Source organism: Xenopus tropicalis, chromosome 3 (genome assembly GCF_000004195.4).
Source record: "Xenopus tropicalis strain Nigerian chromosome 3, UCB_Xtro_10.0, whole genome shotgun sequence".
Taxonomy (NCBI): domain Eukaryota; kingdom Metazoa; phylum Chordata; class Amphibia; order Anura; family Pipidae; genus Xenopus; species Xenopus tropicalis.
This window is the reverse complement of record NC_030679.2, coordinates 81,724,682-81,790,147: the sequence shown is the minus strand read 5'-3', so window position 1 is coordinate 81,790,147 and position 65,466 is coordinate 81,724,682. Positions and strand designations below refer to the sequence as shown.

Sequence of the window (65,466 nt, the reverse complement as noted above, 5' to 3'; positions counted from 1 at the left end):
GAGCTGGGGAGCCTGCGGCCCTCCGTACCCTGCACTGTAGGACAGGAACCAATCAGCAGCTAGGCTGACCTGATAGGGAACTGAAGCCTGTCTGTGCTTGTGTGACTGCAGGGCTGTGATTGGCTCTCCCCCTCCTACTGTGCTTCTGGCAGGGACCATTAAGACACACCCACTCTTCATTTCAAACTTGGACAGAGAAGTGATAGGATCTATGGGGAGCTCCAATAAAGGGGCCATTTTTACAGATAGGATTCATTTTTAGCACAAAGTGAAACCAGCACCGTATATTATTCATAATTGCCTACAAAATTAGGGTTTTTCCCATTTATCCAATATGTCTCCTTTAAATATCTACATTTAGCATCTTTAATATGTCTATCATTTACATAATGTTGTACCCCCCCCCTTACTTACTCTCCTCTCTAGTGCCCAGAATGCACTTCTTGGCCGGTGACCTACACACAGAATAACAGTGCACATATAGTTGCTTAGCAGAGACTGTTCAGCTGTAGCTATATAGAGCATGGTGTATATACATGATTAATTGCAGGGCTAACCTGCCCAAGTTACATTATAAAACAAGCATCTCTAATTTAAACTTCTGCTCTCTAGCAATTATACATGTTTATGTCAAGAAGAATTATAGAAGAATTGTTTCTGTATGTTTGTGCAGGTCATATTACAAGCAAACATACCACATCATCGGACAGATCTACTGATACCTCTGTGTTCAGAATCCCACCTTTGCCTTTCACACATTTATAGCCCCCACTCCCCCTAACACACAGGACCACACAAAATGTAGACATTCAAGCTGCCAGGACCACTACAATGACAGGGCCGTCTACAGCTGTGCCAGGTGTACCCACTTGATGGCTGGCCTGCAATTTGCCTATTCAAATTACATTTAGTTTATGGACTCGTGTATGGGGCCCTCAGATGGCACTACCCAACCAATGTCTGGCAGGTTTAAAAATCCCCTTGGGATGAGGAGCGCGTCGGCTTGTTGATTCTGTACTCGTCCCAACAGCTGGTATCCCAGCAATGTGATCTGATTGCTTAAAAGCCGAACAATTGGATCAGTCTGATGCTGCCCACCTTAAGGTGTGCATATTAAGGAAAAAATTCATTATTTTAGTGACCTTATCAAACAAGCGGATCTTCCAGTATATGGCCACCTTTAGTAAAAGTTGATCTAGGGTCTAAATGAAAATGCAGACTCACTGTTAGCTAACGGCACACAGCGTATTAGCCCCCCACTTGCAATAGTTTTGAATCCTGGAACTTCTTTATTGTAATACTAGAGATTTCTTTTACTCCTCTACACTTCCGCATGTTTAAAAATACATAACCTGCATCGCTAACATTTTCTAACTTTTTTACAGATAATCGCTCTTCTTTTTCTCAAAGTGTAAAGCTGACCATACACGTGGCGATCTGACGATGTTCCGATGGTCGCACGAAACATCATCAGATCCGCCACACACCATTCAGGGCTGAATCGGCAGGTAAGGAGGTAGAAACAATAGGATTTCTACCTCCTTCTGCCGATTCAGCGCTGAAGGGAGATTTTGGTCAGGCGCCTTCTATGGCGCCCGATCAAAATTTTCAAACTGGTCCGATCGGCGAGTCGGCCGATATCAGCAGCTTCCTGCGATATCGGTCAACTCGCCGACATACCATACACGCACTGAATATCGTACGAAACGAGGTTTCGTACAATATTATTGGTGCTTGTATGGCCACCTTAACTTGTACTTGATCCTAACTAAGATATAATAAATCCTTATTGGAGGCAAAACAATCTCAATGTTTGCAGACAGTTTGAGTGCACCACCCACATATGCAGCGATTTGCAGTTCAACACGAGTGGTGTGCCGGGTTGTTAAATTAGTAATATACAAACAAAATCAAAAGAAATGCCATGCTGGCACCTCCCCACTTAATGATTACCAAATACTTATTGAGAAAGCAGAATTTGATACTATAAAATGTAACTTAATAGTCTATATTAAAAATAGCTATTTAGTCCAATAGACCAGACACCAAACAGAAATCCCATAAGGTTGAAAACCCTGCTTCGCAACATTAATAATTTGTGGACCTATTATTGCAGAATCTTAGATGAGCAACTGATCTAATCTAGGGCAACAGGGAATCAGGTGGGCTCAGCCTCACCTCTATCCCTGCATCATTAAGGAAAAGTAAATCAGGACAGTAAAACACTATTCTCCCCTGGTGTCATTCTAGCTCTCAAGTGTATTGCGACCTCTGTATTATGCAGTTGCTCACACCTCAGTCACATGTGCTAGCACTAAATACTATTCGATCACTACTCGGGCAGTCGCATAAAGTTAAAAGAAAAGTACCCCCCTCAGAGGGAAACCTAAGATTCTGCAATAATAGGTCCACAGATTAGGGATTTTGTTTAGTGTCTGGTTTGTTGGACTGAATAGCTATTTTTAATGTTGACTATTTAAACTTGCATTTTATAGTATCAAATTCTGCTTTCTCAATAAGTATTTGGTAATCACTAAGTGGGGAGGAGCTAGTATGGGGTTAACTTGATTTTGTTTGTATATTACAGTCCCAATATCTAAATTATTTTTTAGTGTATTTAAGATATGGAGATCCAAATTACAGGAAGACCCCTTATCCAGAAAATCCCAGGTCCCAAGCATTCTGGATAACAGGTCTCATACATTTTATATATGTAAATGTGTATATATATTAAATGTGTGTATATAATATATATATATATATATATATATATATATATATATTAAACAACATATACGCACACAAAATTCCACTAGGGGTAGCTGTAACATTATGTCTTATAAAGTAACTGCAGTATAACTTATAGCACTTTTCTTGGCAGGCTAGTGGAGCAGCATTCTAGTGGTAGGCAGCTTAATCCCTTAAAATGATAAAACTTAAAAACCAAAGGTGTGTGCTCAAAGTGAAATCACACCCTGTTATAGAATGCCCTGTAAGGTGTTTCCTTTATTTCATTTTTGTTCATTTGCTCTGTCAGAATGCTTTTGTAGAGAGGAACATACCTCTGTTGTAAATAATGTCACTGGGAGTGGTAAAAAGGGAGCTGCTTGACACATCACACAGCAAACTGCAAGAGCACCTCAAGATTAATTCATTAATTAATTCTTCAAAACAAATAATCTAATCTAATCTAGGTCTGTAGGAAGCAACCATACATGAGATGTCTTATTTGTTTCTTACACATTCCTTATAGTACCCAGTAGACATAAATGAGTAATTTAAAGAGATCATTTTACTGTACGGAGAGGCATTGAGTTTAAATGCTGCCTACCCATTTTCCCTTTCTGGTGTGGCAGGGAAGAGTTGTACAAGCACTATTTTGGCACTCTTAAATAGAGTAATACAGTTTGAGAGTGGTGCGTAAAGCAGCTCCAGCTTGCTGCTCCCAGCAATATTATTCACAGCAGAATTATGTCTTTGCTGACAGATATGATGTTTTAACTGCCTATGATGTACAGTGAAGAAACCAAAATCCAAGCAATGAGAAAAATTTCCTCGCTGGGCTTTCTTTGACAGGCTTATCTCACTTTGGGCCACAACACCGTTTTTACGTTTCATGTTTGCTTCCCATCACCTAAATACTGCTCCACTTCACCCAAAAATATATATGAGCCCTTGTAATGGATAGAGGAAGGGGTAGGAGGAGGCTGAACTGTAACTCTCAAATACACAGTGCATGAAAAGTGAAGGGCATCAATGCTATCCACTGTCTACACCTCATTCCAAGTGTCCATTTTTTCCAACCTAGCTAATGGTTTCATCTGTCATTTCGGGTCCTTCATACCGATTCGGCAGCTTATCTGCACGCGCATGGGCATGCCCAACAGACCTACCAGACCGCTTTCTGGCCTAAAATTGGTCTGATCTCGAACAGTCGGTTTGATTTTGCCATCGGATTGGGGGCCATGTTGGCTCGTTAATATTGTCCTCTGTCCAAAAACTCCCCATTTTAATAAGATAAGGGCCAAACGATCAAATTAGCCCAATATCGCCCACCTTAGGGAACACATTCCTTCTCCAGGACAAAGTTACCAGTACTTTCTGAGCTAGTATGGAAATTAAATTCTTGGTGGGTTTGCCACCTGGGCAGTATTTTACTGGCTTGTAAAAATTATTTTTGATGCCAATGTTATGAAAAGGGAATTAGCATAAAAATATAAGAAGGCTGGTATTTTTTCCAGAAAAGTTGGCAACCCTACCCCTTGGGTCTGGGTCTTCTATATAAAGTATGTAAAGGTTGCATGATTTCTGTTATTGTTACCTAATTGCATAGATATAAATTACAGACTGCATCTAAAGTGATCTGGGTGCATCTTGGCTCTGCCTACCCCACCCTGGCTGCCTGTTATGGTCATGGTTTTATGCCTTTTTTTAGGTGTAAGTTATAATTGGGTGCAAATAACTGACAGCAGGTGAAGGATCTATTAATGTGGGTGACCAGGTAAGGGTGGAAATTTCAGGATGAATACCTCAAAAAGTTTGCTTTGTTTTCATGATTTAAGAAAAACCACAGTGGAAAAGATGGGATTTATTAAAAGAGAAGGCATTTTGACATTTTATTGCCAGTAGATTAGTCACAATAGTGCAAGCTAGAATGCTATATTTATAGTGCAGAATGCTTTACCATACCTGAGTAAACAGCCATAGAAGCTCCCTTTGTTTGTGCCATTTTAGCTGAATCTGACTTCAACCCCCTGCCTGCACACTGCTCCTGGAACAGCTCTAAACTCAGATTACACAGCAGAGAGGGAGGGGAACAAAGGAGCAAAATGACTAGACTTGTACCATGCCCTGAAGGATTTTTCTGAGAGCAGGAATTCTGACACAGAAGATCATGTATACAAAATAAAAGGAAAGAAATATGGTGTTTCTTTTCACTGAGCGCTCAGAGCAGTGGTAAGTAGTATAAGTGCTTATGGCTGTATTTGCATAGACCTTTCTGATAAAGCTTACTTAGGGGTTATATTTATCTTGCTGTGTAAAAAGTGGAGTCAAATATTACCGGTGAAGTTGCACATAGGAGCCAGTCAGATGCTTTGCTTTGGTTTTCTGTTGAAATCTAATTGCTGATTGGTTGCTCTGGGCAACATCACCGGTAATGCTTCACTCCATTTTTTTACACAGCCTGATCAATATACCCCTTAGTTTTTACCTTTCCTTCTCCTTTAGAAAAAAAAAGTGAAAATTCATGCTTTTTAACTTGGCAAGTAAAACCTGGCAAGTTTGTATAAAATATTCTCTAACAGCTTTATTGACTTATTTATTTTGCCAGTTTATTAAAACATTCAAGTTTTTCCAGCCTCATTGAAAATTAATGGAACAATTTTGTCTGCATTTCTTTTCCTGTGCTTCGACAAGTAAGTATAGTAAGCACTAAACTTCAACCTCACATTTAGTACAGGTATGGTATGTTATCCAGCATGCTCAGGACCTGGTGTTTTCCGGATAAGGGGTCTCAATTTGGATCTTCATACCTTATATCTACTAAAAATAATTTAAACATCAACTAAACCCTTTAGTACTGTTTGCAACCAATAAGGATTCATTATATCTTAGTTGCGATCAAGTATGAGGTACTGTATTTTAAATTATATGAATAAAATAGAGTCTATGGGAGATTGTAATTCAGAGCTCTCTGGATAATGGGTTTCCGGATAATGGATCCCACACCTGTAGATCTTTTACTGCTGCTCATTCTGCTCAGTGGTAATGACTCAACAAAACTGGCCTAATCACATTCCTTCTTTCACTGGGCACAGACCAAAACTACCAACATCTCCCACACATGCTTACCCGGATAATCTAACAGCCATTCTTGACTTATTCAGTTTCTATTCTCTTGATCTGTTTGCCCTAACTCAGGTATCCTCAACCTTTTTTTCCCTTGAGCCACATTTGAATATATAAAAAGGTCGGAGAGCAACACAAGCATGCAAAAAACTCCTGGGGTTGACAAATTTGGGCTGTGATTAGCTACTGGTAGGCCCAATGTGGACTGGCAGCCTACAGGAGGCTGTGTTTGGCAATACACATGGGGGTATATTAATCATGCTGTGTAAAAAGTGAAGCATTACCGGTGATGTTGCCCAGGGCAACCAATCAGCAATTAGATTTCAACAGTTAGAAAAACAAAGCAAAGCATCTGATTGGCTGCTATGAACTACATGTAATGTTTTACTCCACTTTTTACACAGCATGATAAATATACCCCATGGTTTGTATATGTAACAAAAACTTGCCTCCAAGTCAGAAATTCAAAAATGAGCACCTGCTTTGAGGCCACTGGGAGCAACATCTAAGGGGATGGTGAGCAACATGTTTCTCGCGGCCACTTGTTGGGGATCACTGCCCTAACTGAAAGATGACTCACAGCCACAGATACTTCATCATCTGTAGCACTCACATACTGTGGTCAGTCTTACTTGTAGACCTAGTGATAGGCGAGGAGGAGGAGGGGTGCTGATCTTACTATCCCCATACTGTATGTTTCAGGCCCTACCAGCTGCTTCCTTTACTAGCTCTTTGGTCCCATTTTCTCTCCATATAATCTATTGTCTAGTGTCGCTTTCTCTGACACTACCTTGATCTAGCCAATAAGGGAGTTACCTCCTGGCACTAAAAGGGATTGCACACGCACAGTAAATTCACAATAAAAATCACATCATTTATGACCAATAAGTCCTTGATTACAAGTGATCAATTAACCCAATTATGTCAGAAACTGGCATGTGGGATTGCTAGATAGTGACTCATAACAATTACTGTCAGACAACTCTAGGTTTCTGTCCAGTAATTACTATAATTCATAACTACAGTTCCCCCTCCCTTATTGGCTGGTTTAACAATACAGGCGGGTTCATGACTCAATTACTATAAGGCCCTTTTCTGTATCCTTATGAGGGTGTGCATCTCTTTGGCTTATTGAGTAAAAAAGGAGGGTGGCAGTCACCAGACTCCTTGGAGATATCAGTACCTCCCATTCTAGAACTTGAAAAAACAGAGCACAGAACATCTCTATTACCAAAGAATGTACCTGTACCTGTTTTAAGTTTAATTTGTTGTGAAAGTCACATTTAATTTACTTACACATGCTCTGTTTTATTATCTTGAATGACAGAATTTTTTTTTAACTCAATTTTGGAGTGCTCTATCTGTTACAGCAGAATCTTTTCAGGTGTTGGGTGATAAACAGTCTATAAGGTCCACTTACCCGAGGTATAAAAAATCCATTCTGAAAGTCCAAGTTACTGTAGCACAATAAACAGTAAGTGCATAAAGTGGTTTATTGGCTTAAAAGTAAACATCAAACTCCCCCCAACCAGTATAATACCTGTCAACTAAACACTGGTATACCTTAGAAACAGTAAGAAACATGACACCATCAATGTTAAGTTGTTTTTTATTTCTTTTATTTTAATGAAAACATGGCATGTTGTAACACAGTCATGTCATATATGTAAAACATTTTGTAATGCTCAATAAAAGAATTGTTAAAAAAAAGTAAACAGCAAATCGTGGCAACATTTTGGGCCACACTGGGCCCTTTATCAAGATTTTTTTTTTTTTTTTTTTAAATCATGTATCTCCAGCTTTAACTTTTCCAATCTTATGGTAAGTGCTAAGAGATTTAGTCAAGTTCAAGTTTGGTCTTTATTTTCTCAGTGTTCGCCTTCGACAATTGTGTCCTTGTTTGTTCAGTTACCAGGATCATTAGATCCAGGAATGCCTTATTTAAAGCTTCACACCATTTGTTGCAGAAATCATTATTATCTCTGCCATTCATTGGTATATTTGTAATAATAGAAAACAAGTGGCAAGCACCTATAATATGGTTTATAAAAACATTTAAAAAGTATTTTATTCAATAAAACACTGTTCTCCAGTGTAGTTTTATAGAAACATATCAGGCAAATAGCCTTTTCCCAGTGTGCAGGTAACAGTCTGTTCAAATAGATTACATAGCATGTGGGCATTAATTAGCATACTTATCAGTGTTCATCTTGAGTCCTGCTATTGTAGCCAATATGTGAGCCCTTTTCCACCACTGAGCACCAGAATTTTTGCAGTCTACCTGGTCTTTTTGGCTGAAGGAATTTCAGTTTTCTTTCATATCCTCAACAGTGAAGGAAGGTGGGTCAGCTTGTTCCTGCTCCCGTGTAGCAGCTGCCTATGTGTTTCAGGTCATGTGACCTCATCAGGGGATGCTGCTCTCTGAATTCCCCTTCCTTTTAAAGGCAAAAGGCACAAGTTAACTCCAATTACAATATCCACACAGCCAATATTCATTTGGACAAACAGATACATTATGTCAATTGTTACATTACCTTCCCTAACCCCTGTTTTATACCACCATTAGCACTGATTCTAAAATATATGGGTCTCCAATCTATCATTTAACCCATTAGGTATTTGTGTTTCCAAAAAGAAAATCCAATTGTTTTCCCTTCCATACAATGCTCTCATTCTATCACCTATATTATCACTCTCTGGGATTTGTTCAAGCACTTCTACCCTTAATGTGACTGAAATTCATATTGTGTACGATATTAAAGTGTATGGGAACTGTATATTTTCCATCCCATTTTTTAATGGCTCTAATGTGTTCCAGGAACCGTGTATCAAGTGTTCTGGTTGTTCTACAAATGTATCTCATCCCTGGACATCCACATTCTAATGTATAAATATTCTAATGAGCTCCCTAGGGATGGGCTCCTACTTGTAACAGAGCATGGGAATGTAGCTCACTATCTTTATTTTTGAAACTCTCTAGTTCGTTAAGGACGTCCTGTGATCTGTAAGGACCAAAGGTGTACTCTTAAACAAGATTTGGTTTGTGTATTAGTAAATGTTAAACTTTCAGCTGTTTGTAATATCCTTACCAATGACTCAGTCTGCTTATTGAGAGGAGCCTACTGTATTTTGCTATCTTGAAGGATAAGGAAAGGCTAATAAAGAGTTAATCTCAAGCTGCAGGCATACCTTCAATTGTCTCAATAGTGCCCTTGTCTCCCCATATTTCACCTGTTCAGATGATCAAAAGCCAAACAGGAAGAAAAAACGCTGAGCTGTGTAAAGAAAGTTCCCATAATGCCTCACTCCTGCACAGACACCCAGACCAAGTGAACATGCTCAGTTAGTTAGACTATGAGTCAGCTTCCTGCTGATTGGCTCTGATCCACATTCCTAAGGGGGGAGAAAAGGAGAGAGGAGACAGCAGAGAGCTGCGTGTCTCTGGCACATGAATTACAGAAACAAGAAATCTTTTCACAGAGAAGTCAGTGCAGCGTTTCTGTGAGTGCTTATAGCTGTATTTACAGACCTTTCTGATAAAGCTTACTTAGTTTTTATCTTTCTTTCTCGTTTAAATAAGTACATAAATAAAGCAATACAATATTTAATTCTCATTTAATAAACAACACAGATTTTATCACAATATTCAACTAGCAACAGTCAAGACAAAAAGTACAACACAACATAAACCACAAAAAGGCCTGCTGAAAAATTAAAAATAAACTATTAAAACAATACTTAAAATAATGGGTGGTTAACACCCAAATTAAGGGGAGCACTACACTACTACTACTAAAGGTGGAAAACCTTTCTGATTTACCAAAACAAAGTAACCTGAAAAAGTACAAGATATAAACCAACTCTCCTTCAAACTACAAAAATACTAGTGCACTCATTAATCATCTCCTGCCTAGACTCTTGCAACCCAAATGCTATGATATAGCATTTTGGGTTGCCAAATTAGCAGATCAGCAGGTGGGTGCAACTGTACTGTGCTTCACAGATAAGAAAAAAAAAAAAAGATAAATCAAATGTCATTATTTTTCTTTGTGTAGCAATGATACATTGGTCAGTGCTTTATAGAGATTGATTCACATCTCTTCCTGCTCCACTCTCCTCTGGAGTTTCCTTACAAGTCCCACATTAACACTGACAAACAATGGTCAGTTATATAAGGAACTAATGGTTTTTGGAACATTCCCACTCAGACATGGTAAGAACACACAAACACACACATGCACTCAAAAAGCAAAACTGCTTTAATGTTTGTTTTGTTTATAAACTGGGAACATATTGCGTGTAATTAATGGGGTTATGAACTTACATGAAATCCCTCAGTTAAGGCAGAGTAATATCTAAAAGACCATGGTCTATAGTGCAGCTTTGATTCAATCATCCACTGCCTGCCAAATGGACTAAATTATTGACATAGCTGACATTAACTGTACTACTGCAGTTCTTTGCTGTCGTTTCTAACTTGTAGTAGAAAAAAATACCGTAAAAACTTATTGCTTATGAGTTGCTATGAGACTGCACTGATTTTAGCAAGATTTTAGCACCTATGGTAGTAAATCAGCCAGCATGTACAGTATCTTAATCTTATCCCACAAATGCCACCTTTACACTTATTTTTAGTATTTATAGTGTTATAGAATGTCCTGTTCCTAGCAACTTTGCAATTGGTCTTCATAATTAATTTTTTATAGTTTTCAAACTTTGCCTTTCACTTTTTACAGTTTTGCAGCTTTCAAATGGGGGGGGGGGGGGGTGGTCGCTGACCCCTGAACCCTTGCAAATCCTAATTAGTATATGCTAATTAGGATTCAGTTCGGCTGAATCCCTTAACATGGATTTGGGGCTCGGCTGAACCTGAAAAACTGGGTTCGGTGCATCCCTATAATTTATCTTACTCTTTAGACCCTCTTCTATTCATATACCAGTTTTAACCCACTGCCTGGTTGCTAAGGTAAACAAGACCCTAGCAACCAGATAACTACTAAATTCCTAACTGGAGAGCTGCTAAACAAAAAGCTAAATAACTGAAAATACATGAAAAATGAAAACCAATTGCAAATTGCCTCAGAATATCAATGTCTATATTATATTATGGGAGAAGGAAAGTCATTTTGGCATTTTACTGCTACTGATTAGCCACCTAGAATGCTATATTTATTTTGCAGAAAGCTTTACCATACCTGAGTAAAGAGCCCTAGAAGCTCCCTCTGTTTGTTTAACATAGGAGCTGCCATTTTAGCTTGGTCTTCCGTAGATTCCTGCTGCAGCTCTAGAGACTGGTAGCATAGATCACACATTCTGATAGTGAATGCTTCTGAATTCTTATGGGAGGGGGGAGCAGGAGAAGGGAGAGAGCTGAGCAGACTCCAGCCCCTGGAATGAAGGATTTTTCTGAGAGAGGAAGTCTGATACCGAAGAACATGTTTACAATAAAGGAGACAAGAAATCCTGTGTTTCTTTTGATAGAGGACAGTGTTTGTGTGAGTGCTTATGGCTGTATTTACATAGACCTCTCAGATAAAGCTTACTTAGTTTTTACCTTTCCTTCTCCTTTTAAAGTTAATTTAAAGGTGAATAACCCCTTTAATGAGCAGACATTCAAAAATCTTATTGAATACATTCTGTGTTGTATAATCTGTGCTCTATCTATAATTTTGGGCAAAAGCAGAATTTAATCTGATATTACTTCTAGTACCAAAAGACTAATAAACCATGTAAAAATTTAACATTTACCATTGTATCTCTTCAAACTTGTTTTTTTACATAAAGGTTCAACCATAAGTCAGTACTTTATCAAGGATTGAAAGTGAGAGTCCACCATTTGATAAATAAGCTTCTACAAATCCCATAGGATTGATTAGAAAGTTGGTGATTTTTTTTTCTGTGGTGAGTTCCACTCTAAACATTTTGATAAATCTCCCCCTTTGTATTAACATAACAGCCTTGTTCAGCCTCACTTGATGCTAAAACTCTATTAAGCACATACCAGTTAATCTCCTTATTGAATATTAGCATTTATTCTCTTCATTATTCCTGCTTGGCAAGTTTTATTGTCATTTTGTAGATATGCTGAAAACCTTATAACAAATAATGCTGTTTTCTTTCTGCTCATTTTCAACTATAATTTGGCATAGTTAGTATAACAAAAAACTCTTTGATACTACAGAGGAGTAGTTTGGTTTAGCTGATGGTTCACTGCAGTAGGTCAGTGCAATTTATTAAGGATTACTGGGAAACATGCCTTCACAGGCATTATTCTTAGCATTAAATAATACAAGCCTAGGTGATGGAATGAGTTACCAGAACATGTTTTGCTGCAGTTACAGTTCTTTATGAAAGTCTTCCTGGTGTGATGTTGCCATAGAAGCAGAGCTTAACCTTTTAAGTGCAGATTATAAAGGCATCTAATTCAATTAAAATCAGCCTTCCATACCAGAACTTAATGCAGATTTGCTGGTACTGGATTTCAAAACTGTAAAAATGTCACCGACATTACAAGAATACCAATTTTGATGGCTCAGTTTATTTCATTTCCTGCCCACATCACATAAAATAAATATATGAGAAAAAGTACCTAAACATCAGAAACCTTGGACAAGCCATAAAATAAGGTATATGTGAGGAATAAATGAGTGCGCTCTTTTTCTGGTCTGTAGCCAGGCACTGTTACTGAATTGTGTATTATTTATTTTCATTCAAAAGTTTGTCTATAGAAAAATAATAATTGTGCAGAATTGCTCCTCCTTAAAAAACTGTTGGGTGTCTTCCAAGTAATGTGTCATAAGATCCACATTCCGAGTTCATGTATAGGTGAAGCACAGTGAAATTGAGGTATACATTAAAATAATGCAAGGCTTTCTATTGAGACTATAAACCATCAGTTGCTACAACACAGGAACAAAGACACAGCCCTCTGAGCTGTGAGGAGAAAAGCACTGGGAAACAGGATATACTGTATTTACTTACTTACTATAGATGTTTCTTGGGCAGGTATTTCTTGGATCACTCATTTAAACCTTTTGGAGAGGTAAGTAATGTCCTTTGGCCAGTTTAAACAGAAAAACACAAAACGTGTGCCTGCCTTTGCTGCAGATTTGTTTTGGTTGGAAAATTATTTAAAGTGCATGAAAAATATCTGTAAACCTTTAGCTGTGTTTATTTATGCAGAGAGCATTAACCAGAGTTTCAGTCTGGTATTAAAGAGGAGAATATATATATTTAATATATATATTAAAAACAAAAGGACTCCGTTTCAATACCATGCACAAAGTGCAACTAAAAAAAAAATTCAACACTAAGACGAGCAGGTCATTTTCCAAATACTGTATTGACTGCACTATCCTTAGGCCCGGTGGTTAGGAGAGGGCCCCAAAGCAGCCTGTGCCTCCTGCTGCACCCTACCTTATGCCTTTGAATGACATTCAAACCACCTGTCCTTTACTATTATAGTGGTGACTAATGCACAACATGCAAAACAATGGCCCTCATATCTCTATATGTATACAAAATATTGAAATGTGCAGACCCTGAACCATGCCACCAATATAACAGACAGAGAAGCATAATAAACATAAAGTGGAATATGCATACAGTTGTCCTGTAATATTATTATAAATGTATTCATTAATGACGTCGCTAGCTGAAGACATGCTACCTGGCGGCATGGTTCTGAATCCATGTTGAATACACATTATCATGACCCCTCAGACACAAAAGGATTTGTGATCATTGCTATCCTTCTTAACCATCCCATTGCATGGAACTAGCAAAAAAAATATTTTGATCATGTAGGTTACCCAGGCTCGCATACTATTACATTCAATAGCTATGTGAAAGCAGGGGTGTAACTTTTGTGGTTGTGGGTTCTGCCCCTTACTCCAAGAATTGAGTTAGGCCATTTCTTACTATTGAACCATTTGTTATGTACAAGTCTATTTTTTTTTTTTTTTTTTTTTTTTTTACATATCCCCTAAAATTTCATGCATTTACCCCAACAAAATGCAGTCTGTACTGGCCAGAGTGTGACCAGCTACGATTATTAGGGATGATCATACAAAAGCTCAGATAGTTTTTTTACAGGAGCAGGATTTCTGATACTCAGGTATTCAATCTGTTATCCAGAATGCTTGAGTCCTGGGTTTTTCCGGATAAGGGGTCTTTCCATAAATTGGATCTTCATACCTTGAGTCTACTAAAAAATAATTTAAACAGTAATAAAACCAATAGGATTGTTTTGGCTCCAATAGGGATTAATTATATCTTAGTTGGGATTTAGCTACTTTTCTAAATAATATATGTACTTAATATATCTTTAAACTTTGCCTGAGACATTCCTTTAAGGGCTCTGGCACACGGGGAGATTAGTCGCCCGCGGCAAAACTCCCTGTTTGCGGGCGACTAATCTCCCCGTGTGCCAGAGCCCTTAGTAGTACGTTCCTTTTAAGTACATTTATGTAGTCTCAGTGGATTCCTAAAGTAACCATTACCTTTTTTTATGGCTTTTTAGTTTCAGTGTTAGCTTATTATCTCATTTAGCCAGAAGTCACCTTAGTCCTAACATAGCAATAGATGAGACATGATTGCCACAAATCTTCCTTGTATTTTATTGTTTGTTTAAAAACCCAAAAGTAAAACAAAAAAACTGTAATTTAAAAAATATCTATGTATTTACAAATCAATAGAAAGCTTTATACACAAAATCAAAATATTTCCCTGTATATATGGAATGTCTAACCACATTAATAAAAACACTCTGAAAAGTAGTCATTGTTAATTGACACAGACAAATTATAGTCAATCATTTATGTTTACAGATTTATCCATTAATTAAGGTGTTTTCTTATTTCAATAATCAGTTCAGGTTTGTTTTGTAATACAGAACAATATAATATTTTGGTGGAGTGAAGTCTGCTCATATGACTTTATGGACAATGTGATTTGACTGCACAAAACAATGATTTTTTGATGTACCTAAATTGTAAAGGTATTGCAGACATCCAAGTATATGGGATATTATATGGATTAATATACACCTAATGGTTAAAGGAACACACAAAGTATGCATTTTTATTTAAACAGGCATACACAGTTATGTTCATATTTTGTGCTGGGACCTGCACCTATACCTTCTATTTCAGTTTTACATCAGGTATGCCAAACTACTTATTGTCCAGCTGTTAGAAAGCAGGATGCACGGCAGTTCTTTACTGTCTAAGGACTGGGTAGTATAGTTTCGAACACCTAGGAAAACTGAACCTTCAATACCAGTATGAATAGTTATAGACTCTCAAATGCTCAAATGTACCTAAAATATGAAGTCTAATGTAAAATACACTTCCAGTTAAAAAATGACATGTATTGCAATATTAGGGCCCAGATTTACAATATTAGAAGGTTGGAACAAGGGTGTAAGAGTAGGGGAGTTTTAGAAGTATATGTATAAAATGAAAGCTTTAACTTTCACCCCTTAAGAAATACACTTCTAAAAATCCAATAGGAATTAATAGGTGAGCTTTTCTGTAGTGAGATCTAAGTTCACATAAATCTGCCCCTAAAAAATAAAGATGTTAAAATAAAGTAACAGTACCATTTTTTGTTCCTAATTGAAATGTTGAGTCTGACAGAAAAATCTCCAACACAGCAATGACAAAAAGGCAAATGATCTTGCAAAAAGCAAGATGTATAGGAACCCTATGCAATATGTCAAGTTTAATAAATGTTTGCCAGTTTTAAACTAGATCCACATGATCAAAACACAGTTCACTTTGTGTATGTAGTGAAATACACAATTCAGAAGCAGAACATTATTACACTGAAGGTACATTAACATTTGGAGTTACATCTTTTTTAACTTGTAATTAAAGGGAAAGAAAGCCTAAATCACTAGGGGCCAGTGCTCCTGTTAGGAGATGTGGGGGTGTATGCGAGCTAGTGATCCTTCTTGCTTCAGTCTTGCGCTGAAGAGTGAAAAGCTCAACTGCACGTGCGTTGGCCCTGGGATTCTGAAGAAAGAAGACAGGAGGAAGGGAAACACTTGATCGCATATACCCTGGGCCAGTGCAGTTTTCTCCTAACAGGGGCACCGGCCAGGGGTAAAAATCAGGTAAGCGATTACAGTGGGGGTGATTTAGCCTTTCCTTATCCATTAAGTCACTGGAAATAAACATATTACAATTATACCCAGACTCAATATCAATAAAAAGAATCTACTTTAAGAATTGAGCCTGCATTAAAGCATTGCCATCAACAGTAAAAACATAAGGCATTTAAGAATAACCTTAAATATTATGTAAACCTTAACTCAAAAGGAAAATATACACCCCTTAATGTACTCTTCATTGCTGGTATGACAGTACATTAATATGTCTTACTGATGTTAGCAAAGTTCTAACAAAACTCTTTTGTCCCCCCCAGCCATACCCTGGTGCTCCAAAAACCTCAACCTTTGGCTGTAAGCTCTTCCCCTTTTTATGTCTGTAAATCAGGAATATCTAACTTAAATAAAGATGGTTATTGGTTCTGTTTATTATATATTACACAGCTAAAACAAAAATCTACTACAAATTAGCTTGGCATTTAACTTAGAAACAACAAATGCTGGTAAACCTTTATTGATACTGTGCACTGGCCTGCTCTGAATACTTTGCTTGTACATCAACATGTTTAAGAACATATTATTTATCAGTTGTTCCATTTATAGTAGTTAAAGCAGTTTCTCTCCTACCACAGCTTTGCTTAGTGGCATATTTGCCATGCCACATGGTCTAAATAACTGTGTTAGGTGTAATCTCTCCTTTTTAGTAACTATAGCTTGTTGAGTGACCCAACATTGTGACTGTGACTAACTTTCTTCAAACAAAGAGTGAAAATATGGGCTGTTTCTGGAAAATAGCTGGAAATGATAGGATAAAATAAGGGGTACCACACACACATAAATAAAATTATATTAATGTTAAGTTCTGGCATATACATAGTACTTTTCCAGATATCAGTACATTTTTTTTTATTTTCTATCTTTACACAATACATATTTCTAAATAGTTATTAAGTTATGGGTGTTTCAGAGAAGCTGTGTCCACATTAGATCTACATTGTTACCAGGTTCTCTTACTGTATGTGACTGAACAGGTAAATGCAAATTTAAAGGTTACCTATCAGTCGAAAATCATTTCCCCCCACATGTGGACTAATAGAGCCTGCATTCCAGTTCAGGCCAACAGTACCATTTTGTGCAAAAAATGCTTCCAATGAGCTCTATGTTGCCTTTACCAGGTAGGAGCACCCACTGCAGGTGGCAGTGTTTAGTCACACAGATGCATTTAAGGAACGAGCCCCCCCAGCTTGCTCATTATTTACATGCATGTGACATTATGAGCAAGCTGGGACTTCCAGATGCAGGTGGAATAGTGCATGCATTTTTTGCACAAAATTGTATTGTTTCCCCAACCAGAGTTCTGGCTCTATAAGGGAGAGGGAGACTTTTTTTTTTTAAACAAATGGTTTGCTTTTGTGAATATCTTTGGCTTGTGGGCAGAAAGCTTTAAGCCAACAAAGGTCACAGTGCTGATGCCAGCTCCCAACTGATATTTATGTATGTGTCTAATTCAAAGAGGGCTACTGGCTACATCAAATGATTGATCAGCATCGAAGATCTCTTAGTTTCAAACTTGCCAAAATATATAATTTGGTCTCAGGGTATGTTTTTAGTAAAGGAAAAGGCTGATCCACAGAAAGTGTCATTCTAGAATTATGGTTGCTTCAAAAGAATATAAGCAGTAAAATAGTAAATAGAGAAGGGAAATGCAGTGAAAGTATGAGAAGTAAAGAGAAGTTAGCAATACATTTTAACAAACTATTCCAAAGAAAAATACAGAAAACGAACACATTGTTCACAGTTTTCCCACATACAATAACCACAAAAACTGAACCTTGGGCTTTATTATACTTATGTAAAATGTGTGATGTAATATTTTTTTATGGTATGGTTATTCAGGGACTGTTAGAGGCAGATTTATAAAAACTACAATTCCTGAATTTGAGTTTTTTTTTGCAAGCTAAAAGGATTGAGGAGACCGCCTCATACGTATGCAAATAAGTCATAACAGGATTCTGGGAAGAAATTCCTTAAGGCTCCTAGAAAAGTCCCATTTACATGGGCTTGTCCCATTTACATGGGTTTATCCTATAGGCTAAAGCTCACCCACTGGGTTTAAAGCAGAAGCCAGGATAATAGCTGATCAGATTCCCAACTACAGACCAGTTTCACCCTTCTTGGGGCTCATCAGTGTAGTGAAGGGTTTTCTGATCAGCTTAGGTAGAGCCAGGAGTGGGGATTCACGAACAAGCTAAAAGGATTGAGGAGACCGCCTCATACGTATGCAAATAAGTCATAACAGGATCCACTACACTGATGAGCCCCAAGAAGGGCGAAACCGGTCTGTAGTTGGGAATCTGATCAGCTATTATCCTGGCTTCTGCTTTAAACCCAGTGGGTGAGCTTTAGCCTATAGGATAAACCCATGTAAATGGGACTTTTCTAGGAGCCTTAAGGAATTTCTTTCCAGAATCCTGTTATGAGTTTTTTTTTTGCAAATTAGAAAAAATGGAATCTTAAAAATCACAACATTTTTTTTTATTTATGAAAAAATTGACTGCTTAAACTGTGCAGTGAAATGACATTCTAGTCTTCATTTTCAATAAGTCTGTAAAATTTTCAGTTAATCTCAAAAACGTCAAAGGAAAAAGTATACGTTTTTAAAACACAACCCCCAGTGACTTATTTTGTGCTTAATAAATCTCCTATACTCAAGTGTTAAAAATTAAAAAAGACTTGAGAATTTTGCTAAATCTCATATATTTGTGGTTTTGGGGATTTTGATAATCATATCGTTTAAATATTGATGAAATCACTTATAAATCTGGAATACAGGTGAATTAAAAAAAATCAAAATTTAAATATCGATTTTTGATAAATATGCCACATTGTGTCAAGAGTAACGGACCCATTACAGTTACAAGGTAACATACCAATGACATTATGTCCATTTTAAAAATAATTGGGTTAAGAAAGCATAACAATGAGAAACAAATTCTGCTCACGAAGAAGACATGTTGGTTACATTAAGTACCTGTGGAAACAAGTAGCACTTCATGAGAATTTCACACACCAATTCTCATCTCCAAAACCGCTGTTTGATATAACCAACAACTAGCTTAGATATTCCACTTTTGGATATGATTTTGTATAAACTATGACAATAGGAGGGTATTAGTTACAAAAAATATGTAGGGAGTGACTCCATGAACAATATCCACAGTGTGTTGGTTTCCACAGCTTGGCTTATCTTCTGATAAGCAATAAAAAATAAACTCTACAGAAAGTGACTGAATTTGTCATCAGCTGAAAGCGAAGTCAGGCTTAAGTGCCTTCTGTTCCAGTGTTCTCCAGCATTGCAGTTTAAGGTTAAAAGCGAGTCTTAGGAGTGATGCCACATCCTATCATCGGGGTTTTGAAGATGATTACCTAGTAAAGCAGAACAAGATATCATTTTACATATTTTGATATATGCAGTTGTACATTAATATTATCTGATTTAGGAAGTTGAGCTACACAACTTCTTAAGGAGGAATTGAAAAGAAATTGGTTGAAATGGAAATTTATCAATTTACCAGGTATGGTGTTTACACATGGAAAAAAAAAATCACATCAAAATATTATAAACATTTTAGGTATTGCCTCTGTATAAAAGGGAGATGCTATTTATTTTTTTATTACTTTAGTTCCATCATGTTTCACAGATATTGTACATTATTCAAATCGGTCCCTGCCCCAGGGGAGCTTACAATCTAATCACATACACTGTGATCAACCAGGAGCCATTTAAACTGCCTACATGTTTTTGTGTGGGAGGAAACCGGAGTACTCAAAGAAAAGCATAGGGACAACATACATACTCCTTGCAGATAGTGCCCTGGCTAGAATCTAACCATGCAAGGCAGCAATGCTAACCATTGCACCACTGTTTAGGATACTAAATAATAATGTTCAGGATAACAATTAAAAGCAATTATTAGAATTAGATAGATTTGTAATACACAAATCATCTGTGAGAGAGAGTAGGTAACTAATAAAATGGTTATTTTCACCATTTGGTTATATTCCTCATCACAAAGCTGTTGCATACAGTTACAGTTGGGCTGAGGTTGGGTTTATACTTAAATCAGAGCAGACAGCTCTTGTAAACGGAACATATTCAAAGCTGTATGTGGCATACCACAGGCTTCCGTGCTGTGGGCTGTCTCCAATTTATTCTGATTGGGTGCTATTCTCATATTTACTACTTGGTTGAGCATGGGACCATTTTTAACAACGTAAATGATTTTTTACTTAATTTTGATCTAAACAATGATAACACCTTCAGCCTTCAAGTAACTAAAGTTCTTGCTGCCTTTAACTGTACTTGATGTATTTAGGACTAAAGTTCCCACTGCCTCAAACTGTATTTCATGTGTTTGTGGTGCCACTACCCTCTGTCACTCATTGTATTTAATGTATTTAGGATCTGTCATTGTTCTTGGATGTCACTGTCTCCTTGTCTTACTCTGCCGAAGTTCACCTCAATACATTGGGCATATTTTATCAAAATTTATCATTAGCCTGCTGACAAAGTAATCTGAAAAAAATCACTTGTTTAGCTTCCCTTTACAACTGTAGTGGGGAAAATTCTCTTGATAATTTACACCCTAAAGAAAGGACAGATGTCATCATGGATGAGTACAACATAGATAATGAGATGATATAGTGTTCACTTTATCTTTATAATGGTAGTTTGCCAGCCTCAGCTTGGAGAAATTTCTCTCTGTTAAAATTTGTTCTTATGCTCTTGGTAAAGTCACAAATATTCACCAATAGTTTTGCATTTGCAAAATTTCACCTAGCAAAAGGATGTGAATATTTGCCAAAGCCAAGTTAATTCGCCAAAACCCGCTGATGTATATATTTGGCCAAAATGCAAATTCACAACAACTTTTAGTATATTGTAGACGTTTTTGTGAATTTTCATTTTGGGCAAATATATACATCAAATTTTTACATTTACCTCAAAATATCCCCCACTATGTCAGCCTGAACATTATTGTAAGAGGTTATTTTTGTATATTTATGTATTCACTGTACAATTACAGTATTAATGAATCCAGGGGGCTTGTGGGGCTCAGCAACTATGCCCCTTTACACTTATGTTCTGTGGTTTGGATAAAATTCAGGAGGCCCATACATACTGCTTAAAATACATTTTCTAGCTTGCTGAAAGTGTTTACTAGCCAGGAATGAAATTATCTGTGGGCGGGTATGGAGTATGCATGTATGTTTTGTGTATTCTGCAAGTTATCGAAAACCATTTTTAAATGTAACAAATGTTACTATATACATATCTACATACAGTGCTTTGCTAAAGTATTCACCCCCCTTGACAGTTTTCATTTGTTGCATTTCAACTGGTAATTGAAATGTTTCCTAATTTTATTTTATGTGATGAGTCTGCACAAAATAGTTTAAGTTGGTGAAGTAAAATGAGAAAAATATATATTAAAAAGAATTTAAAAAAAAATATAAAAAACTGAAAATTGGTATGTGAATATATATTCACCCCCTTTGCCATGAAGCCCCTAAAAAGTCCTGGTGCAACCAATTACCTTCAAATGTCACATAATTAGTGAAATGTAGTCCACCTGTGTGCAATCTAAGGGGCTGATTTACTAACCCACGAATCCGACCCGAATTGGAAAAGTTCCGACTTGAAAACGAATATTTTGCGACTTTTTCGTATGCTTTGCGATTTTTTCGGATTCTTTACGAATTTTTCGGATCCAATACGATTTTTGCGTAAAAACGCGAGTTTTTCGTATCCATTACGAAAGTTGCGTAAAAAGTTGCGCATTTTGCGTAGCGTTAAAACTTACGCGAAAAATGCGCAACTTTTCGCGTAAGTTTTAACGCTACGCAAAATGCGCAACTTTTTACGCAACTTTCGTAATGGATACGAAAAACTCGCGTTTTTACGCAAAAATCGTATTGGATCCGAAAAATTCGTAAAGAATCCGAAAAAATCGCAAAACATACGAAAAAATCGCAAAGTACCGATCATTACGAAAAAAACGCAATCGGACTCCATTCGACCCGTTCGTGGGTAAGTAAATCAGCCCCTAAGTGTCACATGATCTGTCAGTATAAACACACCCTTTCTGAAAGGCTCCAGAGGCTTCAACGCCACCAAGCAAGAGGCATCACACCATGAAGACCAAGGAGCTCTCCAAAGAAGCCAGGGACAAAGTTGTTGGGAAGTACAAGTACAAGTCAGGGTTGGGTTGTAAAAAAAAAAAAATGTCCAAATCTTTGAGGATCCCCCAGAGCACCAACAAATCCATCATCTTCAAATGAGTAGGCAAGGAGAGCATTAATCAGAGAGGCAGCACAGAGACCAAAGGTAACCCTGAAGGTGTTGCAGAGTTCCACAGCAAAGACTGGAGTATCTGTCCATAGGATTACAATAAGCTGCACACTCCATAGAGCTGGGCTTTATGGAAGAGTGGCCAGAAAAAAAAACATTACTTAACGTTAAAAATAAGAAGGCTCATTTTGAGTTTGCCAAAAGGCATGTGGGCGACTCCCCAAATGTATGGAGGAAGCTGCTCTGGTCAGATGAGACTAAAATTAAACTATTCAGCCACCAAGGAAGGTGCCATGCCTGGCGCAAACCCAACACATCCCATTGTTTAAACATGTAATCCCCTGACCACTATGGGGATAACAGAAGTTTTCTGTGTTGATTAATCTCCCTTGTTCACTTATTGTACAATTAATTCTCTGCCCTTTTGAGACAAAGGAGATTTCATCATTCTCACGTTTTTTCACTAAAATTGTTGAATTCACACAGAATAATGACTGACACCAGAAAAATACATTTTATTATTTATATATATTTTTTTTCATGAGGTAAGTTGGAATTCGACTCGACAGCTATTAATGGGGTTTGGTAATTTGAATGGTTAAATTATTCCCATATTAACGAGGGTGAATGATACTCCATGAAGGGGGTGGATAGAAGAATAGGAAGTGTTGTGATTGGCTGGAAAGAATTTAAATTTGACTCGTAGGGATGCAGAAGCTTAATTCGCCTTGATAAAGCAATGTACTGGTTTATGTAGTCGTGCCGAGGTAATTTGTATAATGGTAGTAGGCACGATGAGGTATTCGTTCTTAGGCTGTACATGGTTGTTGATGGTTAGATTTATTTAATTTAGTGTAATTTGGAGTATGTTCTCCATGTAATTGTGCCGCGGTAGTTGACTTGTGTTGTTGATGGTTCGGTTCAGTAGATCAGGCGTCCGTGCATTGTTGTATGTAGTCGTGCCGAGATAACCTGAATGGGTAATGGTAGGCACGATGAGGTAACTATATGTAGGTAGGTGATGGCCGTTGATGAATGGCGCATATATGAGAATGCTAGTGTACGAGCGAAAGCTTCCAGCATATCCTAATATATAATAATAGTGATGGTAGGGTTAGCCGCTTGGGGCACTCCGGCCGAGCCGTTATTTTTGGAGTTCTCGTTCTGGCATCCTGTGGCTCCCTCTCCTCGTATTTGGTCTCCCTGAATCTGACTGTCGGGTATTTTTTGGGGCGAGATAGAGGGGACAATACATATATCTGTGAGGAGTGCCGGGAGACCAGCGCGTGTTCTTACCTTCAGGCACGCCGGTCCCTGGTCTCCCCCTGTATAGCGCGCTCCTGCGCGCACCTCTCCTCGGCGCATCCCGACGCGCAATGGCAAGGGGCGCGCGCAATAGCTTTAGGCTCTCTGGGCGCTGCGCGATGACGTCAGCATACGCGCTGACGTCACTATGGTGCCAAATTCAAACTTTAAAAGCGGTTCCTTGCTTGTTTTCCTTGCCCAAGCTGGTCCTGATTTCCTGGTGCCTTGCTAAGCTTGTTTTGTATCTGATTCTCTGGTTTTGACTTCTTGCCTGACTTTTGACTACGATCCTTGCCACCTGCCTCTGACCATTGCCTGACCTCGACTCCGATTTCGTCTCATCCCTTTGTACCGCGTTTGAATAACCTTGGCCGTCGCAGAAAGTCCGGGGCCCCAAAAGGGCGTCGGTGAACACCGGGGTCGGCAGGGCTCTCCTGTTTACCTAAGGGGTTATTCCAGGCAGTTACCGGGCTCCTAAGCATACAGACTGTAACAATATCTTTTCTTAAACCAATAACTTACTGATATTTATAGAGTCGAACTATTCTAAAGTGCCCAGTCTGGAGCACCCTACCTGAGTCGCTACTATTTGATTTTGGCATCGGGCGGCTCCCCCCCTCCCTTAATTGGCTCCCTTGGGTCGGATCACTCGGCACTTACTAAGGCGAGATACACAATTTTTTTCGTTTGGGGGGGCGGAAACTTGGAATTAACAATACAATTTAAATCATTTGTGGTGCCTAGTTGAGGCAAATTTATTCAGGCATCTGTTCGCGGGTGGCTGCGCCGGGAAGGGCAGAGTATTTTGCTGGTTGTGGTTTGATTGAAACAAATATAAGGTTTCCAGCAATTCCCGTTTGGATAAAAGTACCCACAACCACCCCATACGTGAAGTACACTTACCTTTCAGGACATACAATCTACTTGCGCCGTCAGTTTATAATCTGGATAATTTGAACCCTAATAATATATTACTTTGCTCCTAATAAGTAAACTGAGGTAATTTTAACCTCTTATACAGTGAGTAGGAATAATTTGAGCTATTCATTATGGTAGGATTTTTCAGAATATACTTATCTCAGATTGCGAATAAAGTTGCAACACTATTTAATGTTCAAACCACATTAGAAGCAGCTCGGGAGAGCTGTTCACATTGATAGCAACAATTGTTGCGAATGAGATTGCAACATTACCGTACGGCTATCTACACAGGACATGAGCCTGATTGATATACTTAGAACCACCGTGACATCCTTGCAGGCAGTTTTTATACCTCCAGGAATCGGCAACATTTTGCTAACCGAGTTACCACATTCATATATACCAGCCGTTAATAGAACACTTAAGTGGTCGGCTTTTGACCGTATGTAATTGCAGAAGTACTAAGATTGCCCGTTGTTACTTTTAACTCTTTATTTTCCAACTCTTTTTCTGTTTTTTAACTTGTGGATTTTAATTAAATTTAATAAAGATTTATTTTATATTTATTAAGTGGTGTGCCAGGATTTTTGTGTCTTTCTATCCCACTTGTAACCGCATTATACACATACTGTGCACCCACTATTCTTGTGCGAGGTTACCTTTACTACGATCCTCTGTACCGTTCACACCTTTTAATCCCTGAATTGTTAACATGCTGAATTGTTCACACCTGAGGCTCAGACTGTAAGCACCCACACTGTTCACACCTCAGACTGTAGGAGCAGTGCCAGCATTGTATGTCACTGTATGCTGCCAGTGTGTGCTATACTCTGCCTACCCTATGCTGCCTGGTGTGCCATACACACAGGCAGCATAGGGCAAGCAGAGTATGGCACACACAGGAAGCAAAAGGCAGGCAGAGAATGGCACACACAGGCAGCATAGGGAAGGTAGGGTAGGTAGAGTATGGCACACACAGGCAGCATAAGGCAGGCAGAGTATGGCACACACAGGCAGCATAGGGAAGGCATAGTATAGCACACATAGGTAGGGCAGGGAGAGTATGTCACACAAGCAGCATAGGGCAGGCATAGTATGGCACGCATAGGCAGGGAAGGGCAGGGAGAGTGTGGCACACACAGGCAGCATAGGGCAGGCAGAGTGGCACATACAGGCAGGGAGAGTATGGCCCACACAGGCAGGGTAGGGCAGGAAGAGTATGGCACTGGCCTACTCAAAGTCCTCAATCCAACTGAGAATTTGTGGTCAGACTTGAAGATTCCTGTTCACAAGCGAAAACCATCCAACATAAGGAGCTGGAGTAGTTTTGACTTGAGGAAAGGGCAAAAATACCAGTGGCAAGCACATAGAGACTTATCCAAAGCAACTTGTAGCTGTAATTGCCGCAATAGGTGGCTCTACAAAGTAGTGACTTTAGGGGGGTGAACAGTTATGCACGCTGAAGTTTTCTTTTATTTTGTCCCATTTGTTGTTTGCTTCACAATAAAAAAAATACATCTTCAAAGTTGTAGGCATGTTCTGTAAATGAAATGGTGCAAACTCTCCAAATAATCCATTTTAATTCCAGGTTGTGAGGCAACAAAACATGAAAAATGGCAATACTTTCGCAAAGCACTGTATATGTGTTTGTGACCCAAGAAAAAAATACTATGAATGTTTTACGACATAGAATGTCATTTGGAGGCTAAACAGGCACCTAATGTCACCCTATACATGACAGTGAGAGGCACTGGCTGATAAGATTTTTTTAATCCATAGAAATCAAGTGCAATCTAATGAGATGTCTTGCAGCCCCATATTCCCATAAATGGAAAGATGGTTAGCAAATTTGTGCTAGAATACACCATCTTTAGGAGAAATACAATACAATCAGCATGCAATGACATTTTAAATTTTAGTTTTTACGCACCTAAATCGGAGCCTCTTTTTAATCTCCGCCTTGCAAGCTTTATCTGATCCTGAAGGATTTGTACCCAGTGTCGTGGGCCTGGGACTTTTTCCACATTGTTAGCAGTGCAGTACTTTTCTGTGAATACTAAGTAGCAAGCACAGATAAATATACATATTTATAGTTGTTAAAATAATACATTTATGCAGAACCCTGTTTTGTAAATACTTTAACATGTATGATGGAGAGCACTGCATCACTGGTGGATCAAGGACATGGCTATATAATAATCACAGTAGAGGAAATAGAAGACAGTTAGCCCTACAAATTAGGCATTTAAAGGGGTGGTTTGCTAACGTTTTAGTATGTTATGGAATGGCTAATTCTTAACAACTTTCCAATTGGTTATAATGTTTTCTTTTTTTATAGTTATTTGCTTTATTCTTCTGACTCTCCCCAACTTTCAATAGGGGTTACTTACACCAGTAAAAATAAAATGCTCTGTAAGGCTAAAATTTTATTGTTTTTTTAAATTTCATTGCTAATCTTTAAATAAAGTCCCTCTCCTATTTGTACTGCAGCTTCTCATTCAAATAAATGCCTGGTTGCTAGGGTAATTTAGACCCTAGCCACCAGATAGCTGTTGAAATTCTGAACCAGAGAGCTGCTAAATAAAAAGCTAAATAACTCAAAACCCACAAATAATAAAACATGAAAACCAACTGTAAATTGTTTTAAAGCATCACTCTCAACATCATTCTAAAAGTTAATTTAAAGGTATATCAACCCTTTAAAGGAGAAGGAAAGGTAAAAACTAAGTAAGCTTTATCAGTACAGCCATAAGCACTCACAGAAAATCTGTGAGAGTCCTCTCCTTTTTTGTAAACATGTTCTTCGGTATCTGACTTCTCTCAGAAAAATCTTTCATTCCCGGGACCAAAGTCTGCACAGCTCTCTCCTCTCTCCCTTCTCCTGCTCCCCCCTCCCAAAAGAATTCATACAATTCAGTCCCCCCTCCCATCAGAATGTGTAATCTGAGCTGCAGCAGGAAGCTAGGAAGACCAAGCTAAAATGGCAGCTGCAATCTTAAACAAATGAAGGGAGCTTCTAAGGCTCTTTGCTCAGGTATGGTAAAGCTTTTTGCAGAATAAATATATCTATTGGGAGTAAAATGCCAATATGACTTTCCTTCTCCTTTAAATACCCAAACCCCCAAAATTGTAGGTAGAACCAAAAGATTTTTTTTTTTTAAAAAAAATCCACTCTATAGTGTATGCTTAAAAATATTTTTCACAAATAGATTTTGAGATATTTTTTCCTACTGCAAACTACTCAACCATACTGTGCCTAAGTACTTCATTGCAAATTCAGTTAGAGCAGGTAAAGTCTGTCAGTGACTCACTGCATGAGTATATTGGTTACACCTAGGACAAAACAATGTTAGGTCGAAGAGCCCGCAAAAAGCGTATTTTTTCAAATATATGAAAAACTTCCCCATAGGATCATGTCACTTGTGGCATTAAAATGCCAATCTGCTGCCACTGGCCCCCATATTCCAGGCATTCAACTGTCAGTGCATACATAGGGCAGATCTAGGCCCAAAAATGCAGTTGAGATGGCAGCAGTATGTGTGACATCACATGAAAAGTGCTCAGAGCAACTTGCATTTCGTTGGAGGCTCTATGTTTTTTTCTTCACTGGTTTACACCCATTCTCCATAGTCTGCAACACACCCAAATCAAATGTACCTTTACTTGACAACAGTCTAACAGCCCTTAATGCAGCCACCAAAAGATAGCTTTTAATATATTTTTTCACCTTAAAAATTATCTTTAGCATGGTTTATCTATAGAGAATTTAACTCATACACCTTTTTTGAAATAGGATCATAAATATTAGAAGCAAATAGATATACAGAGCTGCATATACAGTTGACTTAACACTATAAATAGAGATATACATACAGACAAAATGAAGGATCACCTTTTATTGCTCCCACAATATTCTGATCCAAGCCTTGCCGATTGTCATTAAGACCCCGTTTCCTTTTCCCGTTGGGAAGTGATGTTGCCAATGTTTTGTCATCAAAAAATGCACACACCAGTTTTCTAAAGAGTAGACTTCCTGACCTTTTGTAGTTTGTTAGAATAGAGTCGAGCTGAGACTTCGGCATAAATACATCAAATCCCTCTGCGAGTTGGACGTCTGGCTACCAAAATAATACAGTTGTCAAGATGGCATACAAGAGAAACAGTTACTGTACTGAGGGAAAACCTTTTTTACCTAACCTCACTGAGGTAGTCCTGAGGTCTAATTTAGTGTGAATGAACTTACAAGGCCAGATTTATTTATTTATTCCTAGAAGTCATAAGTTACTGCTCAGTAAAGAAAGAATGATTGTAACGAAAGGCTTTTTACTCCTGACATATACAGCAATGTGGAATATGTGCTTTATAAATGCACATTAATAATAATAACAGTTGTGCTACATGAAATCTTCAACTCAACAACTGCTCTGATCTGAGTAATATGTGAATTGTCCAACAGAAACTAATAAACACTAAATTCAAAAATGCTAGCAACAACTGAAATGAATTTGTGAATAAATTCGAGTCTTTCAGTCTCTTTCATTTATAATCTTAATGACAGCTCCAAGTCATTCAAATCAACAACTGGTTTCAGGTAGGAACGTGGACCACTGTGGCCCTATTTATCAGTTAAAAACATAGCAAAATATGAGCCATAGAATTTTACAGAAAAATAATGTTTTCTCACAATAAAGCCACCACATTCATCATTATTTTTTATTTGATACATGTAATTATAACTATATATAGAACAAGTTTTAAATCACCATTACAGTATATAAGGAAGTACCTCTAAAAGAGAACTGTTTGCAAGGTAGAAATGTTATTTATTTTGCAGTGGTATTTTAAGAATTTATGAGTAACTCATTATATTGCTAGAGGCCAAAGCAACTAATTAACCTTTGCAGTGCAACTTACATCAGAGGATGAAGAATCAACAACAATTCCAAATCCCAGCATGTGCTCCTCCTCTTTCTTGGCTCTCCCTTTTTCTGTCAGACTGGACCTTTCTGGGAGCACCATGGCCTTGTGCTCTTTCTCACTCACACTTGGTGGGCTGATTACAGGAGATACTGCTGTATTCTTTAAAAGCACTTTTTTCTTTATTATTCTTTTCCTTGCCATGGCTGCCTTTTGATTGCAAATGCATGACTGCGGAACCTGCATACGGCTTTGCGAAACTGTAATAAAACACATATGCATGTATAAATGGTGTTAATTATTAGTTGTTTAGTTATTTTAAAGGTGAGGGCAAAACACTTCACCAGAAGTATACTGTATATATTGTGTGCCGCTTTCTACTTTGTAGCTGGGCAGGTTGTAAATATGGGAATAAAAGGAAAACTTTCAAGTTAGGGTTAGATTGTTTTTGCATTTTTAAATATAAATTACTGCTTTTGAAAATACATAATTCTGTTTCTTCAACATGGTCTCATTTGAGAATCTCTGTATATTGAATACATAGGGGTTCCCAACATTCATCTGCCCACACATCTGTACTAACTGGGATGTTTACTTTAAAGGAACAGTAACACCAAAAACTGAAAGTGTATCAAAGTAATTAAGCTATTATCTACTGTTTCCCTGCACTGGTAAAAGTTGTGTGTTTGCTTCAGAAACACTACTATAGTTTATGTAAACAAAAATGCTGTGTAGCCATGGGGGTACCCATTCAAATTGAAAAAAGGAGAAAAGGCACAGGTTATATAGCAGATAAATTGCATAGATTCCTATTGTATTCTACAAAGCTTATCTGCTATTATCTGTTTGCTTATGTAACCTGTGCCTTTGGCCCCTATGGCTAGACAGCAGCTTATTTATATTAACTGAAATAGTTTTTTTGAAGCAAACCAGTGCAGGGCAACAATACATTATCATTTAAATTTTTTTATTTTACTGTTCCTTTAATTGTTGTCAGGGCCACATTTAGGCAAAGAAAGGCCCCAACCTCCAAGAAAGCTGTGGCAGAGATACCTTACTTCAATATAGTAGGGCAGAGATTTCCTTATTTTGCACATTGCTGGCAAACAAATAAGCAGTACCTTACAACACATCTCTACACGGGACACCACAAGAAACAAATATACTTAAGGTACCAGCTTTTTTACATAAAAGATCCCTTAAAACATTTAGTAAAAGTAAGTAAGTAAAATGCATATTTTTATTGTAAAGCTCTTCTAGTTCATTTCTTCCATTTCTACTGTATACATCATGCAATGCGGTAGTTGAGTGTGCCAGCCTCCAGCAGCGTGTGGACACGGCGTGCGCGCGACATTCTGCACAGCGCGCCGCTGCAGGTAAGGACACAGTGGAGCACAGGAGGAGCACCCCCCTCCCTGGACCCCCCCGTGCCCGGCCTTAAGGAGAATGTGGACACAGTGTGCGCGCTACAGTTAGTTACTGTTGCTACTGTTAGTGCCAACATCTTGCCGAATGACAATGACAGTAAGTGACACAAAAGGCAGCACCGTTACTCCACACTATTGAAATGCTTGGTTATGATATCCTTGTGCTAGCCGTGGGCCCTAGCATTGCTTAATACACTCACATTTGTTTATATTAGGGCTGTTTGCTGGAAAATCCATAGCCTGAATAAATGGAGCTTTTCTTTAAAAATTAAAAAACACCCTCAACCCCCTATCTAACCCCCACCCAACTTTCTTTAACCCCCCCTTTTCCTTCTTCCTTCTTTTTTGTTTCATATATTTCATATGTATTTTACCTTGCTGTAAAACAACCAATAAAAACAAAGTTAAAAAAAAAAAAAAAATCCATATGCATGGTTGCTTCCGCTCTACTTGTAATTCCATTAATATTTTAAAATTAAAGGCATGTATACTTTGCAATTTGGTGTATTTAAAGAATACAGAAATGCCATATTTACTTATGGGATTAAAGATTTTGTATACCGGTATATGGATGCTTTTCATGCTGCACCATTGAGGGGCTTATACTCGAGTCAATAAGTTTTTCCAGTTTTCTTAGGTAAAATTAGGTACCTCGGCTTATATTCGGATCGGCTTATACTCGAGTATATACGGTAATACATGATACAGTAATTAAGCTATTAATGTGTTCTCAAAAAATACATACAAAGTAGGTACAGCCCATCATTTCTCTAGATATAAAATTAACAGTCACATTTACTTAAACTCATCTTTTTCTGGCCTTGACAGAAAAAACCTCAACACGGTATAAATTCGAATTAAACTTAATCATTGTTGTATTTATAAAATGTCACGATAATGCTTGAATCTTTCGTAAGAAAATTTCAAATTTTATGTTAGAAAATCGCAAATTTTTCAAGCCACAACTATATATATATTTGAAACTCGAAAAATTTGAGTTTAAACGAACGTTCATTTCCATTAATCTTCTTTATTTTTGCCAAACAGGAATTGCTCCAGCAGCCATTTTAGGAGCATTGGTACTCATTCTAGTTTCACTTGAATGTGGGTGAAACTGAAAACAATAATGGGATTAAATTCCCCTTGAAAATGTGTCAAGGACAGGCTATTCTATTCCTCTTCTATTCCAAGCCTTGAAAGGACTCAATTGTACTCGACAAATCAACCTGTCGAATTTTTTTTTTTTTTTACAAAAAAAAGTTAACTAAACATTAATAAATCACAAATTACGGGAGTTATTTTAGAAAAAATCAAATGTTTCGGGCAAAATTTCCAGAAAAATCTAATTTTTCAAGAAACAATATCAATGGCAAAAGCCCATTTGTAAATCAACTTTTTCTTAAAATTTCTTAGTAAATGTGCTCCTAAGTATTCTAAAAATTACAAGTTAGGTTTTAATGTAGGGTGTTTCATAATTATAAACATGTTAGTAATACATTTGCAGACCTTGCCAATACATCTCCCATTGATTTCTACATAAACTCCGCAGCTTTCATATACCAGTTCTTAATAAATCTCAAATTGAGGTTCTAGATACTCCACAAATTTACATTTTTTACTTAAAAAAACATAAACAACTGTAAATATGTAATATAAGCATCACCATACTGAAATAAGAAACTTTCTAAACATTCTGTACTGTTTCTGAAATAATCACATTTATCTTTACTATGATCCCCTCTCAGCATTTGTTTATCTTCATTCCCTCTTTATGCAGAAGTTGATTTTGATTGACAGTAAGGTCCAATATATCTTTTTTTTGGGGGGGGGTGCTCTTGCACAAACCCTTCATTTAGAGAGACAGAATTTTTAGTGATTTTAAAGGGAAACTATACCCCCCAAACAGTGTCGGCCTCTATAAAAATATATTGCATAAACCAGCTCATATGTAAAACTCTGCTTCATCTAAATAAACCATTTTCATAAAAATATACTTTTTTAGTAGTAAGTTAGGAATTAAAGTGATACTGACACCAAAAATAAAGATGTTTTTTAAACCTTTCATTGCTTTATCATTGTATTATCTCTTTAATTTCAACCTATAACCATATAGCTATCACTTTTACATTGCCATTCTGGTCTCATGGGTTTCTCTCTGAGGGGGCTGCCTTGTTTGGGCAGTTGTTGTTTGAAAACACTGCCCTTAATTTTAGTTTGAAAATCCTAGCCAATCGGATTCAGTGCTGCACATACAAACTATTTCTAATGAAATCTTTTAATGCTGAAGTACAACAGTGGACAGTGGTGTTTAGGAATGAGGCTTTTGCATTCCTTTCTAAGCATATTTGCTCTGATACCCTTTGAACTGGCCGTCTCTGTCATGGACGCTCTATAGCAGGCACAAGCAGACAAAGTGTATACTTGTTATCTATATGGGATCGTGTTCCTTTCAAATAATAAATCACAGCAGGACTAATTAGTATAGTTCTGGTGCAAAGATTTATTGAGAAGACACTTACAGGCAGCGCTGCCCAGCTTCAGCTGACGTCAGTGAAGTGAAACACTAATTGACAGGTTGAAAAGTGCCAGTCGGGTTTGCAAAACAGTCGGGTTTCAGACATTCAGGTAACTTTACTAAATAAAGCAGACATCTGGGCAAAAAACAATCAATATAACCCATAGCTAACTTTTGATGTACCATACCTCCCAACATTTGAAAAATGAAAAGAGGGACAAATAGACTTGGCGTGTGCAGCGCGAAATTTTTTGGCCACGCCCACTTTGTGGCCACGCCCCAATTACCACACCCCATTTTTAAAATAGTGCCCACGATGGCCCAATAGACAGCACCCCCATAGACAGTGCCCCCCATACACAGTGCCCCATTTGCCCCCATAAACAGTACCCCCCATAGACAGTGCCCCCAATTGACCCCATAGACCATGCCCTCAATTGCCCCACAGACAGTAGCCCCCGTACAAAGTGCCCCCATAGAAAGTACCCTCCATACACAATGCCCCCATAGAAAGTGCCCCCATACACAGTAGCCCTCCTTACACAGTGCCCCCCCATACACAGTAGCCCTCCTTACACAGTGCCCCCCCATACACAGTAGCCCTCCTTACACAGTGTCCCCCCATACAGTGCCCCCCATACACAGAGGCCCCCAATTGCCCCCATAGTGAGTACCTCCAATAGAAAATGCCCCCATAGACTTCTTGCGGCTCCTGCTCCTTATTCGGCTCCTCGTACGGCGGCAACAGGACCTTTTATAAGGTTGCGCCCGCTCCTGTACGAGGAGCCGAATAAGGAGCGTCCCGCTGGCCTGGATAGTTTAATGAATGTTCTGCATTTCCGTAATGCGGGACATTCATTGAACAATCCGGGACAGCGGGATGCGCTGTAAAAACCGGGACTGTCCCCAGAAAAGCGGGACAGTTGGGGGGTATGATGTACACCATTATTTTGAGGACTACATTTTTCATGTCAGTATCATAGTGCACACAAACAAGCCAAGACACACATACATGCTAGGCCATATCAGCTAATGAATGGTCAGAGTTCTGCCTTTTGCTTCCACACTATTTCCTGTTACAGTTGGAACTGCAGTATTTCTGGTCATGTGATCTCTGAGGAAGCACACAGATCACAAATGGTGGATAAAGGGAAGGGATGTAAAATGACAACATTTACTGACATATATATATTCCAGTTTGGTGAGATTCTTTAATAGGTCACTTAACACAATATGATCGATCTGTTGGTTAAGTATTCATTCTGGGGGTATTGTTTTCCTTTAAAATCTAGGCAAAAGGAGCCCCCCCCCAAAGTTGTATTAGACCTAACTGGTCAAAATCAGATGGATGCTAAGAGGGGAAGAGTGAAGATTTTTTGAGAAACTGGTCAAAAATAATAATTGATTATATTTAGAAAGTATCTTATTTCAGTATGATGAAGCTTTTATTCAATTTTCATTTTTGCGATAGTTCCCCTTTAATAAAGATATATACACGAAAGCCATGAATATCCTGTAAAATGTATCCTTATAAACGTTGCTTAGTTATATCATCAGTTATAATCAGTGCTTAGTGATGCAAAATTAGAAGTATATTAGAAGTCTCCTCAGAATTTCATGACTTGTATAAGGTCATGGAACTCCTTAGTGACTTATGCTATCCTTATATATTACAATAGGGAGTACATTATTTACTATATGTGAAAATGAGACATTAAATAAACCCAATAGGATTTTTTGCTCCCAATATATATTCATACAGCTTGGTTGGAATCATGTACAAGAATTATTTCCTTACAACTGAGTCTATGGGAGAAGGCCTTCATGTCATTCACAGCATCTTGGAAAACAGGTTTAAAAATAAAAGATCCTCTACCTGTCTAAAATATATTAACAATAAAATATGATCCAAAGAGAAACACACCTGCTTGTACTTGCATAAATTTCCTCATTGCTTTCAGCTCCTGCAGGATGGCTTGCAGGGTTGGCTGGCAATTACATGTACAACACTTTGATTCTGTTGGTGTATTTGCCATTCTTATATCTCCTATTAAAGAACAAACAATAGTGAAAACTGTAAATTTAAGGTGAACATCTCTCATAAATCAGTATCATAGGCAGAAAAATAATCATAATAAATAAATAAAATTTACTAAAACCATAAGAAATTCATAAGAAAAATAAAAAATCGATTTGTATTAGTGGACTCTGTGTGGAGAAACAGAAAGAATATAAAGGTATGCATTCATTATAGATACCTGCAGTTTGTGGGTAATTTATAGTCATGCCCTGGCTGTGTTCCAGGAGTATTTAAAAACACAATGCAAAGGGATCAGCCAATGAAAGAGCTCTAACTTCTAAATGGGAACATTCACTATCAATCTAAAGGCAAAAGAACACTGGGAAATATCAAGAGTGGGCTGGCAGTTGATAAAATGACTAAAATTAATAGCCTGGACCTTGAGGTGTATTTGCAAATCAGAATATTATCATTTGGAAATGAAGCAGAGAGTGTTTCAAAGAAACCTGAATAGTCAAGTTTGTGTTTTTTTCTAGAAAAACCATTGCACACTGGCGAGAATCTAATTTTTCGATTTAGTTTCAATGAGGCTGAAAAATATTCCATGCCATGCCTTTTGTCCATCCATTGGCCATGTCTGTATAGAGCAGTTTCATTTATAATAGGATTTCTTTTTTTTTAATTCTGTGTTTTTTTTCCCAAGTAAACTGGTAAAGTTAGTAAAGAATATTCTCACAGACCACTATACAAGCTTGCCAACTTTTACTCACTATTTTTTTTTTTTAATAAATCCTGTCTATTCAAGGTTTACAAAAATGCAAAATATTGAGAGAGAGGCCACAGTCATATAGCAAGTAGTTCTGCATAAATACCTGTAAAAATGTAACTTTTTCTATGATAAAATCTCAGCTTCTATTTTACATACCATTCAGCCCTGCATTTTTATGATGATTCTGAACAGTTTTTGACCGTGTTCCATACTGTCCTGAAAATTCTGTCGTCTGTATAGGTGCATTGTTCCATGGGTTCTGGGAAGGATGCGTAGCCTGTTCTGCTGCACAGGGAGTGTTCAAGCTCTCTGCCCAATGCAGGTCCAATTCATGAGGTTCTTGTTTGAGCTTCTCTCCCTCTTTTCCAACCCTCTGATAGACTCTGCCAGTGCTGTCATTTAGAAGCCTTCTCATACCAGTGATCTGCTTCTTAATTTCCATGCCTTCATCACCTGGAAAAAGAATACTGTCAAAATACTATAAGAATGGAAAACAGTATTAAGGGTAAAATTTTAATACCGTGTTGCGCCTTTAGGGCTATATGATAGTAATATATTATTTTTTTACTTAGAATACCTTTGTATTAGCAAAAAGATTACTGGGGACGTCATGGCCCTATATCCTTATTAAAGAAGTTGTATTTCTATTCCCTGTGATACTAAAAAACACCTTTATAAATAACAGCAAAAAGAAGTAAACATTATTTTTAAAATGCAAACTATATATGGATTCGTACAGTACAGTGTTCAGTGCATGACTTTTGAGACTGTTGTGTTTCATTGAAAGCTTTTGTACCAGATACCCAACAATGGTTAAGCTGGCCATACACGCACCGATACTATCGTACGAAACCTCGTTTCGTACGATATTCGGTGCGTGTATGGCATGTCGGCGAGTTGACCGATATCGCAGGAAGCTGCTGATATCGGACGACTCGCCGATCGGCCAGGTTAGAAAATTTTGATCGGGCGCCATAGAAGGCGCCTGACCAAAATCTGCCGTCAGGGCTGAATCAGCAGAAGGAGGTAGAAATCCTATTGTTTCTACCTCCTTATCTGCTGTTTCAGCCCTGACGGTGTGTGGCGGATCTGACGATGTTTCGTGCGACCGATGGTCGCACGAAACATCGTTAGATCGCCACGTGTATGGCCACCTTTAGAAAATGACTCTCACACCATTGTTAACAATGCATATTGTCACATTTAAAAATTTCCAATTGACAGATACAAAGGCAGACGATGGAATTCTAATGCACGGCAGGAGGTTTTGACCTGGACAACCCAGTTTTCGGAAGGGCTGCACGGGTCAAAACCTCCTGCCTGGTTTCCCTAATTAGGAAAACCGGGGCCCCCCCGGCCCCCTGCTTGGCTTTCTTAGCCAGCAGAGGTGGCAACCCAACTTGAACCTCAGGAGATTTTTAATCTTTATTTAAAATTTATTATATAATTACCTATTGTAAATTATATTTGCTGCACTTCTAGTGATCACTTTAGCAGCCTGTGCATTTGCATATCTCCTAAGATTCAGGATGTTTTAGAACACAGCCCAAACCACCCAGTCATGGGCTGGGACCCATCTAACACCCTGCCTTCTTTCCTATAATTCCCACCTCTTCTCAGGACCAAAAATCAGAACTGACAGACCGAAACAGAGATACCTGCAAAGTATTTCTAATAATTTTAAATTAAAGCATATGTTCATGTACTCTGACAGACCAAGCAATGTGTATCAGAAATTAGGTTGTCCTATATTTTCTGAAGTGAGAAGGCTTAGAAAAGGGTGGAGTGCTACTTTAGAAGCTGCCAGATTGTTTGATAATTTATGCTTAATGAAAACATTTTGCTGACATATGACTTTTATATTGCTTATATGCACTATATGGCAATATGTCATGTGAGTGGAAGCAAATTCCAACGGAAAATGTGTAATATATACTATGCGACAGATATAGAATTTTAAGTACTTCCACCTGAGGCTATACAGGTATAAGATATATGCTTGGATACTGGTCCTGGTCTGCAAAAAATAATTTTGAACTTAAATAAACCCAATAAGATTGTATTGCCATGAATATGAATTTGTGCAGCTTTGTTTCCATCAAGTATAAGGTACTGTTTAATTTTTACAGTGGGTTACAGAGGAAAGATAAACTGACTGACAAACAGATGCACAAACTACAAACAGATAGGAAGTGGACAGGGAGAAAAACACTGGCAAGCACACTAGGGGGGCAATTTACTAATCCACGAACGGAACGAAAACGGCTGAATGCGTTTTTTTTCGTAATGATGCAGTATTTTTTTCGTCGCCGTCGCAACTTTTTTGTAAATTGTCGCAACTTTTTTGTAGCCGTTACGACTTGCATGAATTGTCACGACTATTTCGTAGCCGTCGCGAAAAAATCGGAAAGGTTTGCCTGCCGTTTACTAGCGCTCAATACGAAAAAGTCGCGACAATTCGCGCAAGTCGTAACGGCTGCAAAAAAGTCACGACAATTCGCGCAAGTCATAACGGCTATGAAAAAGTCGCGACAATTCACGAAAAAGTTGCGACGGCAACGGAAAAATCGCAAAAAATACGAAAAAGTCGCAAAAAATACGAAAAAGTCGCAAAATGTTCGTTTCCAATCCGATTTTTCCCCATTCGGGATTCGAATTCGTGGATTAGTAAATCAGCCCCTAGGTGTCAATGCCCTTACAACTGCACACATAAATATCTTCCTCTTCTTCTGGCCTGCTGCTTTGGAGTAAAATTAGAGTAATAGTAACTAACATAGCCTGACAAGTGTATTTGCAAACAGTTTTTAGTCAATGTATCGATGTATGTATAACTTTACTTATAAAGCACTATATGAAAAAGCAGCGCTGTACAATATAAAAGTACAGACATGGAGGACAAGCATAGTAATAGATAGTAAATTAGTAGGAAAAAGTCCCTACTCCTTGGAGCTTAAAATTTAAGTTGGATGAAACATACAGGACCAAACAGGAAGCAAAAGTGCACAAAGGTTTTGGTATTGGCCCTTAAATCAGATAAAGCCAGATAACATTCTAGTGTTCAAATAGGTACGGTAGGGGTTTCTTTTTGAAGTCATTCAAATCTTTAAATATTGTATAGCAGCATCAGAAAATAGAAATTTGCTTGCAGGGTTTTTTTTTTTTTTTCAAAAATAGTAGAAGAAAGTGACCTTTTGGTGATCTCAGAAACTGGATTCCCGGAAACAAGTGCATTGTGGTTTTGTCACCTTCACTTCCTAGAATTCTAGGTCTGAAGAAATCTATACCAATCTGTAAGTTTATGATGCAGGCAAAATTAAGTGCCCTACTGCTATCATACAAAAAACATTTGATCAATATAGCAACACATTATTTTCAGCTTTCACAAAATATTACCAATAGAAATTATTTAAAGATATTCACACTAAGAACCAGCTAATTTATTTCTCTTATGGTCAAGTTATTGTAACAGAGCAGAGGAAATGTTGGCAAAATGCATTAAAATCAGGGGAATACTGTAGACTGATGGGAGACCGGGAAAAGGGGGGCCAAAATTGGGTAAGCACACTGTTCCCATTTGCAGTGTAGAACTTTTGCACCCAAACTTTTTGGTAGGCCAGACAAAGCACTACTCAGTTTGCTAGTTCGGTACAAGGAAACCACACAAGCTTTCTTGGAGTACATGTTTGTCAGGTAAACATTATAATAAGAGTGTCCTCCCTAAAGGCTTGGGTAGTTTTCCTTGAACTCCATGGTAGTAAAGCATTATACTGTGTTAGCCATTGAAAAATTGCAGAAAATGTAAGGTTAGGTGATACCTTTTATTGGCTGAGTAAGTAAAAATTGCAAGCTTTTAAGATGATAGTATTACATCTCTTCTTCAAGCTTAAAGATGTTACATTAAATGAAACTCTAATAGACAACATTTATACACACCACTACAGAATAGGGTGGGGTTAACTAAAGAGTGCACACGTGGGAATAAGACAAGCAAAAAGTGAAGAGACAAGATAAGGGTCCACTGGAAGGGGATAACAAATGGATGTAGATATTTTCTACTTCACACGTCCATATCAAACTGTAATAAATAAAATACAAATAGGAAATGTGTAAAGGCAAGATAATATTTAGACCCAGATATTGATAAGCCTCCCAGAATAAATAATTTAGCTTCACTCTGACAAGGATGCAAATACTAGTACAATGAACTGCACTGGTCAACCAAAGATTCTATGTCTTGTTTGTACTAGAGCTGGATGCTGAAATGCATGAAATACCAGGAAAATAGAAAATAAAACTAACTAGACTACCTTTTGGAGCACTCACCCAGCACCTGATCAGGGAACTAGCACTTATATTGTAATGTCAACCACTGTGACCTACAGCACTTATACCGCATTTGCCTATTTGTGTCTGTAAGTTACCCTCCCATATAGATTGTAAGCTCTACGGGGCAGGGACCTCCTTCCTCTTGTGTCCTCGACTCTTAACTTATTGCAGCTGTATTTATCTTGTATTTATTGTTATACTTTGTATTTATTTATTATTATCTTAACATCCTGTTTGTATTAATGTATTCTACTGTACAGCGCTGCGTACATAAGTAGCACTTTATAAATAAAGATATACATACATACAAATAAAACAATGTAAAATGTAATATTTATAATGTAATGCAATAAATAAAATATAATACTACCCCCCGCCCTCTCACAGCCACAGCTTCCACAGCTTCCACCACTGACACCCCCACTTGCTTGCTAATTTCTTCACTTTCCATCCTGCTGGACCTACAGCTTTGCTCATAAATGTGCCCCCTCCAACTGTGCCCTAGGCACATATTTACCTTACCAACCCCTATTTTCAGCCCTGCAACAGAATAATAATGGTGCAATATAAATCTATTTCTCAGCATTGATTATATGAATGAAAACAACCTGGAATAAGCATCAGAATGGTTCTTGTTTTTAGGGGTACAGCTCTCTAGCAATCAGATGGCATTTTTACTATCAGGTTAGCATGATGAAATTAGTTCACACAACCAAATATAATATCAATATCTACATCATGCTAAACAATATTTTTAACATGATCAATTCTGAAAACAAATGTTATTTTCTGTTATTTTCTGCTACTTCTCAGAGATTCTAAATCTATTGGTTATTGGTAATTTCAAGAAAGTATTTACCCCTTTCAGAAAATGTCGGGACCACAAGTGCATTAGGACGAGAAAGCAAGGGCTAAGGAGGAAGGTGGCTCTAGAAAGAAGTACTTGGCTGTTTTGTTTATTTACTTAAGATAAAAGTAAGGCCTTATCATTTGAAAGTACAAAAAAACTAACCATCTGTTATGGGGGTCCCATCAATTTATGCTATATTCTTATTATTTAGGTTTATATGTAATCTCTAGTAAACATTTATCTTTAGTATTAAACCATACTGTGTCATTGTAAAAAAAGGGTTTTATCTGAAATAAACAATTTACTCCTACTCCTAGAGGAAGGGAGATATCTTCATCTTCTCTAAAATTTTAAGAGGAGGAAGATATCACATACTCTTTAACAGCAAAACAGATCCCGGTTCTAAAGATGCAGTATGCATTGTTCAGTGACAAGGATGCCAGTAAATATTGACAAAGACATATCTGCAGAAACTTATAAGATTAGTACAAAAACCCAATAACACAATAGTTTCACCTAAAAAAACAAATGGAGTTTGTCTTTAATGCTATTGGAGGCACAAATGAGCATCTTCTAAAAATTCCACTAGAATATGTACAAAGTATGTGAAAATTAAAAGAGTATTGTGTTCCCTGTTAAAGTTGAGTTGCAACAGTATTCACCATTGTTTCTCAACAAATATTTGCTCCACATTAATATGAATAGAGCTGAGATTAGAAAGAGAGAATCTTACAAGCCAACTAAATTAGAAACTCTCTTGATCTGCATAATGCTCATAAATGTGCAAAGCACTTTATATTGAAAGTATGAAAGGATTATAGCAATACAGAATTATGGTTTAACTAATTCACTTGCTAGAATTGCCACATATGAAACCTTTATACTTGCACACAGTCCTTGAACCATCAAATGTGCAGCTTGAGGTAATTGAATTTTGCATTTCAACCTCAAAGATGTTTGAAATTATTTAAATTGGATTTGCAGTACAAGGACTAGGGCCAAGCATCATATGTTAAGAATAAAGTAACCTGGTACTTCAGAAGGCTGAGTAGGCCTATTACTCAGGGATGTCAAATTTGTTACCCACCACTTGCTGAATTCATATTACCACCCACAGTTGTCTGAGAATGCTGGCATTTGAGGAAAACTGAGGTATCCTGTAGAGTCTGCACAATTGTATCTTAGACTTTAGAATTTAATTATTTTACCATCTTGTCTTTAAGGACTATGGATTTAGGACAAAAATAATGCTGTATTCAACAATATAAAGCAAAGATCCAAGATGGATGTGAACATAATATAATGCATATAATGGGATACTTGGGGGAAAACAAACTGCAGATTCTTTACTAAGGAGAAGATGTCCTTGCTAGGATATTTTCTGGAGTAAGTGCGTGTGGTCCCCACTCTCAAGCCAATATAGTATCATCCAAGGATCTTTGGCATGTGGTGCATAAACCAATTAAGGGCATTTCAAAAAGTACTAGTTAACGTGTTATGTAAAAATAATATTAAAGAGAACAATATTCTGCTTTATTTTGGACTTGCTGGAGTTCAAAACGTCTGTAGGACTCATGTACATCCGCAAATGAAGTTGCACTCCTCACAATTTCCCTGCAGTCAGTTGTGCATAAAACCATTCCAAATCGTGGTCTGCTGCACCGACTGACGCCAGGGAGCCCTAGAGATACCACCACCTCCTGGCAAGGCGGTAGCTCCAGGGTTCCCTTTGTAACAAGCATTTCACAACAAAAGAGCATTTTCTCAATGTCACAATAACCTATGCCCATATGTTTTACTGAAATATATAGTAAATTGAATGCCTTTTTAAACATAAAGTGTCTCTTCAGATCTAAGTTAAGTTCTTTCCCAGCCCGCAGACGAAACAAAAGTTTTACAGTGATGAAAAATACAGTTCTTTACAGCAATTGCATTTGTTATTTGTTATGGGCTGTGGGGATTCTTCCTCAAGAATAGTGAGAGATACAAAAAATACCTTGCTGTGCTAGGGATTTGTTTCAACCATTTTAGAACAAAGACCCAATAGGCTCCATGGAGTAGCTAAGACAATTTAGGATTTAGGAAAATATTTTTCCTTTAGAAAAACATGGAAATGGCTTACTTTGAATAGTGGTGACCCATACAATGCTTAAGATTTTCACCGGTAAGTGTAAAGGGCTCCTCTAGATTAACAGTCAAGGTGTAATATTGCCTTTCTTCTATTCTCTAATGGATATCCAACACTCAGAAATGCTGCATTTTCATGTACTTTTGTAGAGGTGCTTGGGGGGTCACAATGTTAGACCCAGCATTTGTGCTAAATTGCCATATTATTAACCTTATTAATATTCTTTGGGCCACAGTAGTGATGTTATTTTTGCTTCTGGGAGACAAGTCTTTGCTTTGTATTTTATACTGGAACACTCCACTGGGTAGGGACTCATGTGAATGATGCAAGTCTGCATTAGTTTCCTCCAGGTACTCCAGTTTCCTTCCACACTCCAAAAACATACAGGCACGATAAATGGCTTCTGACTAAACTGACCATAGTGTGTGCGAATGTGATGGACCTCAGAATGTAAGCTCCTCTGAGGCAGGGACTGATGCTAATGATGCATAGTTTTTGTAAAGCACTGCAGAAATGTGTGGTTCTACATTAATATATGAAATAATTAAATATAAATGAAACGTTTACAAAACACATCTTGGTACAGCATTGTGTAGGACATACTATCACTATATTTAAGCTAAATAAATACAAACCACAACTCATTGAACTTTGGCAGCTAGTTGTATCTGCCTGTTCTCATGATGTAAGTTAAATAATGTAATTGGTATAACGAAAGTTTTTCTATGCATGAATATTGTTTATCTAGGGTCTTCTTGGGCTTGCATACTGCCACAGTGTGTATGTTAAATATGTTCTGTTATGTATTTCAGAACAAATTGCCTGCCATTTTGGACACAAAAGATTAGGTACATGTTTTATATAGTGAGTGCATTTCAGTTTATGGGACAGGTCATCAGGTCATAATTTCCTGTTATTGTAAAATTCTATGGAAATAATTTAGTACTTCATAAAACAATTATAAAACAAGATGTTCTACTGACATTTACTTTTAAACCCTGTCTGTGGCAAGAGTTGTCAATGCCATGTAATACTGGGCAAACATACTTTTTAGGTAGCAGCATAACCCAAAGACAATAGAATCTACAGTTTATGCTTGTCCTTTTGTGTAGTAGCCAAATGTTTAATGATCTGTTTTAATTCAATAAATACAATTCATGCCATAGGTTTATCTCTAGTGCATGGCATTTCAACTATGACAAGCCTTTTTTACATTGTTGTTGGGGCCTTAGAGTACTGCAGGTCTGCAGAGCATAAAAAAGTCAAGACAGTTAACAGATAAAAGGCAAATCAAAAGTTAGGGCAGGCCACAGCCAGGGGAAACTAAAAAAAACAGGTAAAGCTCAGAGAGAGGGAGCAAAGACGTTGTCATGAACCAAATGAGGTCAACACCAAGAAATATACAGAAAAAGTACATAAACTAAATTGTGGAAGAAGACATGATGTCAGGCATAACAAGGTACATGACACTTGGCAGAACGGTCTAAAGCCAGAGAAGTGTTCAAGCAGCAAACACCAGTCTCAGGCATTTAAGAGTACAAACAGAAAATAGCTGGAGGCATTAATGGGAATTGATCGCCCAATGTACACCCAGAAAATCAGCACTCCTTGACAAAGCCTCTTCATCTGCAGTTTGCCAAGAATGCCTGCTACCATGAAGGAAATTCTACCATCTCAGCAAGTCCTATTTACTTAGTTACCACTATTAATTAGCTTAAAGAAAACATAATTAAGAGAAACTTGTTTAAAATCATCTAATTCATGAGTCTCCATATCATTACAATTACTCTGTAGAAGGTCTGCAGTGAATGTCAAACTGCTTTATTTCGTCTTTTTCCTCTCCTAATGTAGATTCAATTTAATTCTGTCATGGTAGGATTAGCAGCAGGGTGAGAAAGGTGACAAAGCCTTATAATATGACTGCGCATTAATTTTCTATACCTCCTCAGGCAGAGGAACAGCACAAACAAATGACAGCTTCTTGAAAAGTAGATATTTTCTATTCAGATTAGTACGACAAGGAAAAATACTGATGTCATTACTAGCCAATGAGGCATGTCCTGCAATGGTCTGAGTATCATGATGCTAAATGGAGCCAATCCTAACTTTCTACAAGCATTCTTAGTTTAGGAATTGCCCTATATTCCAGTGTTTCTTAATTTGTGAAGTGACTTTTTTCACTTGAAAATTTGGCATTATTGTTGCTACGACTTGGTTTGTGGAATCAATGTAACAATGTATGTAACAGTAATTTTTATGGGCACCTGTAGATCAAGTTTACATTTGATTTTTGTAATAGGTAAAGTCTGGGTATTAAGCAAGTAAGGTGTGGGCAAGGAAGGTCGAAAACTGCTGGTATATACTATAGCTGTGTAAGCAGAAAGCTTATGCTTTGTAAAAGAATGTACCATGTTGATAAATATGTTTTTTCTATTGTTGTTGGTAAATTACCAGTCTTTTTTTAGTATTGCTAGATAAAAACTGTAGATATGATAGGCTGCTTCAGTTTTGTCTGACAGACAGGACTAGATGTACTAATACCATAGATGTCAGAAAGGTGCAGCAGAACAAAGTAAAGAATGCAACAAATGAAGAAGAGAGATGCTGAGTAGTTAGATGTGCTTAGTCGTATTGCAGGCACCGACAAAAATTCAAAATAGGCCCTCACAGAAGGCAGAAGCTATGGCATGGCACTGGGCTTATGCAAACTACTAGAAAGTTTTCAGGGTAGAGAAAAATGGTAGCGGGTAAATAATTCAACATATGTTTTATTTGCTTACAACATCCAGTGTCACTAATCTTTCTATATAATGAGACTGAAAATGCTGAATGTTGATGTTTCCTAGCTCCTTGTTTTACTAGTAGGTTATTCTTACCAAGAGCATACATTCTAAGAAAGGGTTTAAGTTTTATTTTTTGCAAAATTGCTAGGCCTTATAGGTACCAGTACCCATACCTTTCAGTTAGGATGGCACCAAGCACCTGCTGCTTCTTACTGAATAATTTGCTAGAGTTGCAAGAACCCACTGCACTCAAAGTATAACGTGCACCAACTTCTCTCACTGTCATATGCTGTGCAGGCTTGAGACACATGCTTTTGGAGCAAGCAATGGTAAAAGACTAGGTTGCCTCTTACTGTCAGGTGTATTAGTGGTGCTAGTGCCCTATTCTCTTAATGTAGACTGTGCACAGGAAGCCAGTGCCCACTGTTTTCACTAAGTTGGAGTACCAATAACTCACATGCTGGGAATTCCAATAGGGGATCTGCAAGTGCAGATGTGGTCCCCACAATTTCTCTGCACTCAGCTGCACATAAAATCACTTTCATTAAAGATACTTCCAGCAAAATGTGCTCCTTAAAATTCCGTATGGGGGTGCTTGTCACCGCTAAGTCCTTCCTGCCTTCTGTTCTGAATCCGTTCTGTGCCTATTGACTCTGGGGAATCCTGGAGCTCCAGGGTTCCCTCAGTGCCCTGCATCAATCATAGCAGTTCAGTTCAGCTGAAAGAATAGGGCGCATAAGTTACATGCACACCAAACACTGGTTACGCCAGCAAAATCCTGAATTGACTTCAGGCAGACTGTGCCCAATTTGCAATTAAGTACAAGGAAAGTCATGTAAATTTTGTTGAAATGGATGCTGAAATGATGTCAAGCACATCATCCTGCTGTGACTACAAAAATGCTGGGAAAAATGCTGCATTCTGGGAAAAATGTTTATAGCACTTAAAATTGCACTTTTCTCACTACACTTGCAGATGTACATGTGCCCTTATAACTTTTGTAGATAATTTTGGTTTTATCCAATGCATTATGTGCAACAAACTTTTTCTGAAACAAATATAGTTATACACATACAGATACATCCTGTATTTAACATAAAATATGTACACTTTAGGATGGGATTGGCTTTAAAACTGGCTATGGTCAAAACCACTGATGCAGCACTCAAAGAGCTATCTTTTGAATACTGGCCCCTCCAACTGACAAAGTTCAGCATCCTATGTCTGTCTACCCTAATTGCTCAACTATGCTGCACATAAAAGCACACATATCAATGGTGTGGTTCTGTTCCATAAGAGATGAAGACTAGAACTAAATAAAAATGAAAAAAAGTTTTTGCCTTTTTATTTTTGCTTTTAATATAAAGGTACAGACCCAAAGGATTTTTAAAGCATGTATTGCTAAATTGCAGCAATAATCCGATAACCATTTATCAGACAAAATGTAGTGCCAATATCCTCTTACATGTTCATTTGTCACCCGATGGGCTTCATTCAGGGTATACCTGTGGTGCACTTCCTCCAGCTAAGAAGAAGCTGCTCCACAGATCTGAATTTTTTTTAGGCAGACACAGGATTTTGAGAATCGATTCCTGAAGCGTGGTTCTATTGGTGATATAGCTAACTGCATAACAAACAAGTAGAGTTAAGTTAAATAAAATATTTTTTTCTAATGAGGGCTACTTCAAGATTTTGAATGTAAGTGTATGCAGTAACCCTACATGAGTACACCTACTATGTTTGTAGGCCACACTAAAGAACAAAGGTGCCCATACACATTACAATTAAGATCTTTCCTGCGACCATTGGTGCAATTTTCTTCTTAAAGGAGAACTATAACCCCAGGCGCTAAAAGTCCCCTTAACCATCACTGCCTTGACCCTCCTCACCATTCCCTTATTGCATAGTTCCTAAGTTTAAACAATGTCCCTATCGCTAGATGTACCTGGGCAATATCTTCTTAGCAACTTAAGTCTTTGGGTCTCTGCACCGACATGGACCCTGTTTGCACATGCGCAGTTTAAGCGGATTTCCTGCTACCTCCAACTGTGCATGCGCAAGCAGGTTCGTATTGGCGGAGAGACCCAAAGTGCCTTCAGTTGCTAAGAAGATGTCGGCCAGGCACGCTGCTGCGCTACTCTGCTGTTTTAGCTAGAGGTTAGTGATAGGGATAGTGTTTAAACACTATGTGATAAGGGAGAGGTGAGGGGGGTCAAGGCAGTGATAGTTAAGGGGGCTTTTAGCACCCCGAGTTATAGTTGTCCTTTAAGCCCAGGTCATATTTTCTATATGACTATACAATAGAAAAATAGTATAACCCTCACAAAGGAGTAAGAGTTTTTAAGATACAACTGTATGTTACATTGAGGTGACCTTTTATTTTCCATCGCCCATGAAGCTACATTAATGCTGAGGATTTAATTAGCTCACTCTCTCATATATGCAAAATTCTTATTATCCGATGACAATTCATTTTTAACAAGGATGACAAACATTTCATTTCAGCCAACTGAGGACAAATGTATTAAGCAGAGCACATAATGCTACGGGTTATGAATATTAAATAACCAAACCAGACAACTAGCATTTGCTCTGATGAGATCTTGAAATAGTACTGTAAAATAAAGCAGATACAAAACGTCAGCTTTCTCTCTGCAATATCACTATTTATATCTATGTAATTCAGGTGTTTTAAGAAAGGATAGAAGTATAAACTGTACTGACTTTTCATACTGTATTTCCTGTTTTTATAAATTAAAAAAAAATTCATCATAAATCATATTCTAATGTGACACTTCTAGCACAGCATAGGCACTAGAATCTGTACTGTTTATTTAAATATTAGTGTGCAATTATGTCTCATAAGCGCTTTCATATTTGGAATTAGTATTAATAGATAAACAAAAGACACCAATATCCAATAAAATAGAGAATAGCGTATCCCTACTGAAATCTATATGGATATTGGAAGTCAGCTAGACGTTAAATGGCTGCATACAAATCAGAGAACCTCAAGATAACACCCCTTCCAGTGCTTCATTATATTTGACACAAATGAGTTAAAAAAGCACCAAGTCATAATATCAATAAGCACTGTTTATAATTTAAAATACCTGTGCTTAGTTATGTCACATGACTCAAATTGTGTTTTTAAAAAGGTGTACCCCTCCCCCCTCTAAAATTTAAGGACAGAACTCAGCTGTGACCAGAATAAAAGTCATGAGAGGTTATGTGACCATTCATACAGTTGACATAATGCTGAGATGGGTAGCTGAGGGGCAATGTTCTCTCTAAGTGTGCACTCAAATGTTAGCGGACACAACAAATAATGGTGCGCACAAAGAATCTGATGTTAAAACCTATTATTTTGTATTTATTCCAACCTGAGCAGACATGTTTTATAAATGTGCACACAAGTTTAAAATGTGCTCACAAAGATTTTATTTGCACCCATAGCCAAGAAGGAATCAGAAGGAACATTGGTGAGGATGAGTAAGGGTGGTAGTGGCTGACAGTATGAAAGAAGCTGGTGGCATAATACCATGAGAGACACGAAGATTAGAGCATGCCTCATGGAAATGGCCAAATTGTCCATTATACAGTGAATAATGCACCCCTCCCCCCCGTTTTAAATATAGTGATATTACAAGTCAACGAAGAGTTCCATAAACATTAATATTCTCATACATTACAATAAAGGGTACTTTATTTCTTATCATGCACAAGTTTCAGTGAGTCACGTGACAGAAATTGCATCACTGAGCGGCAATTATGATGACATCACTAAACTCTGTTTATAAGGATATAATTTACAGGATATTCATGGTTCTTGTGTAGTACATCTTTATATCCTTGGGTGGAAAAGTTAACCAAGATGTGGGATCTCATGCTAGAGTCCCTGGTTTGTTTCCCTGTGGCAACACCTTGTGACTGTGGACTCTTCCTATCCTGGTGTCCCAGCATACAGGGGAGCTAATTTATGATCCTTAAAGGACAATGAAAGGTTAATATAAATTAAAAGTAAGTCTAAAGGCATTCTTTTTAAGTACTTACTGCATATCTAAATTCCCAGATCCCTGCTTGCTTCTCTGAGATATGGTGCTGGCAGCCTACAGCAGTGTGAAGCCTACAGTGACATCACTGAAATCTCTCTCCCCTTCCTGTAGGCTGTGTAGCCTTCCTATTCTCTGAGCATGAGTGTAACTTGATCCTGTCTCTTGTTCTGAGCTACACATGCCACCAACCAATCAGAAGCGGATCTGGCAGAGGGGGGGGGGGGAGGGAATGAAACACATGTGCAGTATGAAGCAAGGAGGGAAAGGAAGGGAGAATACCTTTTTAGAGATGGCTGCCTGTTCTAGAAAATGTGAAGTAAGTGTGACTGAGTAAATATGTGATTAGGTGAGCCAAAAGTGTGGCGTTTTTACTAAACAATAGGAGGACTATTGGGCAGTATGCTTTTTAAATTTGACTTGCATTCTCCTTTAAAAGACTTTCTTTAGTTAAATCGAAGGCAGAATATGACAGTTTTGAGTCAGTTTTGTTTTCTCCACTTTAAGCAAACAATTCCTATTATTCCATTTTTTCTCTGTAATAATAAAACTGTCTGTTGAACTTGATGGTAACTAAACTGTATGAATCCATATTGGTGCCTAAATGTTTTTAGTACGCTTGAGGTATGGACATCCTAATTATATAAAGAACCCCAGGTCCTAAGCATTCTGGATAAAAGATCCTATACCTGTATACAGTACAATGCTTAGTGATTTTAGTTTTATTCAGCTCTTAGTAGTACTTTTCTCACAGTGCTCATTGAAACCTATATAATCTAGAACAGTGGTCCCCAACCAGAAGTTTAGGAGTTACATATTGCTCACCAACCCCTTGGAATGTTGCTCCCAGTTGCCTCAAAGCAGGTGCTTATTTTTGAATTTTTGGCTTGGAGGCAAGTTTTAGTTACATACAAACCATGTGTACTGCCAAACAGAGCCTCCTGTAAGCTGCCAGTCCACGTATGGGCTACCAAATAATTGATAACCCCAGGTAAATTTTTCATGCTTGTTTTGGTCCCCAACTCTTTTTTACATGTGGCTCACAAAAAAGAGGTTGAGGACGTCTTTTCTTGAAATATTGCACCCCTAACATGAAAATAAAGGCTGTTAAAAGTCACGTTAGAGAGCCATGACATATTTAAAAGCACTTGACCTGTTTTCTTATGTTTTATGGAACTCCTTAATGATATTCTAATATGCTTACATTTTACAACAGGGGGTACAATATTCCCAATATAAAAGATATAAATCCTAATTCAGAACTAGACTTAGATAAGGCTAATGCCAGATGAGGCGTAGGGCGGATATATTGGGAAAGTGGAAAATCGCTTGCTGAAAATTCCGCCCTACGCGCCTCCTACATGTGCCTGCATCCGAATGAATGAGATACACTCGGATGCAGGCACATGTAGCCGATATACGCATCCTCTCATGTTTTTATGTGTATATCGGTGCCTGCACCCGAGCGTATCTGATTCATTCAGGTGCAGGCACATATAGGAGGCGAAGGACGGAATTTTCAGCAAGAGCTTTTCTGCTTGCCGAAAATATCCACCCTACGCCTTGTCTGGCCTAGCCTTATGAAAAACATGCAATCACTTTAATAAATAAGCTCACACTTATGAGTGATCAAATGTTTAAACCAAATTTTTTATGTTATAAATCAGTAGCCAATGTAAATCAATGAGCAGGTCATTACCTGAAAGACTCTGCAAGTCTCTGAACTCTCCATTGATGTCACTGCAATAATCAGAGGGTTTATAAGCAGCCTGGTGATATTCTGCAAAACAAAGGTATATTTATCAGCAAATCTTAGTTGTACTTTGTGTTTTCTCTAAACCATTTTATATCTTGTTTTTGCAACTAGGAATATGAACCCATGGCATTTACTTAGCGTCTTAGTTCTTTTCCCTGCATGTTTAATTAGCATATATTATTTGCTCCCATTCCAAGGTTACAATGGGAAATTCAGGAACACTTTTAACAAATTCACTACACAGCCCTGCTTGCTGTTTTTTTTTTTTTTAACTGTTCCTACTTTGTTAGAAAATCTGGTATCCTAATGCCATTCACCTGTGTACTTTAGCCACAGGGACTGCAATATGCTGCAGAAACTGGTCTCTGTCCTAGACATAGGGGCACATTTACTAAGACACGAATTCGAATCCGAATTGGGAAAATTCCGATTGGAAAACGAACATTTTGCGACTTTTTCGTATTTTTTGCGAATTTTCGGCGCCTTTACGACTTTGCGGAAATTGTCGCGACTTTTTCGTTACCAATACAATTTGCGCGAAAAAACGCGAGTTTTTCGTAGCCAATACGATGCGCTCGTATCTTGTCGCGACTTTTTCGTATTGAGCGCTCGTAAGCAGCGGGCGAAACTTTCAGACTTAGCATGATTTTGGAAGCCTCCTAAAGGACTCAATGGCACCCTGCAGCTCCAACCTGGCCCAAGAAAAGTCACCATACTGAAGCTTGAATGAATCCGAATCTTTCATACTCGGCGCGAAAGCTGCGAAAAAGTTGCGACTTTTCGCGCAAGTATTAACGCTACGAAAAAATCGCCAGATTTTGCACAACATTCGGAATGGCAACGAAAAAGTTGCGACAATTATCCGAAAAAACGCAAAATACCTATCATTACGAAAAAAACGCAATCGGACGCATTCAGCCAGTTTGTGAGTAAGTAAATGGGCCCCAAAGGGTTGGATAGGACCATTTAAAACATGCATTGCTGTTCCAAGAAAGACTGTAACTTGTGGCCAGGCCTGGACTGGCAATATGTCAGAGGGTCTACTGTAAAATCCCACAGGCAGTCACTATTTATTGGGCATATGAGGGACTGTTTGGGCCTCTGTGTAACTATCTATGTATGTAGTGCAAACAAAAAGGTAAAATCCCAATAAAATTTATACTTGCACTAAACGGTAGAGGTTTTATTTAAATTTTTTGGCATTACAGAGCAACAATACCAGTAAAACTGCTCCCCATAATAGCAGAATTGTCATACAGCATAATAAGAGCACATGGGATTGGTTATCCAGCTTCCTGGTGCAACTAGTCTGGCTGGTTATCTGAATATCATTTTAATAATAATTTTTCCCCACATGCAACAGTTTACATGCAGGAAAGAAAATGAATATGGAGATGATATGTAAATAACAGTGGGGGATGTGATGTACAGCAGTCACTTTTTTTTAAAAAGGTATTACATGTATAATGGGGCAGAATGGTGGCTTAGTAGTTAGCATTACTGCCTTTCATTCAGACAAAATAAGCACTGAGAAGAGGTTTGTTCTCCCTGTGTCTACTTGGGTTTCCTTCAGGTTTCTCCCAGAAATCATACAGATAGGTTAATTGGTTCCAAATGAAACTCAGCCCAGTGTGTGTTTGTTACCCCCAGTCGGAAATGGAATCATGTGAGCAATAAACACAATCTGGTAGCACTATATAAATACAGGATAATAATGTACCAAACTAAGTATGAAGACATCAAAACGTCACATGGAACAACGTTAAACCTAAGCTAGGTATACATAAGAAGATTTCAGCCACATTAGCTGACAATTGTTTGTGGGTTGGCTTCATATTTCTGTTTGGAGTCTGCTTAAAATTGAATATATTTCAATGTAACCTGTTCTAATTATTATGACTATATTAGAATGTATATAATCATCTACTAAAAGAATATTCTGCTGCCCTACTTTAAAGGGACAGTAACACCAAAAAATGAAAGTGTATAAAAGTAATTACTATATAATATAATGCTGCCCTGCACTGGTACAACTGGTGTGTTTTCCTTAGAAAGACTACTATAGTTTATATAATAAAGCTTCTGTGTAGCCATGGGGGCAGCCATTTACAGGAGAAAAGGCACAGGTTATTTAGCAGATAACAGATAAAACTCCATTATATTCTACAAAGCTTATCTGTTATCTGCTATGTAACCTGTGCCTTTTCTCCTTTTTTCCCAGCTTCAATGGCTGTCCCCGTGTTGACATAGCAGCTCATTTATATAAACTATAGTAGCATTTCTGTTGCAAACTTACCAGTTTTACCAGCACAGGGCAACTGTACATTATATTTTAATTACTTTAAAACACTTTCATTTTTTGGTGTTACTGTTCCTTTAATCGGAGGATGATAGCAATATAATCTGATATCTTTATAGTGCATGCTCTGTAACTCTAGATCCCACTACACATTCATTTATTCAGCATTTCTTCCTTAGTATGGCTTGCTTTCAAATCTGATGCGGCTTAAGCAAACATGGACTCCTTGCTCCTCACATATGGCTGTAGGTACTGCAAATACTTTTTCATAGACCCTATTGAAATTGCCAGAATATTGCTTTCCAATTTTCATAGCTTTGCTTTTTCTAGAGGCAATATGAAAAATATGAAGATAAAAAAAATATTTTGAGATTTGAGTAGTTTTTTTTTTAACATGTGAGAGCATGAAAAGCATGCGAGTAAACATAGACTGCAATCTAGAGGTATGGGACCTGTTTCCCAGAATGCTTAGGATCAAGTACAAGGTATACTTTTATTATTACAAAAAAAAACGAAATCTGTTTTAAAAATTGAAATGATTTGCATTCTAAATAATGGGTTTCTCTGATAACAGATCCCATACCTGTACTTTAGTCACCAGAAGGGTCTAATGGAAGATCGTTAGAACAATGCAACAAGTTTGTACAAGTTGGAGTTCTTAAAACTTGAGTTTCCACATATTTTAACTCAGAATAAGAGAATCACATACAGTCAAATGGCATTAATAAATAAAAACCCGGAACAGGGGTGAATCAGTTTACAAGGTAGTAAAGTGAGGTAGATTAATTCAGGTGCAGAATTATTTCTCCACATGTATAAAAAAAAACTTCCTTACACCACAATCTATTGATTTCCTCTGCACCATGACTCTGCTAAAGTACCAGTATTAGCCCTATCATCCTCACTACCTGAGCAACTGGCTCTACAACTACATTCTCTTGGCTCCTAGCCACCAGGAAATATGAAAAGGTTAAAGTTAGGGAACACTGACATTTCAAATGTTAAAGGAAAACAAACCAAATAATTTTAACACAGCAAAATGAACATTATGACCCCCCAGAGTCCTTCACATTAAAAGCCCCTGAAGCAACCTTTAGCTTGTCGTTGTATAGCCTTTAAATTTAAAACTGAAGAGAAGATGCCAGCGATGTTATCTAGATGTCCAAATTACCTAGTTTATTTTTTCTTTCTGTTCTGTATAGTAGTTTACAAAGGTGAAAGCAATATTGATCATTAAACAGTTGACTGCATTTCCACATTGATAAAATTAGTGCATACAACACTATCTGTAATATTAACTTCTAGTACATTGTAACTGAAGATAGTTTGTAAGTAACTTTTTTTGTGCTCTCTTCTGCCTACCCCTATAGTTCCGGTGCTAGACCCAAAGTTTCCTATAGGGAAACTCTGAGCTACAATCTGAGGTCCAGGTGGTTTACTGCCACTGTTTAACACCTAGACCAGTGATCCCCAACCAGTGGTTTGTGAGCAACATGTTGCTCCCCAACCCCTAGGACGTTGCTCCCAGGGACCTCAAAGTAGCTGCTCATTTTAGAATTCCTGGCTTGGAGGCAATTTTTGGTTGCATGAAACCCAGTGTAAAGCCAAAGTGAGCCTTCTGTAGGCTGCCAGTCTACATACAGGCTACCAAATAGCCAATTATAGCTCTTATTTGGCACCCCCAGGAACGATTTCCATGCGCGTGTTGCTCCCCAAAACTTTTTCCATCTGAATGTGGCTCACGGGTATAAAAGGTTGGGGATCCCTGACCTAGACCAATTTTCTAAATTTATAAAGTTTCTTTTTAACGTGCAACTTCATCCAAAAACTGCTTTTGCATAAAAAAGAAAATCTTATACTAAGAATTTTTGATGAAAAATTAAAGATTTTCAGTGGCTTTAAAGTTATTGGTAAATGTAATTACATTTTCAAATAACTGAATTTTCTTTCATTAAGCAAAAACAGGCTTTGCGTAGACACTTCCTGTCTCCCATTTATCTTATTTATTTTTTTCCAGTTATTTATATAGCGCTACAGATTTCTGCAGCACTTTACAGAGATTATCATTTACATCAGTCCTTTCCCCAGAAGAGCTTACAATCTAAGGTCCCTATTGCATTCACACACACCATGGTCAATTTAACAAGAAGCCAATGAAGCTGCCTGTATGTTTTTGGAGTGTTGGAGGAAGCACTGAATCCAGGATTCGGTTTGGGAATTGGCCAAGATTCGGGACTTTTTCTGCAGGATTCGTCCAAATCCATGCCTCTGGCCGAATTGAATCAAAATCCTTAAAATCACGTGACTTTTTGTTACATAAACACAGAAGTTGAACATTTTTCACTTTCTCTTTAGTCCTTCCTTATCCTAATTCGGATTTGGTTCAGTATTCGGCCAAATCTTTCGCAAAGAATTCGCGGTTTCGCAAGACTCGGTGCATCCATAGAGGAAAGTGGAGTATCCAGAGGAAACCCACACAGACATGGGGAGAAAATACAAACTCCTTGTAGACAATTTAGATTGTAAGCTCTAAGGGGCAGGGACCTCCATCTTTGTGTTTCTTGGCCACTTCGCTCTGGGCAATCTTTAATGCAACTTTACTTTGTATTTATTACTATACTTTGTATTTATTTGTATCATTTATTGTTATGACCTACTGTTTGTTCTATCAATCTATTGGTCTGCTGTGCAGTGCTGCATACAAGTAGTGCTATATAAAGAAAAATATACATACATACAAGTGAGTTGCCTCACTTAGACCATTGTATAATCCATAGAAATGCGTCACAACGCTCAGAGAGCAGCCCAATGGTACCTGCTCTTTATGAAGGGGACTGAGAGAAGAAGGAGATGCACTGTTTTCCTGTGTCACGCTGGGTTGGAGGCGGTGCAATCCTTTGATAGGCCAATTACAAATGGAAACAATACTCCAGCCTATGGAAGGATTGTGCTGCCCCTGACCCAGCATGATGGACACAACTGCAGAGGATCCTTTTGCTGTGTTGGAGTGTCACTCAGGTAAGTACCGCTCAGCTTGAGGATTTTTCACTAGTTATATTTTTATGCTGAAACTTTTTAGTAATACTGACACTTTCATATGGATTTTCATAGGAATGTGTCAGTGCCCCTTTAACGACACAGCAAATGGAGATCATGAGCCAGATTATCTATTTTGAGCTACCAGTCTCTGGTGTAGATTCATTTATAAATTACTGGAACAATGTTTATATTAAAATTAATTTTCCAAAAGTGACACAAAGAGTAAATGGTAGAAACTTCTCTGGTATTTTCTAAGAATTTCTTGGGTATGTATGCAATGATGTGAAAGCACTTGGTGCACATTCCTTGAGCGGGTGGAAAAATGGTGACTTCCTGTATTAGCACCAACATTAGAAATATTAAACCTACAGTGTCTGCTAATGTTTAACTAAATGTTTCATTACTGCATAAGCAACAGAGTTAATCATTTACTTCTGTCAGCAATCAGAGCAGCTGCCCCTATATGAAAGAATGGTTTACAGTGTTAATTAAAATTGTGCTGTGTCTGTAACAACCTACATTAAACCAGGTAAACTGAGATTCAGAAGTTGTGTTACTGCATTTATGAGAGGTTTAAACAAAAGAATTGATTATAATTCAGTACATTAGCCAAGCTGGTAATGCTTCCTGAAAACTGCTGTTTTGCTACTATTCTGATCTGACTGATTTCAGTTCTATTGGCATCCATGGACTAGTGTGATTGCATGCATTCCCCCTTGTACTGTTGCACTAAATTTACACAATGATGCATATTGGGAAGAACAAACTTTCCACACACCCCTGTGGTGCAATCCAGCTCAATGCTAATAATATTCTGTATATATATATATATATATATATATATATATATATATATATATATATATATACTCAGAGATCATTCAAATCCTGATTGTGAATTCAATTTTTCAGTTGCCCAAAGAGGCCAAGCAGCCCCCCACCGGCCCAACAAATAGTGATAGTCTATGGAATCTGGTATTTGCCAGAATCCAAAGATTGCCAGCGGACCTGGTGCTGTCGGGTATCAAATCCATTCCTTACTTTTTTCCACAGTGAAATTGGACCCTGTCATCCCCTGAATATCAAAGGCCTATATACAATCTGGAATTTAAACCTAAGGTTATGCCTGTAAGTTGTAAAACAAATAAACACTTTATCTTGTGTATAGTTATTAAAGATACTGCCACAGGAGAATACAGTTTGAAATAATTACACATTTTGCATCAACCCTCTTGTCTGGCAGTTCAGCGAAGAATTACATCACTGCCAACAAGGAGCTACATGGTGATTATGATCTCAGTGGCTTGTGTTCTGTTCAACCTCAGCTTCTGTTATTAAGCAGTCAAAGTAATTGGTCTTTTATCTTTTCAGTTCATATCGTCATATTTTAAATGAAGTAAAGTTTATACTAGGCAGTGGTTTGAATGTGTGCATTAACAAAAAAAGAAACATAACTTGTTAAAGTATGGCCAAAAAAAAGGAAACATGCACACATGAAAACAAATGCAAAACTTAAAAAAAGAAATAATATTGCAACCAAATGCAAGAGTGAAGAAAGGCAGAATAAAAAAAACTTACAATAAAATATATATAAGAATAACTGCAAAATGAGTTGGATTACTAGTATATAAGGGTGTGTGTTTACTTGGATTAAATCTTTCACCTTCAAATGTATATTGGCCTTTTTATGAGCCTGGCCCAATTGTGTAAGCACATAAAAGGTATGTGTAGGAATATCAGTAAGTGGAATTGCCCTGGCACATGACACAGCCGCAGGAGCCTGTACAAAGCTGCTCTGACCTGCCCTGAACTCTGCAGGCTGCCCACCCCCAGCTTGTCACTGGCAGCAGTCAGGGAAGCACTAGCAGCAGACGGCAAATGGAGAGATCACTCTCCACTTCCATGTTCATGGCCTTCACCCTTCTGTCTGTTTCCTGAGAATACGTTGCAGCCTCCTGGAGCCAAGCTGCACAGACGCCACATTATTTACGTGTCAGAGAATAATAAAACACCTGCTATTATCTATTGCCCTTTACACACCTTAAAAATCCAGTAAGAATAATTCATGGATATACACCTGTTACTGAAAGGCGGAGGTGCCTAACATGTGACCCTCCAGTTATTGTTGAACTACAACTCTCAAAAATTGTCTAACTATAGGGCCACAGGTTGGACATTTTGAGAATATAATGTAGCATTCCCTCATCCTATGATAATCCCAAGTGAACCCATGTCCAAAATATACAAGCAGGTTCCCTGCAGCTTTTGTCCATTGCAGCCCTATTAATACATCTGCCACTGGCATTACTGATGTGCATATTTTCTAGTTGTTTGTCTCATATGCTCCTGACAACTGCCACTCTCCCCATCCTCCCCCCATGCCAATGATTACACTGTCACTGCCATGGGAAGGCATATTTAGCCACACTGCCAGTGCCACTATAAAGGGGCATCAGCCTTGTCTATTCTATAGCTCCTTACCTTGATTCACCAGTTTAAAGCTCTGGGATTTCCTGCTCCTCTTCCTCTCTGAGAACTCCATGCTTTCCTTTTTATTCTGGCAAGAGGTGCCTCTGATGGTGGCTTTTTGTTATTTTTGTTGTTGGCAGAAAGGAGGAGGAAGAGACTGAGGAGCAGAGGGAGAAAAAAAAGATCAGAGAGATTAAGACAGTGAAGAGGAAGGGGAGGGGGGAAATAAAAGAAAATGGGAAATCAAGCACTAGTCACACACAGGGAGGACCAAGGTCCGTCTCTTTAATCTGCAACACTGCTGCCTTTCAGCTCCAACTGCAGGGCTTGATGGCAAAGTTTTATTTTTCAGTTTCCAGGAGAGAGGTGCGGGAGGTTAAAATGCAAAGGATTCAGATTATAAATCCCTGGGTGGTAGCGAGAGCCAGGCATCACTTTCCCCCCACCCCCTGGTATCCAGATGTCCCTTAGGTAATGCATCCGAGGGGTCCCCAGAGCACCGGGAGCAGGAGACAGGGCCCTCTGAGTATGCGATCGCTCTTCTCCTTCCTCCTTTTTTATTGCTGTCAATGATAAACAGGGAAGAGAATTATTTGTGTAAAGGAGAACTCATGCCACCTGCTGGCAGTAGTTTAGTATTACAAGCAGGTAGAATGGAGCCGTGTGACCCTACACTGGCTGGCAAGCACAAAAAGAGAGCGTCTACAGTTTGTTATGCCTACAGTTACTACTTATGGGAGACACTCCAACAAAATCGATCGCTAGGAAAAAAAGTTTAGACGCTTCATAGGCCTTTCAGTATAGGTCAGATAAGATAATAAAAACCACACAAGTTACTAGGGTTGATACATTGTTTTCAAAATAGTGCATACACCTTATATCCCATATATCAACTATACAATACAAACTAATTACATTAAAAAAATATATATATATGTATATATATATATAAAAATTAACAAGCATCCCTCTCTTGCAGGTCTTTATGTCAAAACAAATGTGTTTGTTATTGAAAATCCAATGTTTCTGCCAATAAACTGACCTTCCTCAGGAAAAAGGAGAGTCTTGTCCCTGAGGAAGGTTACTCTATGTGACCAAAATGATTCAATAAAAACTTTTTTTATGTTAAGACCTGCAAGTGCGGTGTACTTTGTTAATTTGTTCACAATTCCTAACCAGCGCCCAGGCAATTGATTTGCATAGGTGTGCTCTTGTTTGTCTTTATATATATACACAAGAACAAAGAGGAGCACTATCCTTAACTGTAAGGCCAACTGTCCCAGGTGCAAGTTAAGAGAACTATAGAGAAAATTTTTGTAAATAAAACACACTCTTGTTTGAGGAGTTCCTGTGAGTGCGGTACATTTTCTCTTTATAGTTCTCTTTATGTATTGCATATAAAACATATTGATAAAGGTTCTAGACCAGAACCAAACCATTAATGTAAAGATGCTTTTTTGAATAAACTTTAGAAATAGAATACAACGGAGTGCGCATCAATTCTGCTGTTGTATGTATAAATATATATATATATATATATATAGTCTATAAAAAATCGGCACTCACCACATCATAGACATTCGCCGGGTGCTGACCAAAAAATACAAAGCACATATATAGAAAGCACTCACGACAGCAAGTCATCAGGATGACGATCCTGTTGGGATCAAAATGTGTAGATGCGGTGATTGAATAAACGGACTGTTTCTATATTTACTGCCGTGAGTGCTTTCTATATACATGCTTTATATATATATATATATATATATATATATATATATATATAGTAATATAATAAAGGGATTTTTAAAGCACAAAAAAGCCTGGAATGCTGGGAAATTTTTGTATGTTATTTTCCTTATGCAAGAGGTAACCACGCACAATAACTAATTGAAAGGTGGTAGTGCTGTTCTCAATTAGATATATATATCTTTTATATTCAAATGGTAAAAAAAGGTGCTCTTTATTTAATACTCTGAATTTAAATTGAATGCCACTATAAGTGAATAATATGTCAACATTAAAATAGTCCCATGCCGATTGCTATAAGTATATAAGAATATACTAGGCATTGCTACCTAAATAGCTGGCAGAAGGCGGACTCATTTCATACACCTTTTTCTAAAGACTTGAAAGTGTAAAAGATCAATTAAGTTTTTATGTATACAGCCTGCATAATGCAATTTTTTCCAAAGCAAAACAATCCAATCAATCTTCTTGACCATCTCAGTGATAAATAATTAATAAACTCCTTGTTTAACAATGACAGGTGAAGATGAACATAAAAGCAGCCAAGAACATGCAGCATTTAATTCAGTTCATAGCATAACCCGGCCACTACACCGGTCAGCCCTTCTGGTCCGCCTTTAGTGCTGATTCTCAAAACCTCAGAAATTAAAATAAAGAGATCACATCAACAATTTCATTTGTCAACCATGGCATATGCCTTGCTTTCACGCATATATTATTGATGAAACAGTTAAGGACTAAATACTTCAGAAATCTAACAACTTCTATGGCTTTTGCTAATATGTTGTTAAAAGATGTAACAGAATAACAAACATATACCAGAAAAATATCCCTTAGGTGACTATGGCTACGGCTATGGAAGCCATTTTGATAGAAATAACATTTTTGTTAAGCTCTTTTTCCTCGATGTTTCAGACCAGCTTCACATGCACAATTGGCCTTACCTTTAAACTGTTGTAAATATGAGGCATGCTTCTGAAAAATTGCATCCCGTGTTCTACAACTGCTTATTAATTTGTGCAATAAGAGTGCAAAATAATTTTGATTTATTTAAGAACCTTTAAAAAATTCTTAAAATTTGACTTCCTACCTAGCAAATGCAAGAGTTCAAGCTCAGTGGTTTCTTCTGGGCTCCAGATGAACAGGGCAACATGCAAAGTTTTTCATATTAAACTCATCTCCACAATGAGCCACATTTCAGCATGTAAAGATTCACATTTCTAGGTACATTAGAGACATTACTAAATGGCTCACATTCATACTTATTTCTATTCCCAAGTAACAAAACACTGGCAAAGTGCAATACTTCTAGCTGCAAATCCGTGAATGCCCACATATTCCGGGCTACCATATGAAAACAAATTTCCTTAAGTGTGCTTGCCCCTTATTGCAAGGCTGACAAATTCTTTATGCAGGCTATAATATAGAGTGTGGACACTCAATGGATGTGGACACTCAATTTGTTCATGAAGCTATAGGTACCACTTTTACACCAGATACCAAAACAGGCCTATTATTCCACTTGAAGGATCTCACAGTCTTCAAATATTTGAAACCTGCTATGTATGAGAACCTCTCATATGGAAGTTCTTCTTTGGGAAGGACAGTCCTGCCTTTCAGTACTCTGTCCTTTATCCTGCATCACCTCATGAAGGATGTCCATTCTTCCTTCTTTTTGGGACCTGTAATATAAATTACCTTACTTATGTAGGGATCCCCAAAATTGGGTCCCCTAGGTTGGTTGCCCCCAGGATAGACCCCAGGGAGGGTAACACTTTAGTAGTGGGACACCTTGGGTGGTTTGGCACTATAAGGGTTAACCGGGAGTTAGCCCCCTGCAGTTCAATAGTTAGGCCACCGGGTGCACACAGTATATAAGGCTGTGCAACCATGTGCCTGCAGGTCTTTCAGCCTGGGACCCCTCTTGGATAAGAGGTTAACAACAGGTCAGAGTTAGACAGTAAGTGATTGTTATAGACCGCTCTAGGAGTGGTAGGTAGGTTATCTAGTTGGGCAGCGTGGCCCCTACAGGAGGATTAACTGGATTAAGATCCACCAGCACTCATAGCTGGAGTCAGGGTATAAAGTGCTAAGTATAGGAGATTTGCCTAATCCAGGGGTATCTAAGTGGAAGTACCGGGGTGAGGTCTGCTGAGGGGGTGTCCGCTTGGCGAGAAGTACCGGGAAGTGCCCTAGAGAGGGGCTTCTGGCGAGAAGTACCGGAGGGAACCCCTAAAGGGATTCATCTGGCGTGTAGTACTGCTAATATCTTGTGGAGAGAGGGTCTCTTAAGGAAGAGGGAGTATACCCTGACTGCCTCATTGCTCCTGTGTGTAACCTGCCTGTCTGATACATCTGTGACAATAAATAAGTTCCACTGGTTAAACATCCATCCAGTGTCCTGTCTCTGCATATCTGGAGGACCCACCTGCCTGGTAAGCAACTACCCCAGGGAGGGGGCAAGGTGCCAGGAGTGCTGGGAGTCCCCCACACAGAAGTACAGTATCAAGGTCTCAGGAGGGGAGTTATAGTTTAGTCTATCCCTATCCTGGGTGGAGGCACGCCAAAGTACAAAGTAATAGCTGTTCCCCATAGTAAGCGGGGCTCAGGACTCCTGGAAGCGCCAAGTATAGTGACATATCAGCAGGTAGTGCCACATCTAATCATAAAGTGGGCTACATTTGGAGGCACTGCTGAGATTTCGAAGCAGCAGCAAAAGAACCGCAAGTACAATGTAGAAGGGTCATAGCAGCATTTGGGCCTAGTGTGAATTGGGAAGCCTGACCTCCGATTGGATTAAATTTTGGGCACCCTGAGTCTGTATCCAGTGAGGGATAATTGGCGCCAAAAAGAGAGCAGAGGAGTTGCTCTGGGCCAATCAGATTTCAGGCCTGTGGCGCCAGGCAGACCCGGGAAATTCCGTGAGGGGGAGGAGGCAGAACTTTCCTGATTGTTGGAGCCGCCCCTTAGAGCGACTAGCCAACCGTGTGGCTGGAAAAGTGCGCCAAACTGAGAGGGCGCGACTTGGCCGGTGACGTCACCGCGGCCATTTTGGATGTTAGCCAGAGTGTGTCTGACTGAGCTGGAGAGAGGAGCTGCACACTTTGCCAACCGCAACCATCAGCATGCCTAATTTGAGCAAGCCGTTGCCACCTGGGCAGGAATTACTAACCCCTGCTGGGGCACGGAGGCGAATGGCAGTGAGGCTACGCGACACTGGCCGAAGATTTATGTGGTCCGGCTGTTTTGCGGAGATGGAGGTGGATGATACCCTACGCTGGATGGTACCCCTGTGCGGGGGCTGCGAGGTGGAGTCATTTGGCTCCATGAAACATCCGGAGGCAATCTGCGCTACCTGCGACCGACCTTTCTGGAGTGGGCCATTTGGGGCCGGACCCAGAGGGGCCCAAGTAATCGAGGTGGAGGCCCTAGCAGACGCGTGTGAGGAACTTTCCCTCAGTGAGGAGGAAGAAGGGCCCCTGGAACCGTATGCCGTAACCGCGGACCCCAATCTGGAGGGGGATCCGGCAGAGCGTGAGGTCGACCAGGGTGAGGCCTGCGCTCCCGCCCCCACTTTAAACGGTACTACACAGGCGGTGGAAGCAGCGGCCGAAGAGGTGAGTGAACGGGGAGCCCAGAGCGATGTGTGGGTAGCCCCGGAACCACCTGCAGAGGGGGAGGTACGTAGATCCACCTTACCCAGGGCCCGGAGACACCGGGGGAGACCTAAGAAGAGTAAATATCAGGGGGAGCGGGACCAAGCGTGGGCTGAGGCAATGGGGCCCCCATCCCCTGTTCCATCAGAGTCGGGACTTGATGAGGTTCTGG

At 38.4% G+C, this 65,466-nt stretch overlaps 1 protein-coding gene across 1 annotated transcript; it reads right to left on the bottom strand.

Annotated features, from left to right (window-relative positions):
• Nucleotides 1-18,701: 18,701 nt before the first annotated feature.
• bend7 (BEN domain containing 7) lies at nucleotides 18,702-60,445 on the bottom strand. Its single transcript, XM_002935251.5, has 8 exons — nucleotides 59,902-60,445; nucleotides 52,026-52,106; nucleotides 36,344-36,640; nucleotides 35,323-35,445; nucleotides 29,454-29,716; nucleotides 28,432-28,657; nucleotides 26,470-26,595; nucleotides 18,702-19,387 (listed from the first exon to the last, which is right to left on the bottom strand). The coding sequence occupies exons 1-8, from the start codon at nucleotides 59,960-59,962 to the stop codon at nucleotides 19,341-19,343; spliced, it is 1,224 nt and encodes a 407-aa protein (XP_002935297.2). The 5' UTR covers nucleotides 59,963-60,445; the 3' UTR covers nucleotides 18,702-19,340.
• Between the last annotated feature and the right edge of the window lie 5,021 nt (nucleotides 60,446-65,466).

Excerpts from the sequence above, each read along its gene's own strand:
- bend7 (XM_002935251.5), bottom strand. The coding sequence starts at position 59,962 with ATGGAGTTCTCAGAGAGGAAGAGGAGCAGGAAATCCCAGAGCTTTAAA. Across the intron at positions 35,446-36,343 it reads TAAAAATGCAGGGCTGAATG|GAGATATAAGAATGGCAAAT; the intron begins GTATGTAAAATA and ends GTTCTTTAATAG. Across the intron at positions 19,388-26,469 it reads AAAAAGAGGCTCCGATTTAG|GTAATCATCTTCAAAACCCC; the intron begins GTGCGTAAAAAC and ends CTGCTTTACTAG.